We start from the raw sequence: 69,505 nt of genomic DNA on the forward strand, positions 1-69,505 counted from the left end.
TGAGATGGGCGGTGACAGGGAGTTAATTAGGACACACGATCAGGGAAGGGCTCTCAGAAGAGGTGATATCTGAATAGAGACCTGCAGGACTGAGGAGCCAGCTGGGTGAATGTTTGGGGAGTTCCAGGTGGGGACAGGGCAGAGACAAGGGCCTGGCAGTGGGAGTGAGGCCAGTGTTCAAGGAGCAGCAAAGTCACTGGTGCCGAGCAAGCCAAGGGAGCAGCAGAGGAGAGGTCAGCCAGGTATCAGGGCCTTGAGGATCATGAAAAAGGGCCTGGGGGTCACTCCTAGCCAGGTGGGAGCCATCACTGGGTTTGCAGCTGGGCAGCTGGGGAGCAACATGGTCAGATTGGAGTGGGTTGTGGAGGAGGTTGCTATGGGCAGCAGTGGTTAAATAGAGGGGTGGAGGGGGGTGTCTAGACTCTCCATCGTGACCAGCAGCCTCAGCTCTTTCCCTTCAGGGAGCTTTGGAAGGGTGACAATGACCTGAAAAATGACCACTGTGGGACTTCCCGTTGGCTTGTGCACATGGGGACTCAGCCAGATTTGATCTGAAGAAATAAAGAATGTGATACTTCCTTCACTTCCTCATGTGAGGGGTTCATACCCATTACCACGCCAGGATCTTGGGGGCCTCGATCCACCTCTGGCCGGGAAGAGATGAGGGCTAGCATCTCTTGGGTGCACATGGGGAAACTGAGGCTAAGAGAGTGACTCCCTGCAGGTCACACAGTGAGGGAGCACAGGGCAGGGGTGGGGCCCAAAGCTCTGTCTTGTCTCTTGCCTAGGGGTCTCTGAGTCTCACAGAAGCTGAGGCCCCGCCTGCCTACCCCACCCCTCCCTGACCTGGTGTCCAGGGATTATTAGATTAGCCCAAATCATGGGGCTGCCAGTAGGCTTAACAGAGGCGCCACTCCGGAGACCTTGTGGGTGGTTTGGCGCTCTGTACCTCCGGCTCTGTCTTGGTCATCACGGATTGCCGACTCCCCCTGGCTGACTGCCCAATCCTCTGCGCTAGTCCAGGGGGTGGGCCAAATGGCAGGCAGGTGGCCAGCCTTGTGCATTGTGGACCTGGAATTAGGGTAGGCAATCTTTGTTCCCCTGCAGGATGCTACCTCAGGAAAGAGCCCTTCCTGGGCTGGAGCAGGCCCCTGCCATGGTGGACTGTCAGGTTTCTGATGGGCCTTGGATGGGACTGGGTTCCTCTCAGGGCCTGTCCTCTAGTCAAGTGCACTGTGAACTGTAGTGCCCATAACCCAGGGCCTGTTAACCTTGGAGGACAGGGCTGTGGGGGGTGGGGGTACATGTATGGGGCAGGTGAAAAGGGACCTGTGGTGAATAGAGGGGAGCCTGATAACCCAGGTGGGATTGAGCCACAGGTAGTGGGTGTTCCTCATAAGAACAAGGCTCCCCGTGGACTGAGCACCTGCTGGCTCTGCCCTTTCTGTGCGGGCTGTGTGATGGTATCAGTGGTCCTGTGGTAGGGGTGGGCTATCAGCCCACTCCCCAGGGGGCAGCTGGGACAGAACCAGAAATCCTGCTCTCCCCTCACGGTTCCACAGTTGGCTCACCTGAACCTACAAGAATCTGATGTGTCTGTGGGAAGGGTTGTGGGGGTGGGTGGACAGCAAGTGCTTTGGGGCCTGGAAGGTCTGGGTTGGTGTTGCAGGTCTGTAAGGACCCATTGTGTGACCTTAGGAAGGCGTCTCACCACTCTGTGCCTCCGTTTCCTCATCTGCGGGGATGCTTCATTCCTGTAGGGAGGAGGAGATGAGGTGATGGGTGTGAACGCACCTGTGCATATGGAATGCTTGTGGACGATATGTGTGTCCTTCTAGAATGCTAGGGAGAATTTACTTGAACCCTCAGGAGAGTGGGGATGGGGGTGGGGCAAGTGCCACATGAGTATCAAACAGCCAGAGTTCCCTCCATAGCAGTTCTAACCACAGAAAATGACAAGGAGGGTAAAGATTCCATTTATAATCCCCCTAAAGCTGGTAAAATATCCAGGATTACACCTGACAAGGTAAGTGCAGAATTCATTTGAAGAAAGCAACGACGCTTTGCTAAGGATGCTGAAGGAGAACACTTCAGGACATGGAAAGGAGATTCCATGTTCCGGTGAGAGAAGGGCTGACATGGCCAAGGAATTTATTCTCCAAACACGAGTCCATGACACCAGTGCAGGTCCAGCTGCTAGAAGATGCAACTTGACATGCTGACTCCAAAGGTTGCCTGAAAGAGAGGATGGTCAAGGAGTGTCTTCTTGGGACTTGGGGGAGCCCAGGTCACACCAGAAACAGAGAAATAAAGAGGAGAGTGCTCGCTATAGCACACAATCCAAAACTAGAGAAACTCAGAGTCCACCGTTGGTGCAGGATGAGGCCAGGGCTCCATGAAGTGGAAAGAGGCCAGAAGCTGTGCATTGACTCTGTTTTCAGGCTACAGAGGAGAGATGAATTCTTCAATAATGGTACCACATTGTGGCCTTTAGGGAGTAATTTAGCAAAAATTAAACTAGATCCCTACCTCATACCATGCACACACACAAAGTCCATATGCATTAAAGTTTTTCTACATCCAAGTTTGTGTGTGCACTAAAAAGCATATCTGTCCGTCTATCCTTCTATATAATAGATACAAGATTTGTAGAAGAAAATGTAGGAATATATTGCTATAATCTTGAAACTATGCAGGCCCTTCCTTCAATGTATACATGTTATCAGCCATAAGGAAAATGACTGATTTAACTACATAAAAATGTCCCCCAAAATCTGTTAAACAAAAGCACTTTAAACAAAGTTAAAAGACAAATGATGGGAAGAAAATGTGTAGAGCAGCTGGAAGAGCGAGACTGGGAGGGGCTCTGAGGAGGACGGAGCCTGCCTACGGGTTTGCTTTTCATCAAATCTCAGTATGGGTGTGAATTTTTAAATTTTATTTTATTTTAATTCACACCCAAGGATATGTGTATTGATTTTTAGAAAGAGAGGAAGTGGTGGTGGTGGGAGGGGCAGGGAGAAACATCAGTTGTGTCCCTCCTGTATGCACCCCGACCAGGGATTGAATCTACCACCTTTTCCAACTGAGTGACCATCCAAGGCAGTATGGTGTTTTGTTTTGTTTTTAATCCTCACCTGAGGACATACTTGTTGATTTTTAGAGAGAGAGGAGGGAGAGGAAGAGAGAGAGAGAGAGAATGAGAGACACAGAGAGAGAGAGAGAGATGTGGTATACAGGACGACACTCAACCAACTGAGCACCCAACCAGGGCTCTGGTGTGGCTTTTTAATAACAAGAATGGTTCTTATAAAAGTTACAGGAATAACACCAGGTTGAGCATGTATAGCTCACAGGTCCACTGATTTCTGGGAGGGAGCAGGGAGTGGCAGGAGTATGCGGTGACCCCTTGAAGCCCACCCACTCTGGGAGCCACTGGAGGGCAGGTCCTGGGCTGGCTGCTGGACAGTTCCGGGAGCTGGTGAAGAGCCTGGCGGATGGCTAGAGGAGCGGATTCTGTACCAGAGCAGAGCCTGTGGAGTGTGACTCCCAGGAAAGAAGTGTATTTCCAACTTACCTGCACTTGTAATGCCCAGCTGGACCTGTGCCGGGCAGTCCGCCTGCCTGCCCCTACCCACATGAATTCCCCACCTTGCAGGCTCCAGGCCGCTCCCTTTCTGGCTTGGTCAGCCTGCCCCACTCTGGAGCCCTGTGTAGAGGCAGTGTCACCCCCTCCCAGAGGACTGGCCTTCCTGGCATCTGCCTGGGGCTGGAGGTTTTCGGTGAACACTTCCCCAACACCTGCTATGTGCCCTGCTCAGTGCGACAGCTCCGTGGATAGAGTCATAGTAGATTCTGGCAGTAGAATCTACTACCGTAAGCTTTCAAATAAACACTAGAACAGTTAGGACTCATCTATGGCAAAGATATGCATGCAAAGTGAGTGACTAGAATAACTTTTTTTTCAGTTTTTATCGTGGTAAGACATGACATAAAACACACCACCTTAACCATTTTTAGGTGTGCAGTTCAGTTGTATTAAATCCATTCATAATATTGTGCAACCATCACCACGATCCATCTCCATCACCCTTTTCATCTTGTACATCAGAATTTGTTTCCTTTTTAAGACTGAATAATACTCCATTGCGTGTGTTTTGTTTATCTATACATCTGTTGATGGACACCTGATTGGTTCCGCAGTTTAGCTATTGTGAATAATGCTCTGAATGTCGGTGTACAAATCCCTCTGAGACCATGCTTTCAGTACTCTGGGTGTACACCACGTGGGGTTGCTGGATCGTATGGTAGTTCCATTTTTAATTTTTTGAGGAACTGCCATACTGTTTTCCACAGTGGATGCACCATTTTACATTCCCACAACAGTGCACGAGGGTTCCGATTTCTCACATCCTTTTCAAACCTTAGCATTTAGTTTATTTGATGGTAACCATCATAAAGGGTTTGAGGTAGTATCTCACTGTAGTTTAGATTTTCATTTCCCTAGTGATCAGTGAGATTGAGCACTTCTCATGTGCTATTGGCCATTTGTACCTCTGTTTGGAGAAATGTCTGTTGAAGCCCTTAGCTCATTTTTGAATTGGGTTGTTGTTTTTTGTGGTTGAGTGTTAGAAATTTACTATGTAATCTGGATATTATTTGTCAGATATCTTCTCCCATTCTGTGGGTTGACTTTTTACTTTGTTGATGTTGTCTTTTGATGAAGAAGGGAAAATAAATGTTTATACCTGGAAAAACAGAGGTTCAGAGAGGGCATGTGTCCTGGCTAATGCCACACAGTGAATCATTTGTATGATGTTGAAATACTCCAGGGTGGGCAGGGGTGAGATTTCCTATTTCCCACCTCATCTGGTATAACAGCCATAACCCTGTCTCCATTGTCCAGATGTGGAGACTGAGGCCCTGAGAGAGCTACGTCAGGGACAGAGCTTGACTTGAAGCAAGGGAGACAACTGATGGATGGGTGTCAGACTGCCTGGGTTGGAACCCCGGTGCTGCCATTTGCTGGCTGTGACTTCTGGCAAGTCACTTTGTTGCTGGGAGCCTTCACTGTCCCCATCTGTGAAATGGGGCCTTGTGGTACTGTTGTGAGGATGCCTGGGCACCCAGTACATAATCAATAATTGCTAATGTGGTGTCAGACATCAAATGCTAGCCCACCCTCACTCTTTGGGGTCAAAGACACACAGACTTGGGCTGGGTCATGAAGAATAAACTTTAATCTCTCTGAGGGCAGAGGGTCAGTTAGACTGCTGTCTGGGTGGGGTCACAGAGCCATGCACTCGCACGCGGTACAGGCAGGTGAAGCGCGGGTTTCCCCAGTTGCTCGATATCTTCACCTTGATTGCTCCAAAAGTCCGGCTGGGCTGGTTCTAAAACAGTAACAGACATGGGTCATTTCACCCCTAGGACCCCACTCCGCCTGTCCAGAAGGGTGTTTGGGAGTGGAAGGAACCCATTTCATAGGAGGGGAAACTGTGGCTCAGAGAGGGAAATGGACAGGTCCAAGGTCACACAGTAAGGCCATACCCAGAGGATGGGATAGAAGGTGCTGGGACCAGGACAGATACACTGTGATTAGAGAGGTATCCCAGCTTCAGGGCTCTGGCACCCAAGGGCTGTGAGACCCTGAGTAAACCTCCATCCCTCTCTGGGCTTTAGTTTCCCCCTCTGCAAAACTGGAGCAGTAATTTCTGCTTCCCATGGTTCCTTGAGCATGAAACAAGATCTTGGAGCTGATGGCTTACTGGTACTTGGAACATAGTAGATGTGCAAGACTGGATGGTCTCTACTTCCGAGGGAATTCCACAATGGAAAACTGAGGCCCAGCGAGAAAGGGAATGGCCCAGATGACAGACTTTGTGGCTGGGTCAGGATTTGGGCTGGTGTCGAGTCCCAAGCCTGACTTCCACCCAGTCTCAGGGCCATTCCAGCAGCGACCCCTCCAGTCCTGCTTCTGTTTCCAGCTCCCTCCCCTCCAGGCCTCAGTTTTCCCACCTATGGCTGGACGAGTTGCTGATAACAGGCCTCCCAGTATGGAGATACTAAGTCTGAAGCCAGTATTCCTGGTCCAGGGCCCCCTCCTGCTCAACATCTGCTGCCCCTGGAGGGCTTCGGGGCAGAGGAAGAAAATGGGGAACAGCCAGGGGCTGTGTGGTTCTCCTCGGGGTCCCACTCTTGGCCTGGTAGCAGCTCCCTCACTCTGAGCCTCAGTGTCCTTTTCTGGCAAGTGGGTTAGTGACAATTGTGCATCTCCAGGGGCTGCTGGGAGAAAAAGTAGGGTCTCCTGGGAAAAGCCCAGCACGCAGTGTGCATTCAGTAGGTGCTCGGCAGGGCAGCGTTTCTCGTTTCTCGGGTACCTGGAGCTGGAACATCTGAATGATGTTTTCTGGCTGAAACTGAAACGCCCCCAGGAACGCCTCCTCCGTGGGGGAGCCTTCCATGCCCTGTGAACTCAGAACCAGGAAGAAAGTGTCAGGGACAGGCAGGACCTTCAGAGAGTGCTGCCACTCTCCAGCTGAGACTTGCACACATCCCAGGATGGGGAGCTCCCTACCTCTTTGGGGACCATTCTGTCGCAGTACAGGCTAACAGGTATAAAAGAGCATGTGACTGGGAGTCAGAGGCTGAGGCTCTATTCTGTCATTGATCTGTAGAATTTGGGTGTTTCCCTTACCCTCCTCTGGAACGCAGTCTCCTTATCAGTGAAATGGGACTCAGTGGTCTCTGAGGACTAAATTAGCTCTGAAAAGCTTGGGTTGAAACAAAGGAGTCATTTATCCCCTGTCCTTGAAGGCTGTGATCTGACTCTGACCCTAGACATGCCCAGCCTCAACGAAGCCGCATGCAGCCCCTCTAGCCTGCATGAGCTGCGCAGTTCCCCAGGGTGCCTGGAACACCACCATTAACAAGGCAGTCCCTTAAGTAAATACTGCTCCCTGCCAGGGTGTGCTCACATAGATGATAAAATCCTTGGGGGCCGAGTCCAGGCTGCCTGACAGTGAGATGGTCTTGGGAATATGCTGCAGGGTCAGGTTGGACAGGTAGACTTTCTGGGCCAGTCGGATGGTCACCTGGCCGCGGTCACCTGCGAAGGCCCAGCAGTTGCCAGGTGTCACGTTGGGCTGGAAGGGGCAGGTACAGTGGGGTTATGTTGGGTGGGTGGGTGAGGACGGATTCCTCACCCCAGCCTAACTCCCCTAGACCTCTTCTGCCCTCTTGGAAGAGCCAGATCTGCCTGACTACAAAGCTTGGCTTGAGTGCCACCAACTCCAGGAAGCTCCCCTGACTGCAGGTAGCAAGGATGAGTTTTCCCCTCAGCCCAGCACAGAGGACAGGAGCCTGCTCAGGGCCCCGAGGGTTCCCTGATCCTCGGTCTTTAGGGCTGGGTGGGGGCCCCTTCGAGTGCTAAAGCAGGCTGTTCCCTACCTCTGTGCCTTTCTCCTGTTGCTGCCCAGCCCCCCAGTGGTTCCTGCTCTCTGTTCTTGCTTCCTGTTATTGCCCCTGACTTCTCCGCCTCATCAATTCCCACCTTCCTCAGCTCCCTGTCCCTGCTCCTGCCCCATCTCAGTCTCCTGCATCAACCCCTGAACCAGCCCCAGGCCCCATCTCCTTCACTCTCACCCCCAACCTCAACTTCTAGGGGTGGTCCCCAGACCCTTGACCACACCCCTGCCACTCTCATCGCCCGCCATTCTCCCTGCCTCAAGGATCACGTCCGGGGACTGTGCATAGTTCCAGAGCCGGATCCAGTTCCAGTAGGAGCGAGCCTTGTCATGGTTGTATGTGGCTGACGTTTGCTCAAAGTCGATGGAGGCCCCTGTGTGGGAGGAGGAGGATGGAAGGGTCTCAGCTGAACAGCCCCGACTGCTGCCTGGTGGAGGGACGCCTTATTGACTGGGCACTGATTCTGTGCCCTATGCACTTTGGATGAGTCACTGGCCCTCTCTGGATCAGTGTTCTCCTCTGGGAAATGGGAATAATAATAGTAACAATAATAGAAGTAATGATAGATCACATTCACCTCATAGGGTTGTTGTGAGGCTGAAATGAATTAATACTACAAAGTGTTTATCCCGCAGTGCCCGGTGCTGAGCCAGTGCTCACTTACGTCATTACCATTACTAGGGCTATTATTATACCCATTTCCCAGGGGAGGGAACTCTGGCCCTGTGCGGTTAAGCTGATGCCCTCTGACCCCACATCTCTGAGGGCGCCTGGAGCAGCTGGTGGCTGCCTGGCAGAGGCAGTCCACCCTGCGCCCTGCTGGCCCCACTGCACTTCCTCCCATGCGCCCTTGCTCACTTCTGCTGTGTCCTCACAGGGGCACCTTCCACACTGGCTCCCTTGGTCTGGAATGCTTTTTCCTCCTCACCAACTTTCAAGCCAAATGTCCCCCCCACTCTGCCCAGGTCCCCTCTCTCCAAGCCATCTGCTTCATTTTAACAAACCACCACATAATTGGGCCTGTGTTGGTTTTCAGTGTGGCTAGGCTTCCCCACCTAGGGCAGGGACAGCTCTGCTGACCTTTGGCTTGGAGGACAGGGAGTGGGTGGAAGGGTGGTGGTGGGCCTCCTGTCCCCATGTCAGCTCCCCATTAAAGAACATTGAAAATTGTAGCAAGAAAACCAGCTGGGGAGCAGAGGTCAGCTCTGAGGATGAACTGCCCAGCAGCAGAGGGTGCACCAGACTAGAACTGAACTCTGTCCACTCTCTGAAGAGTTTCTGAGGAAATTTGAGGTGAGCATATTGGGGGAGAGGATCACTTACCTATAGACTTTAGGGCAAAGTCTGGCTTTTCAATGTAATCTCCTTGTATTATCTTCATTATCTTCTGGATCATTTTTTGCTGAAGAGGCAGAAAACACAAGCTGTGCACAGGTGTGTTCTTACAGCTCATGGTCCACAGTGTGTTCTCACAGGTGACAGGTGGTTGCAGAACATCTTCTGCCCCTGCTTACCCCGCCTATGGAAGCTATGGCTGTTCCACACACAGGATCACCCTGTCACTGTATTGTAAGGAAGCCCAGGTGACACAGAGCCACCCCTACACCACCCACTGGGTTTACTTAGTGCTTTCATACCCACCGTGACAGCATGTCACATGTGGGAGTGGAGTCTCGGTGAGGTTAAGGGCAGGGAGTGTGGAGTCAGATAGACCTTTACTGCTGTGAGGCCTTGGGCTAGTTACTGCCCACCTGAGTCTCCATTTTCTCATCTGTAAGATGGCACAACAATCGATGTGAGGATTAGACTTACAGCAACTTACAGACTTAAACGTACAGACTTCCTCACAGCAGCCCTAGGAGGTAGGTACTATTATCATCTCCATTTAAAAGATGAGAATTCTGAGGCACAAAAGGGTAACTTGTCCAAGGCCACCCAGCTGGTAGGCGGCAGAGCCAGGCAGTTTGGTTCCAGAGTTCAGGCTCTGGGCTACTACACTCCACTGCCAGATAAAGTATGTAGAGCACTTAGCAGTTGGTGCTCAATAAATGCCAGCTGTTATTTTGACTAGACTTCACAGCTTTCGCAGATTGTGTTTTCCAAAAATGGCTGTAACAAGATCTCCCATTCCACGTTCTTCTTTCAATGAGACTTTGATACTCTTCCCATTGAGAGATGGGACTTTAGTTCCCTCCTCATCGGTCTGAGTGGGCCTGTGATTATGGCAGAAGTGATGCTCTGTGACTTCTGAGCTAAGTCCTATGAGGTGATACAGCACTGCTTGGTTGTCTGGGGACACTTATTCTTGGAAGCCAGCCGCCATGTTGTGAGGAAGCCCGGACCACATGGAGAGGTCACATTCGGGTGCTTTCGTCAACAACCCTGAGTTCCCAGTTGACAGCCAGCATCAACCTCCAGATATGTGAGTGAAGACACCCCCAGATGATTTCGGGCCCAGCTGTTGAGTCACCCCCAGCCTTCAAGTCTTCCCAGGTGAGGCCCAGACATCATGAAACAATGACAAACCATCCCTACTGTGTCCTATCTGAACCACTGACCCACAGAATCTCTGGGCATAATAAAATGGGTGTTTTACCCCACTAAGTGTTGGGGTGGTTTGTTCTGCAGTAGTAGTAGCTATAACAATAACTAGGGTGTTTACAGGGCCGTGATTATGACTATTTTGTTGATGTGAAAACTGAGGTGTGGAGAGGTTGGTTCCCATCCTACAACTACATATATAATTCAGTAGGTCTGGGTGGGGCCCATTAATTTGAATTTGTAATGTTTTTCGAGCTAATTCTGATACTGCTGGTATGGTGGCCACACTTTGAGGACTGCTTTGCTAGATGGGGTGGTAAGTCAATATCGAGTGGCTACAGCTGCACTTCGTCTGGGGCACTGAACCAATCATGGGCACAGTTAGAGGCTGAGAACCCAAGCTTGCCCCTGGCAAGGAAGTATGCCGCTGGGGTCAGAAACTTTTCATTTGTTCAGGGCTAGGAGACAAAATAGGAGTGTTGAGGGTTAGTCTTTCCAATCAGGACAATCATAAAATTTTTGAAGCTGCATGGTCAGGATGCTAAAGGGTTAAACTGAAAATCTCTGACTAATTGTTATAAGAATTGCAATCCAGGTCTGAACCAGCACGATGCATCTACATAAGATGTGATCAGTGTACCTCATCATCTTTACAAAGAAAAAGGGGAACTCTCATTGATAGAAATTATAATTATCTAGTGTAACTACAGTTCTTTTGTATGGAGTGTCCATAAAACACTGAAAAGTTACTAGACAGAAGAGGTAAAACCATATAATTGGTACCTCAAAGAAAAAATAGACAATAAAAGGAGACCATAGGTGATTCAGATATTGGATTTAGCAGATGACAATTTTGATATAACTATGAACAATATGTTAAATAAAATAAAGGAAAAGATGGACTACACAGATGAAATGTTGGAAAGTTTCACCATAGATTGAAAATCTGAAAAAAGATCAAATGTATATTCCAGAACTAAACAATGCACTATATGAAATTAAGAACTTAGTGGAAAGATTTAACAGTAGACTGGACAAGACAGACTACAGGATTATTAGTTAACCTAAAGAGATGTAAATAGGAAATGTTAAAACGTAAGCAAACAGAAAAAAAGAAAAAAGAAAAACAAACCAAGTATACCATAACAGTTATGTGGAACACATTTAAAAATTCTAGCATGGTTATAATTGGAGTCCCAGGAGAGGAGACAGATAATAAGGAAGAAGCAATATTTTAAGAGATAATAGCTAAGAATTTTCCAAAACTCTTGAAAAACATCAACCCGTAAATCTGATAAACTTAGCACCCCGTAAGTGAGTCAAATACAGAATACTGAGGATAAAAAGACTATCCTACCAACTCCCGTGGATGAAAAAACAGACCATACTCAAAGGACCTACAATAAAAGTGCCATTAGGCTTTTCAACAATAGTATAAACTAGAATACAATAGTGGATTTTTCAAAATTCTCAGAGAACAGTATTTCCTATCTATAATTTTATACCTAGCCAAACTATCATCAAGTGTAAGGGTGGAAGACATTTTCAAACATGCAACTTCTAAAAATATAAATATACCTCTTATTTCACTCATTTTCAGGAAGGCATTGGGAGAATATGCTCCACCAAAACTCGGGATATAGGAAACAGGCCATCAAACAGAGAAGTGTTTGGGGGGCAGAATGGCCAGCATCTCACCTCATGTGACATGGCTTCCATCTCCTGGAGCTTGGCAAGGAGCAGGGTGATATCACCGCGGAGGTCCTGGATTTCCCCAGTGTGATGTTGCACCTTCTCCTGGTACATCCTTTCAAGGAAGAAGTGAGAACATGGACTGACTGATTTGTAATGCTACTGTCACCCCCAGCTTCTACCTTTGCCAGTCACCCCAATAAAAACTAGCTTTACATTTTCCCACTCTCCTGGGGCCCATCCCTGGACATACCCAGGTTCTTATCTCCAAAATGGTACTCATGCCCTTCCTCCTGCTTGGAATATTCTTTAACCCAGCTCATTCCTTACAAATATTCTTTGGTAGTTTGTCTACAATTAAGGATTCTGCCACCAGGTGATATCTTGTTGGTTAAAATTCTCTTCAGCTATCTTTTGCTGAGCACTAACTATGGGCTAGGAACTATTCAAGATAGGTTATATCTTCCTTAACATCCATAATCACCCAGAACAAGATGGGTGTTATGCCTTGTCTCATAAATAAGAAGTCAAAAGATTAGAGAGGTAAATTGTCTTATATAAGATTATCTAGATAGGAAGTATGGGAGCAGGGATTTAAACCCAGGTTAGTCTGATTTCAGAGCCTACATTGTTAATCAATACATCCCAGGTTCTGGTTATAGCTCTGGTTTTTAGGTGTTAATAGAACTATATAGCAGATTCTTCTTACCTCAAGCTCTGCAGTGGACTCTTTATGCTGTCATCCTGGTAGGGTGTTGAGGAAGCAAGTGATCTCCTTCAGGTGGTGTAATCTGGGTCTAATTGAGCTTCATCCATCCATTCTCCCACAACCATAAATCTTTCCATTTGTCTACCTTCTTACTGATTCTTTCACCCATCCATCCATCTACTATCTAACCAAAATCCAGTTTACCTTCCTTTTTACCCATCCATCCATCCATCCATCCATCCACATCCACATTCATCTACCCTCCCACCCACCAACCATCCCATCAATCTACCCTCTTCCATCCATCACTCCATTTATCCAACCTTCCTCATCCCTCTACACTCTTGTTCATCTACCTTACTTTAACCATTAACCCTCTCATCAATCCATTTATCCCATCCATTCATCCATTCACCATCCCAACTATCTACCCTCCCATCCAACCATCCATCCATTCATCCATTCATCCATTTACCCACCCGTATATTCCAGCTGCCCTCCTAGCTATTTATTTTCTTATCCATACACTTTTCCATTTGTCCATCTATCCCCCAAACACTTCCTCAAACCCCTACATCCATCACTTTCATTCTCCCATCTATTCTCTCTCCATTCACACTCCTATGTGGCCATCCTGTCATCCTTCATTGATGGAGGCAACCCTGTGCCTGGCCCTGAGGTAGACATTGCTGGAATAAATAAGACCTGGCTCTGCCTTCAAGGGCTGCCAGTATAGTTGGGGAAATAGTCATAACTGCAGAAAATTACATTCATGATTATAGAAAATTGTGGGAGGAGAGAGGGCAATGTGACCACCTCTGCTTGGTTGTTTCTGGAGGAGGTGACATATTAGCTGGATCTTGAAGGAGATGAAGGAGTTCATAAGGGGAAAATAAAAGAGGGAGGGACAGGCCCATCAGAACCCCTTTCTCTCTGGGCCTTCTGAGACTCTTTGCTGTCCTCCCACAAGGAGCTCTGGCCATTATTTCCTCCTCCTTCCTCCCCAGGAACCATATAGCAAATGGTCTCATCTTATTTGAGCAGAACAAACTGCCTTGAGTAGAGAGAGAGATGTGTTCCTTGTCCTCCCCATCCCACTTTATGTGGGGCCCTGATAAAGAAGAGATGGGTTATCTCTGGGAGTGAGTGGCAGGAGAGGAACCCTGGAGGAGAGAATATTGCCTCTTGTTTTTGAAAGTCACATTTTGTTGGGAGAGATGGGTTCCAGGTGAGTGGCATGGCAAAGGCGGAGATTTGGAGCTGGGATAAGTCAGAAACTGATTAGGGTCCAGGTATGGTGACAGTGAGAGGAGCTTACAGATGTGACATTGACTGAGGAGAGGCCAGTCAGCAGTGAGGCCTGAAGAGAGCACACACTCACCTGCCCAACTTCCACTTTGGATGGTAAGTGTACAGAAAATATCCAGAATCCTGTGGGGCCAGAAGAATGAGGATGAGCCATTAAAGATGGAAGGTTAAGAGTTTATGGTCTGGAGTTAAGGCATCTGGGTTCAAATCCTAGCTTTGGCCCTTACTACCACTGTGCAACTTTGGGAGAAGTTACTTAACCACTCTATACCTCAGTTTCCTCATCTGTAAGATGGGATAATAGTAATATACACTTTTTGACTAAATGATATCATACATGCACATAAACCAAACAATCTGTGTCTTCTCTCCCTCCCCGGTCCCAATCTACTGGGGATAACTGGCAAAGAGAAAAAAAGGAGGTCGTCTCCCTGCATTTTATGATGTCTGTGTTACCTGAAATTCTACTATTCAAGCAATTAATAAAATCCTTAAAGCCTATTAGTTGTTCAATTTAAAACACTCAACAAACTCGAAATAGAAAGGAACTTCTTCAATATGATACAGACCATTCATAAAAACCCAGAGCTAACATTATACTTAATGATGAAAGATTCCGTGCTTTCTTCCTAAGATGAGGAACAAGACAGCGATGTCTGCTCTTGCCATTTCAACATAAAATTGTCTTGGAGGTTCCAGCCAGGTCAATTAGTAAAGAAAAAGAAATAAAAGGCAGATGACATGATCTTGCACATAGAATCCTAAAGTATTCAAGATTGTATGCCTTGCTCAGTGTCAGAAGTAATAAATGAGTTCAGTAAGGTTGCAGAATACAAAACCAGTATACAAAAATCAATTGTATTTCTAAACACCATCAATGAACAATCTGAAGTTAAAATGAAGAAAAAATTTCATTTACAATACATCTCATAGAATGAAATACTTAGGAATAAGTTTAATGAAAGTACAACGTTTACACTCTGAAAACTATAAAACATTGTTGAAATAAATTAAAGAAGACATAGAGCTACCCGTCAATAATGGAAAGAGAGCCATATTCATGGATTGAAAGACTTAATGTTGTTAATACTTTAATAATATTTAACAGTACTTCCTATTCATCTATGGGTCAATGCAACCCCTATCAAACTCCCAATGATATACTATTTTTTACAGAAATGAAAAAGTTGATTCTAAAATTTATATTGAGACATAAGGGACACCCACAATAGCCAAAACAAGCCAGAAAAGAACAAAACTGAGGGCCTCACATTTCTAGGTTTCAAAACCTACTGCAAAGCTATAGCAATCAATCTAGGGTAGTACTGGAAAACAGATAGACATATAGGTCAATGAAATAGAACTGAAAGTCCAGAAATAAACCCTCACATTTATGGTCCAATGATTTTCAATAAGGGTGCCAAGATAATTCAATGGGAAAAAGAACATACTTTTCAATAAATGGTGTGGAAGCAACTGGATACCTACATTTAAAAGAATGAAGTTGGACTTTACCTCACACCATATGCAAAAATTAACTCAAAAATGGATCCTGGACCTAAATGTTAGGGTTAAAACTATAAAAATCTTATAAGAACACATGGGAGTAAATCTTTATGGCTATGATACCGAAAACAAAAATGACAAGGAAAACAGATAAAATGACTTCATCAAAATCTTAAAAATTATGTTGCAAAGGACACTATCAGGAAAGTGAAAAGACAATAAATAGAATGAGAGAAAATACTTGCAAATCATACATCTGATAAGGGACTTGTATCCAGACTATGTAAGAAACTTACAACTTAGTAATACAAAGACAAATAACCCAACTTAAAAATAGGCAATGCCCTGACAAGCATGGCTCATTTGGTGAAGTGTTGTCCTGCAAAGCCAGAGGTTGCTGGTTAGACTCTTGGTCAGGGCACATGGCTGGGTTGAGGGCTGGTCCCCAGTTGGGGTGTGTGAGAGAGGCCACCTTTGATGTTTCTCTCACACATTGATATTTCTCTCCCTCTCTTTCTCCCTCCCTTCCCCTCATTCTAACAATTAATAAACAAAATCTTTTAAACAGTTAAAATGGGCAAAGGTATGAATAGACATTTCTCCAAAGAAGATAACCAATGACCAATAAGCCCATAGAAAGATGCTCACCATTACTAATCATTAGAGAAATGAAATAAAAACCACAGTGGGAAAACCCTTTACATCCACTGGGATTGCTAAAATAAGAAAGACAATAACAAGTGTTGGTGAGCACGTGGAGAGGTTGAAACCCTCATACATTGCGGCTAAGAGCGTAAATGGTGCAGCCACTTTGGAAGCCAGTTTGGCAATCCCTCAGATGGTTAAACATAGGGTTACCATATGACCCAGAAACTCTATGCCTAGATATATACCCAAGAGAACTAAAAACACATGTCCACACAAAAATTTTACAGGGACATTCACAGCAGCATTATTAATAATAACCAAAAAAGCAGAAACAACCCTAGTATCTATCAGCTGATGAATGGACAAACCAAATGTAGTGCATCCTTTTATTCAGCCATAAAAAACAGTGAAATGCTAATACATGCTACAATGTGGGTGAACTTTGAAAACATGGTAAGTAAAAGAAGCCACAAAGACCACATATTGTATGATTCCACTGACAGGAAATGTCCAGAATTGGCAAATCCATAAAGACAGAAGGTAGATCAGTGGTGTCTAGGTATGGGGTGGGGAGGATGGGGATTACCTGGGGGGTTGCTTTTTGCGGTAGTGAAAATGCTGGAGTCTGATGGCAGTGATGAATGCACAACTTTGTGAATACACTCAAAACGACTGAGTTATACACTTTAAAATGGTGATCTTTATGGTCTATAAATTGTATCTCAAAGTTGTTATTTTTTAAAAATCTTATTTGTTGGGTTAAGTTTTCTGGAAGTTTCTAAGAAATCCACCCCTGGGGAGGGAGATCACTTTGAGGAAGCACAGCTGTGATGTGGGAGGAGGTGGTAGTGGCTGGAAGGAAGCCACAGAAACCCAGAGAGAGGGAGTAATAATTACCGTAACATAGTTTGGGGAGAGCTTTATAGTTTTCCAAGCCTTTCTGAGTTTTCAAAAAAATTTTATTGGTCATTATTTCATTTAATCCTCACAGCAACACTCATTAGATAGATGAGGAAACCGAGGCTCATAGAGGGACAGTATCTCGCCCAGGGTTACCTAGGTAGTGCCAGAGCCCTCAGTCTCTCCCTCCCCAGCATGGGTGAGAGCCAGGGATACCTCTACCCGGGATGGGGCAGGGCCCTGGGAACGCACCAAAAGCACAGAGGACCAGGACACCTGTCTTTTCCATGAGCTTCTGGAAGAGCAGCTTGCATCTGGAAGACAGAGAAGCAGTGATCAAGGCTGCCCAGTGCCTACCTTGCCTTCGGCTCTTTCCCACCCAGAAGGGAGGGTCCCTTTCTGGGCAATGACACCCTTGCCAAGATGCTGGCCATGTTCCATGGTTTCATCGCATCCCAGAGGGAAGGAAGCTCTTACCCCAAGTATTTGGAGCCATCAGAGATCAACTCTCAGTGGTCATGGTGTCCTCATCACTCCCTTTCTCCATCTACATACTGTTTGTTCCCTCCTGTTTTCTCTGCTGGTGAACACATCCTTCAGGGCTCAGCTCAAATGTCCCCTCTTCCTACAACCTCCAGACTCACACTCCCCACACTCATACTGTTTCTGGTGTCTTCCTTCCCCACCCACTGGGAGCTTGTGAGTGGTGGGGACCAAGCCCAGAGTAGGCATTAAGGAAATATTTAGCATTTAAACAAGTGAATGAATGGGGTGGAAAGCTCTGCGGGAATTCAGAGGAGCCTGCGAGGGCAGGAAGGTAAAGGGAAGGGATGGGTTGGGCATTCCAGGCAGGAAGAACAGCATAAGCAAAGGTGTGAAAGTAGGAATAAAGAGTGGGTCCAGGGAGTGAGAATCCTAGCCTCGCTAGCCCAATGGGTCCACAGCTGTAAGCAGAATGAGGGCAGCTCTGAAAGAATGTGTGGAGCGAGATTTCAGAGGGCTGCAGGCTGAGATGATGGAGCGATGGGGAGCCACAGCAGGTTCTGGGGTAAGGGTATCTGATAAAAGCCAGGTATGGGATAGTATATCTAGTCTGGAGTACAAGGGAAGGTTCAGACCAGTGAGAGGGCTGCATAGCCACCAGCTGCATAGTTGCAGCCCCCATCACTCTTCCCTCACCTGCCCTTGCTCACCTGCAGATGTTGAATAGAACTTGGTGGGCCTGAGTCCTCAGGAAGCAGGCCAGGTAGGTAATCCAGGCTACAGAGGAGACAGAAGACCAGGGAGTAGTTTCACCCTTGTTCTTATTCTACAACAACTTGCTGAACTGTCCTGGGGCTTGGGGGGTTTGGGGGACACTCCAGAGCTGAGAGACCCCCTCAACAGGCTAGTTGAGCCCAGGGCAGCCCCACTCTGCTTATGGGTAAGTGCCAGCATGGAGTGAATATGAGTGCTATAGGTGAGTACTGCTGGCAGTCGGCAGTTAATAGATACGTAATAGCGGCACAGGAGCACAAAACAAAGTCTGGGCTGTGTGAATGCCCGTTCCTAGACACTGGGAGCTTCTCAAAGGTGTGGTCCTTGTCTGGTTCATCCTGGGTACTCAGCAATGCCCAGCGTGGAGCTAGGTAAAAAGTAGGGAATCAGGAAGCACAAGTAGGTGGGAGGATACACAGACAGATGGAATGGTTTGGAAGAAGGATGAATAGAAAGATGGCTGAGAGGATGGGAGAATGGGAGTAAGGGTGGAAGGATGGATGGGTCGATGACTGGATGGGTGGAATATTAACAAATAAAGGTATGGGTGAATTCATGGATGACTTGGTGAATGAATGGATGGAGGAACCAATGGGGTGCATGGGTATTAGAACAGATGGATATGTGGACAGATGGTTGGATACACGACTTCATGGACAAATAAGTGGAGGGGTGAGCAGATGAACACAGAAGTAGAAGACCAATCGATCTTCAGGTGGTCTGAAGAGAGGGTGAGTTGGATCAGACCATTCCCATGACTTCACCAGTGTCCTCCTGACCCAGAGGTCAGGTTGGTGTCAGAGGAGGGGAGGGCTGGCAGTTAGCTCCTCCTCCAAACCACACATCTTCCCTTCCACTCCCTCTCTCCAACCACTAAAGAGATCCTGGCTCGAATGACACCCCTGACACCTCTGATGGGAAGACCTCCAGAGCTCAATCTGCAGCTCCCTCCCTCCCCTGCAGCCCAGCGCAGGCCTTATCCCCCACTCCCACCCCAGCTAGCCTGACCTGAGGTGGCTGCATATACGTACACATACACTCCAGTATGCATTGAGTCAGAACTGGGGTTGGGCTGTTCAGACGAATTGGCAACTGGAAGGCATTATCTGTAGAGAACACAGGACTGTCATTCACTGCTGACCTTTGGGACATAGTGCCTGTAGGCAGCTGGGAAGCTCTTAGAGCTTGGTCGGAGCATCCCTGCCCCATGCCCTGCCCCTGTCCAGGTGGCCCTGGGTTGCCCTTCTGACATCTCTGAGCCTCAGCCCCTTGCTGCCCACGAAGACCCCAGGACTCCCCCTCCCCTCTCTGCTTACTCATGTTTGGCAAGGACTCCTCTGTCACCCTGCTGGGGTTCCGGCCTCTTTGGACGACCCTGGGGCTGACAAGAGTCAAAAATAACATTTTACAATTCACAGGAACATAGCGCCCATGTTCCAGACTGAAAAACTGAGTTGCAGAGATATTTGCTCCAGACCACCAGCCTGTGAATCAGTGACACACCCAGGTCTGCTGACACCAAATCCAGGTGCAACACTGTGCTCCCAGCACTCAGCTCAGTGCGTGGGACACAGTAGGAGCTCAGTAAACACAGGCTGGAAGTATGACTGCTCCACCACTTCCTGGCCAGGAGATTAGAAAAAGCCACAGTCAAACCTTTCTGACCTCAGTTGCTGCATCCGTGAAGCGCAGGTGGTAATGCCTGCTCACCTCCAGGGAAAGGGCAGAGGCGCAGCATTTTGTCAACTGTAAAGGGCTGGGCGGGGGGGTGGGGCTGATGTTCTCACCTCCTGGGCCTGGGGTGCGCCACATCTTCGGGTGGGTCACACGGGTCCCTCGGGCTCCTTGGGGACCGTGGCATTGCTTTCCTTCTCTAGGACAGGGAATGGTGGTGGGGCTCTCTGGGGGCTGGCGAGGAGGAAGTGACTACTACCAGAGCCTCCTAGTGTTCAATGAAAGGTGTCGTGTGGAATCTGTGTCAAGTGGAGCTGTTGGCACTGTGACCTCACAGAGCAGGGGTGAGGGGTGGGGTTTGCTCTGTCACCAGCTTGGCCCTGGAACTTTCTCTTGGAGGAACCCATTCTGACCAACTTTCCACTTTTAAGATGGGGAAACGGAGGCCTCAAGACAGGAAGGGTCATGTTAGGGCCTCAGGGATGGGGCAGGGGCGAGAGCTGAGGCTCCAATATCCAGGTTGTGCTTTTTCTTGCTCCAGAGCCCCCCCCCCCACCCCCCGCCCCAAGTTTCCCAGATTTGCCCTCTTCTTAGGTTGTAAGTGAATATTTTATCATATAATGCTGAGCTTCTCACTGGTGGACATTTCGCATAACACAAAATAAGTATGTGTGTTGTTGTTTGAATGAAGTTCTACTTTTCACTGGAGGAAAATAACAGCATAGCAGAGTGGAAATGTCTGGCTGTGTTTGTATGTTTCTTTCTCTGTTGGCCCTGCCTGTGGAGAGAGCCTATTGGGATTGTGAAGCTGAAATGAATTCACTTTCCCCCCTGGTGGCCATTGCTCAAATTGCAGGCTAAGTTCCCGTGGGCAGAATAGTGGCCCCCCCCAAAGAGGCCTGTGTACTAAAACTTGAACATGTGAATATGTTTGGTTACATACGAAGGGGAGTTAAAGCTTGAAGGTGGGATTAAGGTTACTAATCAGCTGACCTTGACATGAGAGAATATCCTAGATTATCCAGGTGGGCCCAGTGTAATGACAAGCATCCTTATAAATGGAAGAGGAAGGCAAAAGAGAAGAGAGATGGCAGCCTAAGGAGCGCTCAGCCCAACCTGCTGGCTTTGAAGATGGAGGAAGGGGCCATAAGCCAAAGAATGGAGGTAAGGAAACAGATCCTCTTCTAGAGCCTCTAAAAAGAAATAAAGCCCTGATTTTAGTCCAGGGAAACCCAGTTCGGATTTCTGACCTCCTGAGATAATAATCTGTGTTTTAAGTCACTAGGTATGTGGTAATTTCTTATAGCAGCAATAGGAAACTGATACAGTACCCTCAAGAATATTTGGTGGAGGGAAAGCCCTGAAATGTTGCCATTATAATTGTTACAAGGGTCTTACAATTATACATTGAGTATTCAACATACACTTATTAAACACCTGGTCTGCTCCAGGCAGTGGCTGCAGGGGCGAGCAGAACCAGCTCCCATCCCTGGGGGTGAGGGCAAAGGGGCTGGCGGAATATCTTGCACAGAGCAGGTGCCACTGAACCGTGCTGGCTATAGGGAGGAGGGGCTGGTGATAATCTCTCTCTTTTGTGTCTACTGGCTGTCCCTCAGTGTCCCTGCGCTGGAAATGCGGAGGAAGAGGAAGTGTTCATGCTGAGAGCAAACACTGAGAGTGGCTTCTGTCAATATTTGTGCCACTCTCCACCGACTCTGCTGTTTGTCTCCGCTACGGTGAGGACCAGGAGGACTGGACAAACTGAGGCTAGGATTAGAGTGTTAGGGAGTGTGCTGCTGGGTTTTCTCACTCCTTTTCGCCAAAAGAATAGGGCAGGGGAGCCCTGGCTGGGAGGCAGGGCTGGTCCACATGAGCTCTGGCCTCTCAGGGGAGAGTGCAATGGTGTCTGTCGACTCTGTCAGTTCTGTTGCTCCAGTGGGGACTCAGCATAGGGTTGGGCTCTAGGCCTGATATTTGGGCTGGTGTGGAGTCAGTGGGAGCCATGGAGGGCTCTGGAGTGGGGGAGGGCCCTGAGGTTTTTTGTCCCTGTACCCCAGGTGAGCCATACAGAGAAACAAAGGGGACTTGCCTGCAGCTATGCCATCACCTCCTGTGCCCACATGTATGTGCATACAAAAACACATATACACACCTCCCAACACCAGGAAGCAGTCCACTGTACACAGGTACAAATGTATACATGCACTTTACACCATGCACACACAGACCCACAGGCATACTCAGTATACCAAGCCCACATATACATACTATCCATAGAACTCCCCACACCTGCACTCATGTAGTCACATAAATAGTCATGTAACACCATAAATCAATGTGACAACGTGACCATTTCATGTCCACACTCACATACTTTCCTCTGATTCCTATACTTATGATCTAATGCATGTGTACAAATGACTAGGCACACATAACCACACACAAACACACACAAAACCCTCATACACACACGTATATATAAATCTTCACATTTGCACAGTTCCTTGGGCCCCATATAGCCAGGTAGAGCCTGGAGCTTATAGTGCAGAAAGAGATAATGGGCTAAATCTCTTGTGAGTGGGACTGACGTTTGGAGTGAGTTTGGGTTGTTAAGTAGTGGGGACTGGGTCATCCACACCCTCTTGTCTGTTGTTTTTTGATTTAGGGTTCAATGTCTGATTAGGATCAGGGCTCAGGTTGTGATGAGGATCGGGGCTCAGTGTGTGACCAGGATCAGGACTCAGCCAGTTACTGGGGTTGGGGCTCAGGCAGCTTCCTGTCCCTTCTAAAAGGGTCATGTTTCTGGGCTGACTTGGGGGCACCAGGCCTGAGTGGTTACTGCAGCCACCCCCCTGACTTTGGGCTTCCGTCCCCTGGGTCTGGCCAGGCCTGGCTGGGGTGATGAGGTGTCCCTACTGGGAGCAGACCTTGCTCCAGAGATTTCCGAAGCTGCCCAACCCTAGGGTCTTGCAGTGGTTGGCAGCCAGGCCAGGCTACGTGGCAGCCCCACCGCCCCGTGGGATGAGACACTTTGGCACAGGCCATGTTTGCAGGGAAAACACTTGCAACCACAAGCAAACCTGTCCCTCCCCACATCCCTTCCCTGAATGTCCTGCATACCAGGGAGCCTTATAAAGCAGCTTCCATACCTGCCTGGGCAGATGAGGGCTTTGGCTGGGTCTGAGAATCTGCCTCTCCCAGGAACGGCCTGAGGTAGGACTCAGGATGAGCTGGCTCCCCTCCAAGGAGAAACCTAGACTTCTCTACCTGTTCAGTAGGGATGCTACTATTAATCGCCTTCTGCAGAAGGGCTCATCCCTGGTCTTGTTGTGAGACTCTGGGGAGGTGCTGGCCTACCAAGACTCAGCTCAGTTAGCTGAGCAGTGGCCCCTCATTCCTGCCTAGCTCCTCCTCTTTGAGTTGGACACAGATCTGTCTGCCCACTTGGTTGGGCTGGAATGGGAGGGGCCACGGGGTGGTGAAGAGGCCCACTTTCTGGATGTTCCTTACCTGGCACAGGACAAGAGGAGGACAGGAGCCATCCCAGATCCTCCCCAGGCTGGGTTTGGACAGCTGGACCCCAGAATGGGCTGTCACACTGGGCTGTACTCCTGGCACCAGGTGACACAACCCTGGGCTTCGGGGTGGTGAGCCTGGGCATCAGTCTCCCCATTTGGGAGTCTCACCATCCTCTTCTGGCACAGCTTGGGTCCTGCACCAGCCCCAGTTTGCTGTGTGGCCTTAGGCAAGGCCATGTCCTCTCTGGGCCTAGGAGCCCAGACCCCTGTTGTTCCTGACAAATCAGGCAGGGGAAGGCAATTCTCCCTATTGCAGAGATGCAAAGCTGTGTGGGGGCCTGGGGCAGGGCTGGGATCGCCACTCAGGGCTTTCGGCCTCCAGGCTGGGGTGCGGGTTGGGGGGAGATTCTGGACAAGCTCCCTGATGCTTGTTCCCACCTCAGCCCACAGATTTGGGGGGCAGTGACCAGGACCGCCATGGCTCAGGTGTGCAGGCTGGGCCTGCTGCTGGCGCTGCTGCTGCCTGTGGCAGGCGCCTCCGTTCCAGGCACCGTGGTCAGACTCAACAAGGCTGTGCTGAGCTACGGTAAGAGACGTGTCACTGGGCTGTCCCACGTGTGTCTGTGCACAAGTATATACAAGTGAGTCCATGTCTGCATATGTGTACAATCCTAAGTGTGCATGTGTATCTATGAACTTAAAAGCCCCCCGAGAACCCGGATCTTATCTGTCACTGTGTCCCTTGGTTGTAAGAAGTTCCTGACACAGTATTTGCTGCTCAACAAATATTTATTAAGTGAGTGCATGAGTGGGGGTATATGTTGTGTCCAATATGCAAGTGTGCCCGCAGGACTGTGCTCACAGGCCTAAGTGGGGTGGGCATGGGTCCATCTGAATGGAAATCTTGCTTTTGTGTGTCTGTGTGTAAGTTTGAAAACTCATGATGATGTGCCCACATGTGTACTTGAGTGTCGGGCGGATGCCTAACCATGGGCATGTGTGCAAATGCCATGGTGCATGGATGTGTGTACCAGGTGTGGCCGCATACCCTGGTTGTACATGTGAATTCATGGGGGGATCTGTGTGCACATGCATGCGGGGGAAGATATGTCTAGCATGATATTGGGAAGCGTGCTGGAGTTAGATCCCTGCTAGGCTCACAGTGAGAAGAACCAACCCCGTACCCAGCCCAGCCAAGGCCTTTGTCCTATGGCTGCTCCATCCCCTGGGGAAGGCACAGTGAGGAAACCTAGGCCCAGGGAGGGACAAAAGCTATTCCCCCAGCTGCTTCTAGAGTGGATGCCTGGGTCTCAAAGCAGGGTTAGGGGTGAGAAACCAGAAGCTGTTTTCCCCAAGGCCAGACCAAACTCAGGTTACAGGGGGAGGGACTCAGGTCAGAAAGTAGAGGGGACTTTCAGGGGCCCAGGCCACTGAAGCAGTGAGGCGGTGGCTCAGGGGAGCAGCAGAGTGCCCTGGGGCACACACAGCCTCTCAGGACCTTGTATCTGGGACGATAAGCAGGTGGTGAAAGGGATCAGTGATCTGTGTTAGAGTGTAACTGGCACATGGTACCGGGCACGGATACCTGCAGGCAGGGACAGGAGGCCACTGCCCTCCACTGGCCACCTTCTCTCCACCCGTCCCATGTGAGCCTCCTTTGTCCCAGAGAGCCCTCCAGATGCACCTGGCTGTTGGTTCTTGGCGGAAATCCGGCAGGAGGCCCGTGCCCCACACCTCTCTTTCCAAGGCTAGGCTGGATGGCTTTTCAACAGTGTCCTCTAATCTCTGTCCCGAAGCCCCAGAGTTCAAGCCCTGTGTGGGGGAGCCCTATAGATGCAGCCCAGGGGCCTGGGTGTGAGTCTCGGCTCAGCCACAGGTGGCCAGGCTGGGAAGAGGGGCATCGGGAATGGAGAGACCACTGCCTTTATGCTTGGTTCTGGGGAAACTGAGGCCCAGAAGGGTCCAGGGACTTCCCCGGGTCCCACAGTGAGTCTGAGTGGAGTTTGCACCTCTCAGCTTCTCCTTTGATGCTCTCGTGACACCATCACCTCTCTTTTAATTCCACTCACGTTGAGTCAGCACCATCCCTGGCCCAGCAGTACAGGCACGTGAGGAAGTCCAGGGCCTTGGGAGCCAGGTGCCTTGGCCCAGAGCTGACTTCTCCTTGCCAGGCGCCCTCACCTCTTGGTAAACTGGGCATAATAGAGTACCTACAGCATTAAGCTCTGAGGAACTGGGCCTGGCAAAAAGGAGACACTATAGAGTGATAGCCATTGTTATCATGAAAATAAATAGCAACAGGGAGAGCTAATGTGATTTGTGGGCTGAGTTGTTACAAGGACCCTATGTCATGAGTATCATTATAATCACTGCAAGTTTATAGGTAGGGAAACTGAGGCACAGAGCAGCTACACATAGTAACAGAGCTGGGGTTTGCACCCAGAATCTGAGGGACTCCAGAGTCCTCAGCATCCAGCCCCCAGGCCTCCCCAACCCCTGTTTGATTGGGGGCCTCCATCTGCTTGGGGACTTGGGGAGGCTCCAGAGGAGGTGGGATTCCCACCAGCGTCTTGGAAAAGGGCAAAGAATGTTGTTTCTGAGGAGGGGGATAGACAAGCGGGATTTGGAGAGACAGAGAGGAAGGCATGCTTTGCAGGCCTGGTGTGAGAAGTGCACTCAAGGAGGGCTCGTGGGGCGCCAGGGGGCCCCTGGGTGCCCAGTGACAAGCCTGGCCCTTCCAGGCTCTGAGATGTCTCCGCTCAGGACACTGGGCAGATGGTGGGCGGCGTGGTCTCCCTCAGTGGCTCCTGGGAGCAGCCTAACCTCACCCTGCTCTGACCCCACAGTGTCTGAAATCGGGAAAGCCCCTCTCCAGTGGGCCCTGAATGTCACTGTCCCACATTTCCTGGACCAGAGTGGAGAGGGGCCTCAGCCCACCAGGTGAGTGCTCCTGTCCTCCAGATAAGGTGCTCCTGTCACCAGGTGAGTTCCTACCTGGCCGGTGCATGCTGGGAAAAATGCTTCAGCCCACTAGATGAGCACCCTCGTCTGTGGGTGTGTGTTTCCTCCAACAGCAAGGCGAGGGCTTCCCTCACCAGGTAGGGTACTCCCACCCATTAGGTGAGTGGGCACAAAAGGATTTAGGAGATGGGACCATGGTGGAGACATGGGGGACTGGTGCCTCATAATTGGTAGATTTCTGCCCCTGGGGGTCAAGACTGTGGCTCCTGGGTCCCCAGGGCTGGCAGGACTCTTGGCTATTTCCTCCAAAAGCCAGATACTGAATTTAGGGCACAAGTCTGAGCCTAATTTCCCTCCACACCCCCTGGCAATGCATAGAAACTCAAAGGCAGAGACAGGGAGGGATGTCTCAAACTCAGCCATCTCCAAGGGCTAGGCCAGCTAACCCCAGCCATGTGGGGTCTCAGACTCACTATTCCAGATCTTTGGCTTCCCAAGAGAAGTTATAAAAGCTATCTAGTTTTGAATGATGACAACAAATTATAAACATTTAAAACTCTCAAAAGCTGAGTGGGCACAAGCACAGCTGGCTTGGAGACCCCCAGGTGGAGGCCCCTGCAGCTGGGATACTGCTCACAGCCTGGCTGGTCATGGTGGAGAGCTGGGAATAACATTGATCCCCAACAATCGAGGGTTCCCGAAGGACTTGTAGTCTGGCCACACGACTGGTAGCATGACAGGCAGCACGCTGCTGGGTAAGTATAACACTGAGGGTCCTTGTTTGTAGATAGGGGAACACAGTCAGCATGACTGTCACATGAAAAGAAACAGGTTCTAGGCCAGCCTGTGTCCTCAGTAGAGTCATGGAAGAATGTTACCCAAGTGCTAACAGTGAGAGTTTTTGAGGGTGGAGTTTTGATGTGACTTTTAAAATTTATACCATTTGTAGGATGTGAACCACCCCCCCTCCCCAATATTGTGCAGGGAAAACAATGACTTTCATTTAGGAAAAAAGGCAAACATAGGTTAGTTGGAAAGTCTTAGAAATCAGAACAGACAACTTTGAAGGGAGTGAGTTTCCCATTGCTGGAGGGCTACAAGCCAAATCTGTTGACTTGAATGGTATCGAGGGGATTTCTGCCTTCTGTGCATCTCAAAGTCTTTCTTTCCCCGCATTCCCAGCTTTCCAGACCTCAGCCAGACACTAAAATTCCTCCAAGACCTGAGAAATCATCTCAGCCACTTCCTGTCCAGTGCTGGGGTCCTCTCTGCATCTTCCCCCTCCAAGCTAGTGGTCCATACATGGCTTGCATACCCCTGTGATGGAGAACTCACTGCCTCTTCCTCATCCCATGTTTCCAATCGTCAGAAAGTCATTCTTTATAACATGGCCAGTGCAGCGATGGCTCAGAGAACCCCACCCAGAGCTGATCCCATGGTTTAATGGGTGCTGCCTTGTCATTTCCTTTCCCACCCATGCAGGGTCCAGATTCTGGATGTCCAGGTGCCCCGCCTTGACCTGAAGTTCATTGATGGTTTGGGGGTACGCTTGTTGGCAGCAGCCAATTTTACTTTCAAAATCTTTCGGTGAGTGAGTCTCTTTGTTGCAAGGGACGGGGCAGGAGGACTTTCAGACCATTAGAGTCATGTCACTTCTCCAGCCCTCAGTTTTCTCCTCTGTAAAATGGGATGAAATTTTGCAGCAAGGCTGTGAGGGTTATAGGATATGGATTCATTGCTATAATTAAAACCATGTCCCTCTTTTCACACTGCAAGGCACATAGTAGGTGCTCAATAAACATAGCTATTAGAATTATTTCTGTGCACCAGTTACTTTATATTCATGAGTTTTCAAGCTGTGAGCTGGATCTCTAGAGGGATCTCTTATTTTAACTCCTGCCACTACATTTTACTACTGCCTACTGTGGGCCAGGCTCCAAGCAGGGTGTTTTCACATGACTCCCCCATGGAAAACTCAGTACAGCCCTGTGAGATTGGTACCACCAATCTTACTCCTACCTGATAGAAGAGAAAACTGAAGCTCAGTATGAGGAATGATGGGCCCAGGGTCTTGCAGTGAGGAGACACGAGGAGCCAGAGTTCACACCTGCTGCTGTAACGTCTGTGACCCTGAGTGGAGTTTGGGGGTCATCTCATGCTGAGTGGGGGTCCTGTGTGTTTCAACTGGGGGACAGGCTTGGGCTGGGGGTTTGGAAGATCTCACGTTGTTCAACATGGGCTCTGCTGGGTGGTGCTGCTGGGGCTCAGGACTGGCATCTCCCTAGGGTCCCAGAGCCCCTGGAGCTGATCCTGCCCGTGGTACTGCTGGCTGATGCCCATGTGATCCAGGGCTCCATTGGGACCCCCATGGTCAGCATCTCTGAATGCTTTTTACACTTCAACAATGCCACCATGTTCGATGGCCGTCACAGGTAGGTGCCTGGGCTGTGGTCATTTCTTGAACTTCCTCCTCAAACCTTCATCCAATCGCCACAATGGGCTTAGAGACCCCAGTGTCACGCCTGTTATATGGCTGAGTACACTGAGGCTCAGCGAGGGGGAGGGACTTGTCAGAGGTCTGTGTCCCCTCACCGCCCAGCCCCACATAATATGACAATGCCTACAAACACACTATTTTTTTAAAGGATTCAGGGCTGATGCCTCTGTCAGGGATTTCAGAGGGCTGCCCCTCCCTGCATAGATGGGGAGTCTGAGGCTCAGGGGTCTGGCACATGCCAAGCTCTCAATGTATCAAGTGGCCCTTTCATGTCCTCATGTAAAGCTAACAGCAGCTTTGCCTCCAGAGCGCCTCCTGTGAGCTGGGTTGGATCCAGACCCGTTCTGAGCATTGTCTCACAGTAATCCTACCAGGAGGGTATAAGTATTTCCCTCGTTTTACAGGGGAGCACACTGAGGCCCAGAGTAGTTAAGTAACTTGCCTAAGATCACACAGCTGGCAAATGGTGGCACTCAAATCCCCACAGCCTGACTAAGCTACTGCTTGTGAATCCTCTGCATTATGTCTACACCTTCCCACACGTGGCTGGGGGCTACAGGGAGGTGACTGAGCCTTTTGACTGGGCTTTTCCCCAGAGAAGAGTTGAGTATAAATTCATTCAGGCTTGTGTCCCATGATCATCATGTGGAACTCACATCCCCTCACAGTGCTCACGGGTGGTGGCTGCTTACGGACGAAAGCCTGAGGTTTGATAGCATTAAAAACCCAGATGCTGTTCTCCCGCCTCCCCTGGAGGCAATGCAGTGAACTTGGGCTGCAGCTTGGATCAACATTTTAGCAAGATCCCTAGGAATCCTCTGTGGCACACCAACTTAGACCCACCTCTCATTGTTCAGGGGACAATTGTGCCAGCACTGTGCCCAGCCCAGGCAGGCTGTGGGATGGGAATACCTGGCCCCTGGCAGAGGGGAGAGACTTCTCTCCCAGACTGTGGCTTTGCTGAAAGAGACAGGCCTGGATGCGTCGACCCCGGAGCTCAGGAGCCCTTTCTGTGTCCCTCCCTTAGCACACCCCCTGCGCTGTTGGCCCAGGTGCAGCAACACATCAAAGCTGTCCTGCAAAACAAGGTAAAGGACATCCTGCCAGACCTCTCGGAAAGGAGGGCAGCACTTTCCTTGCAGGCGTGGCGAAGGCAGGAGGACCGCAGGCAGGGGGAGAGGGGGTTGGTTATTGCTTTCTTATTTATATATTTTTTAGAAGAAGGCTCTTTATGGGGGCTCATCCACTTTACCCATGACAGCAGGAAACAGGCTGGGGTGATGGTCTAGGGCAATGATGGGGAGACCCCAACAAGGGCAGATTTGGGGCTGACAGGGGAGGGAGGCTCCTTCTCTTAGGCCAGCCCCAATTTCATGCTAGGCGGTGGGGTGGGAACAGTGCTTTCAGGGACCACCTGGCTGTGAAAAGAAGACAAAATGAGAATGGACAAGGGCATGGGCACTGGAGTCAAATGTGGCCTGGGTTTGAATCCTGGTTCCCCTTCTTCCCAGCTGTGAACCCAGGCCAAGTTGTCTAACCTGTCTCTGCACCCAATTCCACATCTGCAATGCAGAGAGGGGGCTGGTCGTGGGTTTAAGCACATTAACATGCATGAAGAGGTTAGGACAGTTTGGGCAGTGGGAGGGATGCCACCACTGCGACTGTTTTAGCTCCTGCCATCAGCTGCCTCTGGCTGACCTGGTGAGCGATGGCGCCCCGGAGCCAGGCTCCCACTGCAGACGGGGAGCCGGTTCTCCAGCTCTGCCTCTTCCCACACCACGTCCTTTAAGGGGCAGTTGTAGAGACCACACCAGCCCACTGCATGCCAGCCCCCACCTTGCAGAGGAGAAAACTGAGGTCCGAGTGTTGACGGCGGCACAGCCTGACTTGGCCCTCTCTTCTGCCTCCTGGCCTCACCCGGCCCAGCCTCAGCAGCTCTAGCCTGGACCAGGCAGTGACCGCTCTGGCTTTGCAGTATCTCCTCTCCCCCGCCTTCTATCACAGTACACTTCTCTGGCTGCCCACTGCGCCCCAGAGAACAATGGTCTCCCTGGCCTCCCTTGCTGACCACTGCCTGCCTCCACTGAGGGTGGCATCCTCCCACCAGTTGGCCCTCTGGTGCAGCAGGCTCTCTTCCCCAGCTGCCCAGGCCCCACTGCGGCCACTTCTGCTGTGTTCCACAGTCCTGTTCTTTTCTCGATGCTCACGGGCCCCAGCTTCCCCTCCAAGTCCCCAGTGCCCAGAGGAGGTGCCCGAAGATGCCCACTGGTGGTGGAGGAAGGAGGGTATTCCAAGCCTTGGTGTCCAGTTTGGGGAAGGCTTCCATGCAGGGACCCTAGATCTTCCCAGACTCGCCCCATCCGGCCCTGAGTGCCACTCTAACCCAGACGCCTTTGTCTTGTGGCAGCTGTGTGTGAGCGTCTCCAGCCTCGTGCAGGACCTCAATGTCCACCTGGGAACTTTAATTGGTAAGATCTGGGAGACTGGGGCAGGGGGAGGGGACCTCTGAGACCCTCTGAGGCCCCTGAGACCTTCAAGATCCCCCTCTTTGGATCAGATTAGACTCCTGGGAGGTCAAGTGTAAGATGACTGAACAATAATTGATGGAATCTGGGAAACTTCAAATCCTAGAGTGTCTTTGTGTACTGCACGTATGTATGTGTGTGTATGCATGCATGTGTGTGTGTAGGGGAGTACATGCCATCTGCCATTGCCTCCTCCCCTGCCTGGAGACTCAGAGGTCCCTCCTCCCCTGGTTCTGCTCCCACGTCTCCCACATTTTTTGCTGGACTCTCTACCCCTCTCCCCTTTCAGGGCTCAGGTACTTATATTCCATTTCTTCCTGGACACCTCCTCCTGGAGGTCCCACAGGCTCCTCCAACTCAGCATGTCCTTGACAGAACTCAACCTCTTTTGCTCCCAAGTGCCTCTGTGCCTGGTTCCCTCCTCAAGGCCACCGCCATCCAGAGTCACAGTTCCCTCTCCTCTCCATCTTCCGTCAGACTTGTCCCACCTCTGGTTTTTCCAGGGGTCCTCATTATCCAGGGAGTACTAGGAGTATGCTAGCAGAAGGCCCCGTCTTAGGCTAATCCCCCCAGAAACAGATCCTGAGATGAGGATTTTAGTATAAGTGGCTGAAATAGGGGGTGGTTATGGGGGGCACTGATTGAAGAGGGAGCAGTGAGAGAGGGGTGTTAATGAGTAGGTACTGCTGTGGGCACCTGGGCTCACTCCCCTTGGGGAGCTCTTGGGCACTGAGTAAAACACCTAACATCCTCCCAAGGGGCAGGAGCTGGGTATATATCCACCAACTCCCATCTGTCATCAGTCACCTCCCCACTGCCCCACACACCTCCCACTACTGCAGACGAAATCCCACGTGCTGGCAACCACCACGCATAGTCCACTTAGAACTGTGGCCACAGTTTGCCCTGTGCCAGGCTCCATCAGGACTTCATCTTACAGTATGAAACCGAAGGCTGTGAAAGTAGGTCAGCTCCATTTTCTTTTCAGCAGTTTACATGTTTATCAATATTTAAGAACTCTCTGACAATTACCCGCCTGCCCATCTCCACACAGATCAAAGAGCGCATCCTTGTTGAGCTGGAAGGTAGTATGTTCTCAGTGAGCCCTGTGCATAATCCAGGGCTTCCTCTCTTGTTTTTTTTTTTTTTTTTTTTTTTTTTCTTTTCTTTTTTTTCTTTCTCAAGTCTCTTTGGAAGCTGCTCCTATTTGAAGCACCTTCTCCTATCTGATGGCTTTGCCTGGGATTCTAGTGTTTCTCCCATACTGCTGTCATGGACTCCGTGAGACCCAGAGCTGGTGACTGTTGGTAGCTGCACTTTGCAATCAGTTCCCCTTGCCTTTGAGTCAGAAGGTTGCATCTGACTGTCCCACAGCCTGGGACAAGTGTGCGGGGGTGTGGGGACAGGATTTGGGGCTGGCATGCTGGTATTAAGCCAGGAGGAATGCCTGGCAGGGTCCAAGTTTATGGTGGGCTCTTCAGTGAATATTTTCACACCAAGGTAGCTCTGGCTTTTTTGTGCAAACTTCTAGCAACAGTCCTGAGGTGGCATCATTATCCCCAACCTATAGATGGGAAGCCAGAGGCTCTGAGTCTGAAATCATCAACATGGCGCTAGAGCCGCCCATGAACCAGCTCATCCTGGTTTTCTCCTCCTCCTCATGTGTCCAGTCACTGCTCTGCCCACTCTGCACTGCCCAGCTCAAAGCCACCTTATCTGGAGAACATTCCTTGATTTCTCCCGCTCTCCTCACTGCCAAGACCTCCATATTACCTTAATAGGAGGCACCAAGAGGTCAAGAAAATTTGACTTGGAATCAAAGGACATGAGGTTAAATTCTTGCCCTGTTGTTCATTTGCTGTGTGACCTTAGGGAAATGGCTCCATCTCTCTGAGCCTAACCATTTTGATCCAAAAAAATGGGATCAAAATTCCTACTTCTTCCATGGGTTGCTACAAGACAGCACAGGTTAGGTGCCTGGTATACAACAGGCTGCCCTCTTCTCAGCAGGGTTTTCTCCACAGGAAGGCTTGTATTTAGTTCATACCAAAAACCAGCCCTTGCTGTGTCTTTTGAGGAACTTAAAAGATCTAATAAAGGAAATCTAAGTGTTCAGCCCTGTGCACGAGTCATGTACATCTAGAACATGGAGTGATAGGAGCCACTAAAAAGCATAGTTTAAAGGGACATTTAATCACTTAGCAACATGCCTGGCAAAATCCAATATATTGAAAGCTAATATTTACTGTAGTATCATTAGCTCCATTTTACAGATGAAGAAACTGAGACAGTCTGCCTCGAGAGCCTGTGCTCTTAATGAAGCTATGCTGCCTCTCTGTAAAGAAAAAAGAGGACACAAAGCTATATACAGCTTCACTACAGTGAAAGAGAGAGAGAGAGAGGTTTCTCTCTGTATAAGAAGATACTGAAAAAGAAATAAATTTGAAATTCTGGGTTGTATGTCTTCTATCTTTTAAAAATTTTCTATATGTCCACAATGAATATATGTTACTTAAAATTCTAAATGTTTTTATTTATTTTTAAAACATAGAGTAATTCACACTTTGTAGTGTCCTCTGTTTTGATAAATGCATACGATTGTGTAACTAGCACTATACTATACTAGCGATACAGAACATTCACCAGCCTCTAAGACCCCCTTTGCTGTCTCCCTCCACCCACCCTAATCTTGGACAACCGTTAGACATATTTATTGCTTTTACTATCATAGTAAAATTTGGAAATATTAGAGAAAATACAATTAAATCCAGAAGAGACAATAGAAAAATCACACAGCCCTGTCCGGGAAGCATAGTTGGTTAGAGCATTGTCCAGATACGCCAAGGTTGTGGGTTTGATCCCCAGTTGGGGTACATATAGAAATCAACCAATGAATGCATAGATAAGTGGAATAACAAATGGATGTTTCTCTTTCTCTCCCTCTCTAAAAACAATGAATTTTAAAAGTTAAAAAAAAAACAAAAAAATCAGACAGAAACCTGAATGTACACATACATGCACCCCCTCTGTTATCCAGAGCCTTTGGGGGAGGAGCTATTGCTAAGAGCTGTGCTTTCCTGAATGTGGGGTTGAGTCTTCACCTGCCACCCCATCTAGCCTAGCCGTGTGCAGGAGTGTGGCTCCCACAAGTGACTCACCCTTTTCAATCAGGATATCCTGATCTCATTTAGGCCTCAGACCTGTGGGTCCTGAGTCCCAGATTCGCTACTTCATGATCAATGAGCCCAGCATCACTAAGGACTACATTTCCTTGGATATCAACGTAAGTGTCTCCTTGTCACCCCAGAGCTGGAGGCTTGTTGCCTCTGGAGTCCTTGGTGTTCTGGAAGGTGCCTCAGAGCAGGGGAGTCGAGGGAAGAAGGGCTGGAATGGCACTCCAGATGGGAGGCTGGACAGGTGGCATCTAAGGGTGGGTGGCATCTCAGCGCCCAGGTTCCGTGATGAAGCCACCCCCTGCTGATGCCACTGCTTATTTCCTTCTCTCCCCACCCCCATAGGCTGTTCTCTTCCTTCTGGGCAAGCCCATCATCCTGCCCGTGAATGCAACCCGCTTTGTGCTGCCAGAGCACGTGGGCGCCAATGGTGCCATGGCAACCGTGGGCCTCTCCCAGGACCTGTTTGACTCTGCCCTCCTGCTGCTGCAGAAGGCTGGTGCCCTCAACTTAGACATCACAGGACAGCTGGTGAGGGCAGCCCTGCTGCCTGGGGCACATGGGGCAGGCACGTGCTGCGGTCTGGCCTGGGGAGATCCCACTGAGGCCAAACCGTGGGGGTGGGGTGAGGCGGCTGGAGCTTTGGGGTCACACGGGGGTTGTTGGAAGGGTTAAGTGGGGGGTTGTGGAGAGGCAAGATGTGATCTAGCTTGGGGAGCCGCTGCCCTAAAAGCTGTCATGGCGTGGGGGGCTGATTTCAGAAGTCTGATGACAACCCGCTGAACACCTCTGTGCTGGGCCAGCTCATCCCTGAGGTTGGTGACATTCCTGGTCATTCCGGGCATTGAGACCCAGGATTGGGGTGGGGGGCTCTCTGGGCTGTGGGATCTCTGCTAGCTCATATTTATCCTACATGGGGTTTAGCATCTACCCTTACATCTGCACCCTCTCCCTCTCAGGCATGGCCCTTCCTGCCCAGATATCACACTATTTTCTCCTTTGCAGAGAAATACCAAGCACTGCCCTCTGCTTGTAGTGTTCCTTCTGTTTCCTTCCCCTTATCCACCTTCGAGATCGAGCTCGGGCATTTCATCCTTGGGAGGACCAAACCCCTAGTCTGGCTCAAGGGGCTCTTTGACCTTCTGTGGCCCCTGAGCTTCCTCCCTCCTGGCACAGAACACACAGGCTATACCTGTCTTCATTCCTATTATCCCATCTGACTGGCACCCCCGAGGGCAGGGGTCCGGGATGGTCATTCCTCTGTGGACCAGTCACGTACAGATGATGGCTTGATCAGCATCAAAGGAATAATGAGTAGAGAGCCCACCCAGCTTTTGCCCCCAGGTGGCCTCCTCCCTCTCTCCTCTTCTGCTTCCCTAGGTAGCCCGCCAGTTCCCTGAGCCCATGCCTGTGGTGCTCAAGGTGCGGCTAGGTGGCACACCTGTGGCGACGCTCCGTACCAACAACGCCACACTGAGGCTACAGCCTTTTGTGGAGGTCCTGGCTGTGGCCTCCAACTCAGCTTTCTATTCCCTTTTCTCCATCAACGTGGTGAGTGAGGTGGGCTGGGTGGGGCTGGCCAGGAGGGTGCTGACTCTCAAGGAGACCTCACTTCCTGCCCCAGTCCCCTCATTTGCTCTGCTCTATCCACACTGGTCTCCCTGTTATTCCTTCAGTGATCCAGGATATTCCTGCCTCGAGACCTTTGCATGTGCCATACCCTGTGCCTTCCCCTGGCTCTTGGCATGGCTGGCTTTTCAGATCTCAGCTTAAATGTTGCAGACTTCCCCAGGGTGGTCTTCCAGGGCCACCCTGAGAAAGATGGTCCCTGTCAGCCCTCTCCATGCCACCACTCTGCCTTCATGGCACCCACTACTCTCTGAAAGGATCCTGTCTGGTTACTTGGTTATTGTTCATGTCTCCGACTGGCCTGTGCCCCACTAACACCTGAATGAGTGGGTGGATGGATGGGAGTCAGGGCTCACTGGTGGGTAGCTGTAAGGTTTCACATGGCCCTGGGCTCTTTTACTCTGCTGTCCCCACTTGCCCAGACAGTGAACCTTAGCCTCCAGCTCTCCGTGTCCAAGGTGAAGCTTCAGGGGACCACGTCTGTGTTGGGGTAAGCGAGGCCTCCTGGACCCAGCAACCTCAGTGTGTTCCTCTGTGCAATGGGCTTGCGACGTCCCATCACAGAGCCTTGGGTGCAGTAGTCATGGCATGGGGTGGTGGGCATAAGCCCCGGCCCCCAACCCTCCTGCTTCCCTTTCAGGGAAGTCCAGCTCACTGTGGTCTCCTCCAATGTGGGTTTCATTGAGGTAAGTGTGGGGCTGGGGTCTCCAGAGACCCACTCACTGGGTGGGACAGGCCATGAGCCTGGGGAAAGGGCAGGTGTGCTTTTGTGCTTGTGCATACATGCGCCTGTATGTGCCACCATAACCAGGCTTCCTTCTGGGGTGCTTGAGGACAGTGGTCAGTCAGCAGTCCAGCTGACAACAATCAGTCTTTCCCATGATGTCTGTCTGCTGGTCAGCCATTCAGTCAACCTGGCTCTTCAGTGGGGTCAGTCAGTTTTTCTGCCTGTCACTCTGCCTGTGGGTCAATGACCTGTCACCCCAAGAATCACTGACATTATTGGTATTATTGGTAAACTGGACAAGCCAGCATCAGATGGTGTCGGCTGCTCCTCCAGTCATGTGACACAGCTGGGCCACCAGCCATCATGCATCCCTTTGTCCGCTGGCATGCAAGTCAAGATGTCCCAGCAGCCTTTCTATTGGTCAGTCCATCTGTCTGTCAGTCAGCACCAACAGGGCAGCCAGTCTCCTGGTCACACAGTGTCAGTCAGTCAGGCGCTTGTCTTCCAGCGTTCCCACAGGCGAGCAGCTCCTGGCTGCCTTAAGCTCAGAAGGTTGACCTGACCCTGGGAGTAGCTGGTCTCTGCTTGAAGCCAGGACAAGAGTGACCTGCCCTCCTCCCTCCCCCTGTTCCTGCACTGTCTCTGTGTCTGTCTGTGTGTTCACGTGTGGCCTGTTTATCTCTCCTGGCCCCTTGCTGGGGTGGGCCTACGGTCCCCCATCCCCCTGACTCCGCGGCTTCAGACGGATAAAGTACATGCACTCATGGACACCGTGTTCGAGAGGCCCCTGCTGGATCACCTCAATGGTGAGCTCTCCCTCCCCGCAGTGTGGCCCTTGGTCCCCTCCTGCCTCACACCTGCTCCAGGCACCTGTGCCACCTCCCAGGCTCAGAGGGTAAGAGGGTGGCCTCTGGAGTCCAGCTGCCTGGGTGCGCATCTTGGCTAGGCTGTTCAGCAGCTGTGTGATCTTAGCTGAGTTCCATTCCCTTCCTGAGCCTCCATGTTGCCTTCTGCAAAGTGGGTATAATAATAACAGCTCTCACCTCATGTGTATCAGTGGAACTCAGTGTCACGAGACACATGAGGACTTCAGCATAGAACTGGTTCCAGGTGATGCTCTGTCATTGCCTTCTGACTGAACTTGGTTTCTTGTTTCCTGCCTGCAGCTCTCCTGGGCATGGGGATTGCCCTTCCCAACATGGTCAACCTCTTCTACGTCACCCCTGAGGTCTTTGTCCATGAGGTGAGAGCCCGTGGGTATGACTCCTCAACCCTTGGAGGGAAGGTGGGCTCTGCAATGTGGGTGTCACCTCTTCCCCCACCCTCTGCTCATGCAAGCACTGGGACCTCGGGGTCAGCCAGGCCTGGGGGTGCCCCCTGCTCCTGCCAAGACCACGCCATGAATCCTTAGCTGCAATGAGGTGGAAAATCCAGGATGTCAAGAGACGATGGTGAGAGGGTTTCATCAGCTCTTTCATCCTCACCAAATATCACACCAGGCCATAATCAGGGTCCTTCAATTGTCCCTTGATTCTGTGCCCTGGGTGGGTACAGCCCCTTTGGTGTCGGGGGGAGAATGACACAGGGGCTCCTTCCAGCTTTGTACACAAACCCTGCAAGCTGGTTGGGAGAAGGGGCTTCCTGATCTTTCTAAAATCATCTTCTCTGATCAGAACTTTTGGGCCCAGGGTGAGACTGAATCACAATGGCTGCCCAGGGTGAGAGCCCACAGTTTCTTTGTTTCACCTGAGACACAAGAGGAGAATGTTCTTCCGAATTCACTCACCAAGACATGCATAGGACAGAAATCTTAGCCAAGGCCCTCAAGTCCAACATCTGGGTGTTAATCACCCCCCTCCCTGAGTGAGACCCACTGATGTCTTTCCAGTGAAGATGTCCTTGTTGCTTAAGAACTTTGGTCCCACCCCCCTAAGAAGGAACAATAGACACATGAAGAAGCCAGGGCTGTTAGTGGGAAGTTCCCCTAGACTTCTCCAAACAGCCATGGTCAGTGGCTGACCCATGAATCCAGCCAGCTGGGTCTGAAGCCAAAAGTCCCTAGACCAGCGCGCTGTTCAACAAAAATTTCTGCCAGGATGGAACTCTGCAGTGTGCAACACAGTAGCCGCTGTCGGCACTGGGCACATGTGGCTGTTGGGCACTTGAAATGTGGCCAGTGCAACTGAGAAGCTGAATTTTCGATTTTATTTAATTTCAATGTGATTAGCTACATGTGGCTAATGGTTACCATATTGGACCACATAAGAGCTCCACATGAGTAGGGACTTGGTCTGACTTGTGGTCTGCTGGATCACCTAGTACTTGACACAAGGCTTGGCTCACAGTGTAGGTTGAGTTAGGATTTGATGAATGAATGAATGAATAAATAAATAAATGATCAGCAGGCCTGCAGGGTGTTTCTGCAGTGCATTGTAGGGAATAGAGGACATATGGAGAGTGCCTGGCTCTGCTGGGGAGACTTGGACTTGGAGGCGATACTCAATGGTCTAGGCTCCCAATTATAAAGAAGAGATGGTACCAACCGTGTATGGATGCATCATGAGCAGGCCCCATGCTGAGGGCTCTGCCTGCGTGGTCTCACTGCACCCTCATAGTACCATTTTTGAGGTGGGCCCAGAGGGCCAAAGGTCTGTCTTCAGGACACATAGCAAGAGTGACAGAGCCTGAACTTAGAGCCCAGCTGATGGGACAGCTGGGGTCCTATGGGTCCTCGTGTGGCCTCTGAGTTGGCCCATGGCTTTCTTTGCCTTTCAGGGTTACGTGGTGGTATCCAGTGGACTCTCCTACCAGCACTGAGGCAGGATCACTGGGACGGCTAATAGTGGACCAGCTCCCTGTTCTGGGGAACCTCTTGTCCCAAGCCATTTGGGAAACTGAGGCAAAGCCACATTTAGTCATCTCCAACATGCTGTATGGCCCAACCAGGCAGGCTGTTTAATCTTTGCTGCATGCCTGGATTTCCCTTCTTCACTTCCTCCCTTCTTATCCCTTCCTTCTTCTTTAACCCTCTCTTACCCTCTCTTTCCTCCACTCCCCTCATTGTGGGGAGCAAATTCCTGCTCCAGGCTGTACAGATCTGTCCCCTTTTGCATTAAACATCTTCTCTTGAGCTGTAACTTCCAACTGCGCCCAACGAACTCTTTGCATAACTGAAGCCAGTTCCCTATGTGCAGTCCCTGGGTCCTGTCTGTCCCTGGAGCCACCAAAGCTGCTGGGAGAAGAAGAAGACATGACCACATCTCTATTGACCTCCTTGACCTCCTTGCCCAGGGGAGCTCATATTTTGAAAGAGGACCCTGGAGAACAACACAGACAACCTGGAAGTTACAAATGCCATGGTGACACTTTAGGCACTGTGCCCTACCTACCTGGTGGCACGCCATGGTGGCACGCCCCATGCCTCTTCTCCTCTACAGCGTCACATCCCATCTTGTTGCTAGGATCCCATAAAAGCCTTGTGAATCAGATAGGCAGGTATGGAGTCCCATTTCACAGATGCAGGGACTGAGGCCCAGCGAGGAGGGAAATGCAGCCAGAGTCTTAGAGCAGGATGGCGGCCGAGCCCCAGGACTGTCACCTTCCTAGAACCCAGACATCAGATGTCCAGTTTCCTCTTCCATTCACCAGCAGCCCCACCTGGGTTTTGTCCTTGAGTCATAAACTCAGGTGTCAGGGAGTCCCCTGCCTTCTCACGTGGGTTCTCCATCTCTGGTTTACTCATGAACAAGATTTTTGTTCGAAGGAGGCAAGATCCACCTCCTGAGCCTATGGCCTCACTGAGCTTGTCTAAGTCCCTCTCCCTTTGGAAGCTCTTCAAACTCAGTGGGTCACACATGACGAGATGGCCTAGGGAAGACTGAGGGACACAATCACTAGTGACCAAAGCCACATGATTTTCTGCTTCCCGCCCCCCATAAGCTGAGTTTTTAGCCAGACACAGTATTCCTTCCTGCCTAGACATGCAGGATTCATGTTTTGTTTATGTTTCTCTGGGGAGTAAAAGGTGCCCGAATATCCAGCAACAGAAAGTGAAGTCTTCAGCACAGCATGACACTAGCTTCTCCCGCTCTATGGCTTATAGGCTCATCCCTAAAGTCTCAGTGTGACAAGATGAGGGCTTGGAACCAGTCCAGAGTCTTGGTGGTGAGGAGGAGATGGGGGTGGAGCTGAGAAAGTGAACAGGGCAGACCATAAAATCCAACCTCCTAATTTTGCTCAGGACAGCAAGGCCTTTGTTTCATTTGGTCACTTGTTAATTAATTCATTAATCCTATTTTTACTGGGATTTACTATAGGCTCAGCCCAAGGCTGAAGTGGTTTGGACTATGGGAGACAAAAATTTTAAGACACAGACCCAGCCCATAAAGGTAGTAATGACAAGATCATGAGTTTAATATGGAAGGTCCATCCATTAAGCAGTCAGTCCAGTGATCCAATCTTCCTTCCATCTATTCATCTACCCACCTATCAATGCATACACCCACCCATCCATTCATCCATCCATCCATCCATCCATCTTGTCATTTGCACATCCACCCATTTAGCCAATCACTTTTTCCAACCAGCTAGGTCTTTGTTTGTACCCATGACGTACCCAGTTCTTTAATACAGGGGTCCCTAACCTGCAGGCCACAGACCAGTACCTATCCGGGCCTGTTAAGAACCAGGCCGCACAGCAGGAGGCGAGCTTGAATGTAATGTACTTGAATGATCCTGAAACTACCCCCATGGGAAAATTGTCTTCCACAAAACTGGTTCCTGGTGCCAAAAAGGTTGAGGACCGCTACTTTAATATATACTCTTTTAGGAGGAGGGGGTGAAATGCCTTAGTCAAGCCCTGTGTACAGAAGGAAGCTATGGCCTGTAGAAAGAGAGAGAACTAGCCCAGTCTCTAAGGGGACACCAGAGTAGCAATCTGGGTCCAATCAGAAGGTAGAAAGCACATGGTAGCTTAAACAGGGAGCATTTAATAAGAAGAATTGTTAACTATGGGAAAACGATAACTACGAAAAAAGTATATGGTACTCTAAGGCAGAGGGGGAGTACCCAAGGAAGGGACAACTTGGAAGGGCTCAAACCTCACTGGAGAGGGTGTTGTTCAGCCTCTGAGACAGCAGAGAACTTGGCTACATGGCCAGGAGCTGGCCCAGAGTTGCTGGGCAAACCATAGGCAGCTAAGACCTCCAGCGTGGACTTGCAAGCAGCATGGTGGGGGGGGAGGGGAGGGGAGGGGAAGAGCCTGGGGGGAGGTGGGGGGAGGGGGGAACGGAGAGGGGGTTGCACTTGCCATTTTAGCATCTGTTCTGTGTGTGACCACTCAGGGGTGCTTACAGCGGGGATCAGGGCACTGGACGAGCAAGAGGACTTCAGAGCGGAGGGGCCAGGGCCGGGGGTATGAGGAGCTCTCCGGTTTCTGTTAGGAAAGGGTTGAGTGTGGAAAGGCTGTCCCCAGGCCGAGGCTGCCAGGTTAGAGAGTGATCTTATTCTGGGCCCCCGGGAAAGACTCTCTGTTTCCTTAAAGAGATTTTATTTTTCTTTACATCTGGCCATTGGAACTTGGTTGGGAACTCTTTACTTTGAATTTAGGGTAATAGGGAATGGCATGACTGTCCCTTTCCTGCTCAGAATTACTACTATTATTCTGCCTCCTCATTATAAAGAGGATAAAACAGCAGCCCAGGGAGGCTGAGGAAGTCGCCCAAGGCCACACAGCTTGTGAGGTCAGTGGCACGTAAGGAAGCTGCTCCAGCCTCCCCTAGCCCGTGTCCTGTCTGCTCTCCTTCACCCGCCAATGCCCAGGATGGCTCCAGGAGGAGGCAGGAGGGCCCAGGTGACTGGAGGCGCACTGTGGGGGATTTACTATGTGCCGGAGGAGGTGAGGCCTTCCTGCCCCTCTGTCGGTTGGGGGCGGATCCACTGGGATAAAATGATGGTATCTGTAGGCTTGATCCTCCAGCTCAGGGCCCAGATCAGGATGGAGACTGGCTGGGCCAGCCTGGGTCCTCTTACCCTGTTCCAACCCTGGTTTCAGCCCTGGTAACCTCAGGCAGGACCTTGCCCCAACCCCCACCTCAGTGGCCCTGCGTGCACAATGGGCACAATAGCTTCCTCGACCTTTCAGACCTGTAGGCTCCCTGTGGGGTGCATGAGGAGAACCCCAGTCATCCAGCAGCCCTCCCTCAAAGCACCTCCAGCCAGGCCTCCCAAGAGCCTCGTGGAGAGCAGAGCAGAGGCTGGGCACCCCAAAGCCTGTGTTCTAGCCCCAGCTCTGTGGCCAGCTCGCTGTGTGGTCCTGGGGCCACCCAGCCTTCATTGCCCTTCAGCTCTGGATATAGAGAGAAGCTCCCACCTCTCAGCATCTAGCCTCCCCTGGCATCTCCAGGAGCTAGCCTGCCAGACAGCTAGCTCCTTGTGCCCTTGTGAGTCTCAGAGGGGGCACACGGCCTGATGGTCCAGCCAACACCTCCTGGGCCCTTGCCCTTGGCAGCCCCCTCCTGAAACACTGTTGCCCCGCCTTGTAGAGCTGGCTCTGCTCACCCTCAGACATCAGCTCCAATGTTCCCTGCTCCCGAGGTCTTTGGCTCTGACCATAACCCAGTCCTTCCCTTCCCACCCAGACCCTTGGTTCAGTGGATTCACCACTTTTATCTCCCCAGAAATGACCTGGCTTTGTGGTTGTTGACTTGCACAGTGTTCATTCCCCTGTAGTGCCACGAGCCCTCTCAGGACAAGAACCTTAAGCGCCTGTTTGTTGAGGTATCCCCACAGCCCTGCACAGGCCCGGCACACAGTAGGTGCTCAATAAATGTTTGTGGAAGGAACAGAAGAGCGCCAACTGTGCGCCCAGTCTCATGGGAGGCTAGGTCTAGGGGAGGGGGCAACGAGAGCCCTGATGCCTGCTCTGGTGACCACTCCCACCCCCACCCCTGCCCTCCTCCTGGGTTCCCAACCACCTTTGTCCTCTGTGCTATTTACGTTGGAACAGACTAAAGCGTCACATGAGCATTGGGGCTCCTGTTCTTCGGGCCTCTAGATAACTATCTGGGTCTTATTAAAGCCTTAATTATCCAAGCAGCCAATCAGCCTCCCAAATATAAGGGCTTCCTTATCCCTGGGTTTGGAGGCAGGCGTCAGTCATCTGCAGGACGTCCTCAGACTCAGCAAGGTAAGGACAGGCCCCACCTGTGGAACTCTCCCCAGTGAGTGTCTTATCCAGTTCTGTCATTTTATAGATGAGAACACTGAGGTTCAGAGAGGGGAAGGGACTTGCCTGAGAACACACAGCAAGTAAACAAGTGGGTGGCAGGGCCAGGGCTTTGTTCTATGTACTGACCCCCAGCCAGTGCTCCCTACCTGACAGGAAGCCACTGGACAGTATGATCTTCAGGAGCTTTAGGACCTCGACAACATCAAGGAGACAGCAGATCTGAGGGGCCTCCTTGAGCTCCAGCTGAGGCCCAAGCTCTGCTTTGCAGGAGCTCAGAGCTGAGCTGGGCAACAGGGCAGGGGTGCGGGGATGAAGAGGAGGGCCGGTGCATCTAGGAACACTTGCCAGGCTGAGAAAGGGAGCGAAGAATGCAGATGAGAGCAACAGGAAAGACTTATTTGGGGGTAGGATGGACTGTGATTCTCTGAGGATGCGGGCAGTTGGGGGTTGAGGGGAGGCTTCCTGGTGGGAAGGTAAAGGATGAAATTAGGGCTGGAGGGAAAAGCAGATTACAGATGGGTGCAGGGAGGGCATTTTAAGAGGGAGGGGCACCTTAGGCAAAGGCAGAAGCACAGTCAGAAACAAAACCCTGACACTGACTATCCCAGAAACACCTCCCTGACTGTTACCCCAAGCCACTTAGCATTTTAAGAGGGCAAAACATTCCTGCCCAGAATGGCCTTAACACCTGGCATGAGTTCTGGCCTGGGACTGGGGGATAGACTGTGCTCAGTCTCAGGGTTCAGTCTCCCCAGCCGGGAGATGTATCTGGGGCTGGATACATCACCAAGCCCCTCCCAGCTCTGTCACCCTGGCACTGAACCTCACAGTCCCTCCGGGTATGATTTTCAAAGGAGATTTGACACTGAGCATGTACATGCCTGGCACATTCCCATGGCACACGTTTGTGTTCATAGGGGTTGAGGAAATACCAAGACTGCTTATTATTTAAATGTTCACCTCCCACCCTCCATCTCTCTCTCTCTCTCTCTCTCTCACACACACACACACACACACACACACACACATACATACTGTATCCCATTCTATTACTTCTCTTTAAGATTCAGGAGGAGCAGGACTATTTGCTATATTTATTTTGTAGCCTGGTCTACTTGTCACATAGTAGGCACTCAAAAATGTGAGTTGAAAAATGAGTGTGAATGGTCTCAAAGAATGGGCCCATATATCTCTGTTTGCGGATCAGTGGAGCCCTCAGTGGTCTGAACATGCTTTCAGCAGGAACCCAGTGGAACACCCCCCACTCTGCGTGACACAGGCCAGGCCCTGTGGCCCTTCCTTGGTTCTTTTCAGCCTCAGCTCAAACCTGAGATAAACACGTGGCCTCTGGTTGGGACAATTTCAGGTCTTGGTAAGTAGGAGGAGGGAATTTCTGAAGGTCCACGGGTGGGATGAGAACTTGGGAGGGTCTGGATTGGGAGGTCCTTACTCAGTTTTCTGTTTACTGGCTATGAGACCTTGGGTATTGGCCTCAATTTCCCTATTGGTGAAGGGATGTTTCCAGAGGCCTTAAGGGGCCATGTGCTGATATTTCTGGAAGCGAGACTGAGCTGAAAGAAGGGGGGGATGCATTGGCCGTAGTGTCAAGGTAAGGGGAAGAGGGTTCCCCAGTTCTCACACTGTAGTAGGAGTTGCCTGAGTCAGGACCAGTTTGGAATCCCCTCTGTGGTCCCAGCATTGCCTGGCACTGAGCTGCACTTGACTCATGAAAAACTGCAGCTGAACTTCCCACCAACCCCATAGTGCAGGCTGGCTATAATGTATCATGCCCACAGAGGAGGAGACTGAGGCTTAGAGAGCGAAGTGACCTGATGGGGGTGACTCCAGGTGTCCTGTGTTTAATCTGGACACTCTCTGACCCCTCCGGAAGGCAGTAGTGAGGTTTGCTTAACTGGCTAGATTCCAAAGGCTCCTGGACCCTAGAGATCATCCGGGAGTCCTGGTCTGCTCTGGCCCATGGGAGATCTCCAGGGGAATCAGGGCCTGGTGGGCGGCACCCAATACAGGCCCTGTGGCACAGGCGGAGCCATGCGGCAGATCCTGTGTCTGGCACTCTCTCTCCTACTGACCCATGCCCGAGCTGAGCCTGGGGCGCTGCTGCGGTTGGGCATGGACATCATGAACCAAGGTGAGCTGGCAGGCCCAGGGGTGGGGTGCCGGGGGGCGCTGGGGGGGTGGGATAGGGAGTAAGTGGCATGGAGTGACTGCTCATGTTTGCATGGCCTTGAGGATCCTAGGATCCTCATAATATACTTATAAGCAAAGTGGGGCAACATGCCCCAGGTCTCTTCACAAGTTGGAGGCACAGCTGGAAATCCTGCTTCCTTGGAACCTCCCCTTGTCTCTGAAGGCAGTGGTTGGTGGCCACAGTAGTCTGTGGGAGTGACAGACATAAGCCAAAACCCAGGTCACTGAATAATTTGCTGTGTGACCCCAGGTTTACCCTCTCTGTGTTGTTGTTTACTTATCTGTAAATGTAAAGAAATGTAAAATAGGGTGACCAGTCTTTAACTGGCAATGTTTTTACTTGAGTGAAAATTTATTTTCCACCATTGACCTCTGTAACTTCAAGGGAAATATAGTCACATCCAGGTGAAAAGGGCTAATGACAGTTCAATCAGTTCAGTATCTGTCCCTCTCTGGGAATTAGCCTGTGACCGTTACAGAGGTGTTTCTGGCAGTCTTATTCGGGGTTAGGGCCTCCAGGTGTGGGGAATCAGAATGTCTTGGCTTCAGGCACAGAACCTGCATTTTAACAAGCTCCAGATGAGTTCCCTAATCATCCAGGTATGAGCGTGGCTTGGGGTCTTCATAATATGCCCCCTGCAAACTGCTCCAGTTTCTCTGTCATGTCCCTCCCTGCCCTCCTGCCATCGCCCATTTCTCATTCTTCCCTCACTGTGTCACCTTCATCCCTTCTTCTGCACCTTTGCATTTGCTGTGCCCTCTGCTGGGAGTAGCCCCCCTTTATCCCTTTGCTTCCTGTTGAAAATCCCTATTCCTCTCTCAAGGACCAACTGACATGTCACCTCCTCCTGGAAGCCTTCCCCAGCTATTTTTTCCTGACCCAAACTCTTCATGTGGTTTTTCCAGATACCTGTGTTTATTATGTCTTGTGTCACTTACTACTGACATTGCTGGTGACTCTGTCTCCCATATGAGGCTGGAGGAGGGCTGGGTATGGCTCACTTCTGGGTCCCTGGATCACCCAGCTCAGGGAGGGGCACAGTGACCGTGGAGCACATAGTGGTGCCATGTGTAAGTGGCCTGAGCCTGGGATGCCAGAGAAACTGGCTCAGGGCAGGGAAGCAGTGAGGAGCCCAGCCGAGTGTCTCTGTGGACCCTGCCCCTTTCCAGAGGTCCAGAGTGCTATGGACGAGAGTCATATCCTGGAGAAGATGGCAGCTGAAGCGGGCAGGAAACGTCCAGGGGTGAAACCGATCAAGGGCATCACTGAGTGAGCAGGGGAGGGGCTGTGTGTGTGTGTGTGTGTGTGTGTGTGTGTGTGTGTGTGTGTGTGTGTCGGGGGGCAGGTGATGGCTAGGACAGAAGGTGGTGGGGAATGACGTGCCAGGACAGCTATGCAGTGTGTGGGGCCTCCTCCCTGCTGTGTTGCTGGCTTGCTCTGGGACCCTGGGCAGATCTCTACTCCTGCCTAGGCCTCAGTCTCCGCTGTCATCCACTGAGGACAATTCCTGCCCTGTTGTGAGCAGGGTCATTGGGAAGAGGAAGTGAGTTTGAAAGTCAAACTCCAGCTCCCTGCATGATGGCCCCTAGGGGATTCACCTAAGGCCTCCCAAGCAAGGTGGCGGAGGAGTGGGCTGGGGGCCTGGCAAGGTCTCCCCTGCCTGGTTCTCACTGCTGTGGGTGTCTGTCTCCTCCCAGCATGAAGGTCAAAGATGTGCAGCTGCCTGTCATCACACTGAGCTTCACACCGGGAGTGGGCATCTTCCAGTGTGTATCCACAGGGATGACCATCACTGGCAAAAGGTGAGGATGGCAGGGGAGGAGAGGAGGGGAAATGATGTCCTGTCTCACCCTAACATACACATTTATTGAGTAGCTACTGTTACCATCTGGGTGCTGTGGTCTAAGATGATGCAGACTTGATTCCTATCTTTGACGGGAACCAGACCTGAGCACAGATGACCGTAGATTAAATGATTAACCTAGGACAGAGGACACATTGGCAGGGTGGGGAGATCAGAAAAAGCTTTTTGGAGATTTTAAGAACTGAGCAGGGTTCTAAAGGATGTGTAAGAGTTCACCAAAGCAAGAGGGGAGAGGACAAATTGGTTTTGTGACCTTGGGCAGGTCCCATCCCCTTTTTTGTCCCATATGGGTGGTCTCCCATGCTTTTCCCCTTCCAGAGCTGCTAAGAGTGTGGGCAAAGAGGAGATAAGGACAGTGACCATGGTGGCAGATATGTCATGATGCCTGCCTGCCCTCTCTTCCAGCTTCATAGGTAAGAACATGGAGATCACTGTGGTCTTGAACATCACAGCCACCAACCGGATTTTGCAGGACGAGGAGACAGGCCTCCCCACATTCAAGAGTGAGGGTTGTGAGGTCATCCTGGTCAGCGTGAAGACCAACCTGCCTAGCAAGTGAGGGGCTCTGCGGCTGGGGAGGACGGCTGGGTTTGCACTACCCGCCCCCCAGCTCAGCATCCCACTTCCTGAGCCACAGCTCTCTCTTAGCCATGTCCCTGTAGGTCCTGTCCTAACCTGCTACTGTCTGTGCCCCTGTCCCCGTTTTCTGTGTCCAGCATGATGCCTAATGTTATCAACAAGTTCCTGGACAGCACCCTACACAAGGTTCTCCCTGGCCTGGTGAGTGCCCAGAGCGAGCCTCTACCCCTCACCCACAGGAGTGCTTAGACCAGGGCTGGTAGGTGCATTTTCTCTTAGACACTGCCCCTGATTGACTGACAGTTGCTGAGGAGGGTTCCGAGGCTGTGGCTGGCTCAGTGGGAGACAGTGCCATGATCATCTAGTGATGTCTGCCATGAGCACAGGAGGAGGAAGTGATGGCCTGCACATCACGGCTTGCCAACTCTGCCCAGGCCCTGGGAGTGCATCCCCACTGATTTTGCAGGCTGCGATCAGGAGATCTGGATTCTAGTTGAGGCTCTGCCACTGACTTCCCATGTGACTGTGGCCTTGGTTGCCCCTCCAGTCCTTGTCCCGCCAGAGCTCTTGGGACTCTTTGTGGAGCACCATTCAGCTTTGAAGAGTGAGGTCCTCCATGTGGGGGTCCCATTAGCACCTTCTCTGCTTCCAGATGTGTCCAGCCATTGATGCGGTTCTGGTGTACGTGAACAGGAAGTGGGCCAACCTGAATAGTGAGTGGTCCTAGCCATGCCTTCCTTGCACACAGGGACATCAGGATGGGTGTACTTTGATGCTCTGCTCCCCATTCAACTGTCTGTTCCCAGTCCAGTCTGAGGACTAGAGGAGGTCTGAGGTCATGGTGTCCATCCATTCTTCCACTGTCCAGATGGGAAGCCTGAGACTCTGACAAACTCTGGCATCTTTGCTTCTTAGCTCTCCACCCATTGTTCTATTCATCACTCCCACCCCCAAGACTCCAAGGACAGCAGTCAGTGTGGGCTCATCCTGAATAGCAATCACCATAATGGTGATACTTCTTCCCTTTGCCGAGAGGATCTGCTGCCTCTATCATCTCAGGGTTCCCAGGGTTCTCCAGTGTTGGGGAGCGAAAAGCTCAGTTGCTAGGAATGAATAAGATGGATTTATGTGCCCCTCAGTGTGGGCTGGGACAAATCACTTCCCTCCTCCAAGACTCAGTTTGCTTGTCTGTAAAATAGAGCCGATAATCCTGGCCCTGCCCATCTGGGGGGAGAACTGAGCTGTGACAACCCTTGGTAAACTCTCAGGGGGCATGATTTTCCAGGCCCCATTGCATCTATTCTACAGGTGAAATTACTGAGGCCCAGAGATGCTAAGTACTTGGCCCAGGGTCCCTTTGAGGGCAGGGATTCCTGGCACACAGGTCGGCTCAGGCAGAGGTTGGCCGATGCCAGCTTCTCTGAGCTGCCTCCAGGTTGGTGCCTAAGTAGACCTTCTCTTCGCACAGCCCCCATGCCCATAGGCCAGGTGGGCACTGTGAAGTATATCCTGACATCCATACCGACCACCACATCCAGCTACATCCAAGTGGACTTCAGTGTAAGCACCAGAGGTCATCAGGGGACTGGAGTCTCAGGCTCATTGGCCTGAGCAGTGGGGGCTGCGTGGGGCTATGGCCCTTGCAGACCAGGCCCACCCATGAGATTAGTCCCTGACACTGGGGTCCTTTCCTCTTTTTGCTCGCAACTTGAACCCTGAGTTCCTGAGCTGATTTCCCGGGACTGCCAACTCCACACTCACACCTTCTCCCATGGCTGCCTGCTTCTCCCAATGAGTGGCTTGCCCAGCTGTACTGCACCATTGTATAGATGGGAACAAGAGACCCAGGAGGAGGCAGGTCTTAGTGAGGGTCCCACTGTGAGTTGGCAGAGTTGGGTCCTCACTCGGGTTTCCAGAGCCACAGGTGACTAGGTGAGATGCATCTTCCAGGAATGGGAAGAAAAATCCCAACAAGTTATCTCCCTGCAAAGTCTTCTTCCAGTGTGGTTCTTACAGGCCCCGCATTATTTCCCACTTACCTTTTTCTTCTGAGAATAAAACAGAAAACATGTTCTGCAAAAATGAGGGCTCAACCCGTCAGAGTCAGATTAACTGAGGTTACATAAGCAATCCTAGGAGAAACAGCGAGTGGCTTATGATCGTCTTCCTTATCCTATCAGGCCTCCATCTCCCCGTCTGCTCCCTGGGAGGGTTGAACCATGGTAGCCTGCTCTGGCTCTAACATCTGACCACTTGCTGACTTGGGGCTGGTTTGAGTGCTAGTAGTTTGGAGGACAGAGACTCATTCCTAGTCATAGTCCTTCATGGCCAAGTCTGAGTGTCTCTTCCACTGTCCCACAGCCTGTGGTGCAGCAGCAAGAGGGCAACACCATCCAGCTTGCTGACGCCGGGGAGACACCCGAGTTCCCCGAGGACTATGTTGAAGGCTCTTCCCAGCTGCTGCTCTCGGCCACCTTCCTCACAGCTGAGCTTGCCCTTCTGCAGAAGTCCTTCGATTTGAACATCCAGGGCAGGAGGGTGAGCTGCCCAGTGCCATGTCCCCCATCTGCCTCTGTCACCTGTAATGACAGTCTCTGTCTGGTGTTCATTCTTAGAATTATCCTGGGGTTGTGGGCAACACAAACACTTGGAGATGCCAGGACTGATTTAGGTGTCTATCATTAGTTAATTCCAACATCCACCATCTCTCTGTCCATGTAACCACCATCCATCCATCCATCCATTCATCTATCCATCTATCCCCACTGATCCATCCATTAATCCTCCCATTCATGCACCCACTATCCACCCATGTACCTTCCCATCCATCCTCACATCCATTAATCCACCCCTCATCCATTCTTTCACTCACTTGTCATACCTTTCCACCACCTTTGCATCCACCCATCCTCCCATACATTGTTCTTTTTACTCTTTCACCTACCCATCCACCTGTCCATCTATTATTCATTCTCCTACATAAACACTCTCCTGTCCATGCATTCTCCCATCTACTCACCCCACTTATCTCTTTATCCATTTCCCCCATCCATCTATCCATCCATGAATCCATCCATTCACAACCCTCCCTTCACACACACCCATTATATCTACTTATTCCCATATATCTGCCCACCTTTTCATCCAACATTTTCTTAGTGTTTAATCTTGTGTGTTAAGACCTATGGGTATTGAAATGTATAAGTCACAGTCTGGGCTACCCAGGAGTTCATTATCTACTTAATCATTGAGTGAACCAGGTTTTGATGAAGGGACCCTCAGAGGGTGGGTACACCTTACTAAGTCAGAGGAGCTGTTTGTTAGGATGGGTCAGGGAAGGCTTCAGTAATCCTAACCTTGACTTGAAATTTTTAGGTTGGTAAACTGCCCCCACAAACTACTGAGACACTGGCTGGCTTCATCCCTGAAGTGAGTGCCCCAACTGGCCATGATCACCATGTCCTGCCCTGCCCTGTTCTCCTCTAGTTGAAGGAACAAGAACACTGGGGAGGCAGCTTTTCAAGGCTCATCTCCCTTGTCCAGGGTGGAATTATCTGGACTTCTCCATAAAGCACACTTTGGGTCAGCGTTTGTGCATTGCACTGTCCAGTGTCCAATACAGAAATAGCCCTGTGGTCTGTTTTGTTCATTTTATTTCCTGATAGTCACATCCCAGATGTCATATGCTGTACTTCCTCTGTTCAAGGTGGAATCACCTATATCATGACTGACTCCTGTTTTCAACTGAAGTCACTGGTCTGAGGGTTGGCTCTGAGGGGCGTTCCCTGGTTTCTGTAGGTGGCTGAGGCCTATCCCAAGCCGAAGCCCTTAGTGACTCAGATCAAGATAAACAAGCCCCCCAAGGTCACCATGAAGACAGGGGAGAGCCTGCTGCTCCTCCATGGCACCCTGGAGATGTTCGCAGCTCGGCGTCGGGGCAGGGCTCCTGTGTCCCTCTTTCTCCTGGAAGCTGTGAGTGGAATCTGTTCCGAATTAAGCCCAACCTCTTGGAAGGTGGGATTTAGTTGAGAGCTAAGTAACAGATTGAAGAGTTCTTAGTTTACCTCAGTTGTGTGGTCCTAACCTCCAGGCCTTGTCACCTGATGTCTCATCATTGGCTGGACCATTGAATCTTTGAACGGCTAGAAAGATCAACAAACTGATGGTCAACAGTTTAGTCCTTCCTTTTTCTCTCCTCTCTCTCTCACCCTTCCTCCCTTCTATATCCGTTAGCATTTGCAAGGGCAGTGAAGGGCTCAACTAGGGGACTGTGGGAGCCTAGAGAAATCCCAAATCCAGTTTGAGGAAATCACAAAGGACTTCCTAAAAGGAAGTTGAAGGTTGAACAGGAACTGGCCAGGAAAGGGGTTACTGTTGGAGAGGCTGGTGATAGAGGGCACTCCAGGCAGAGGTTACAGGATGTGCAGAGGCCTGGAGAAATTACATGATGCGTGCAGGAACCTACAAACATGACAGGTATTTTTGAGAATGCTGTCCTGAGTCAGGCACAGGGAAGGATGAGGAGCTTGGGTTCAAGCTCAGTTCCCGAAGATGGGGGTGAGGCAGAGAGGAAGACCCCTGCTGTCTTGGCAGTAGTGATGGTGTAGGGAAGGTTGTAAAACTTATGGTTTTACTAGCCCTGATGGGGGCCCACTGTCTTCTCCCTGCTTCCCCCTATGCCAGCACTTCAACCTGAAAATTCAGTATTCAGTGCATGAGAACCGGCTGCAGATGACCACCTCTCTGGACAGGTAGGAGTGTGCTGCCCATGCTGACATCCCTGTGCCCCTGCATGGGCATCACCACCACTATTTGCTTTCCTGCTCTAGGGTCTTTCTCTGATCCATCCAGCACAGCCCACACTGCCAGGCTGAACTGGCCACTGTTCCTGCTCTTTTCGTCAGTGGCTCTCCATTGTCTACATGATCTTTTCTCAAATCTTAGCCTGGCACTCAAGGCTCTTCTCAAATTTCTCTCCACTGCTCCCACTATCCACGAGGGTCTTGCACAGTGGGTCTGATTGTGAGCCCCTGTTCCTTCTCCATTTAATAGGCCTTTGCTCATACTGTCCAAATGCCCTCTATCAGTGCCCAGCTCAAAGGACACCTCCTCCAGGCAGCCTTCCCTTATGCTAATAACAGCTAACATTTATAGAGCTGTATCTACACGTGAGGCACTGGCTACCTACAGTATATTTATTATCCCACTTAACACCCTAGTTTTACCTTTAGTTGTACATTAATTTTTGTATTTGCCTTAATTTTTCATCTGACTTGTGATTCTTTCAGTTGCAAGAGACGGTTCCACCTTTAACTGACTTAAGCTCCAAAGGAAATCCTTTGGCTTATGTAACTGAAAATTCTGGAGGTAGACTTGCTTTCAGGCATGGCTGGACCTAAGTACACAAATAAAGTCCTCAAAGATCTGTTTCACACCTCCCTTAGCCCTTGCAATCCACTTTTTGGCTAAATTCTCAAGCAGCCTCTCTCCCCAGGGGGTGGCAAAGTAACCCCAACAACGAGAGATCTCTTGTCCAATAGTTCTAACAAAATTACCAAAGCTGCTTTCCATTGGCTTGCCACGGATCACATGACCAACCTTGAGCTGATCACCATGAGTGCTCTGATTGGAATGCTCTGATTGGCCAGGACTGGGTCACGTGCTCAGGTTGGTGGCTCTGGGTTCGGCCCCACCTGAATGTCTTGAAATAATAGTAGAAAATGAGGGTCTGTTACTGAAATAGAGAATATATGTGGGGAAGATAAAGCCACCAGATGATTATTGCATGGCCTGTTCTGGTGCAAATATGTATTAGTGCCTACTGGAGATTGTGCAGGAGATGAAGCTAGGTGAGGAGTCCTAACTCTGTGTCCTTCAAGGATCTAGGACTAATTAGTTGGGCTATGAATCTCCGCACACCTGGCCTTGGGCAAGAGCAATAGACGTGACTGCAGGTCCCAGAGAGAAGAGTCAGGAGCAATGAGAAGAGGCAGTGGGTTAAGCTGTGGGCAACAGAATGTGCTGTAATGGAAGGTAGGGAGTGCCCCATCAAAGGCAGCATGCAAGCAGGGACTTATAAACATCTGATAGGAAGGCATAGAGGGAACTTCTGCATCAGGGAGGGGTTGGGGTGTTTGACTTCCCCTGTCTCCACGGTCAGGGCAGGGGCTCTGACTGCCATCCCCTGTCCTTGCTTCCTTCTCCACAGATTACTGAGCCTATCCCGGGAGTCCTCATCGATTGGTGCCTTCAATGTAAGTGTCCCAAATGCTTCTGCCTACTCTGGCAAGACTGGGCCTATTCTTTCTTGGAAATGCAAGGAAGGACCTGAAATGGAGGCAAAATAAATAGAACAGATCATTGTGGGGTTTGGGGATCCCAACTTGCTATGTGACCTTGGGAAAGTCACTTAGCCTCTCTGAGTCCCAGTTTTCTTTTCTGGGTAGAATCTGGACATCCCCTTGGATTGATTTTTAAAACATTGTCATGCATAGCAGCAGCCTGAGCTGGCTTGGTTGACCCAGCTTTCCTTTTTATTAGTCTCTGTAGCCTCAGAGCCTATCATGGAATCTGACCACATACATGCTAAAAGAAAGAACAACAGTAGTACTTACGAATACTTACTCTGCACTGTGTGCTTTACCCAAACTCATTGAAGCCATGTGAGTAGGTGCTGTTCTATTAATCACACTTTCACAGATGGGGAAACTGAGGTACACACAGGTAGTGAATGAATGACTGATTGGAGCTACTGAGTTTTCTATAGGAGTAGACATGGGGTCCACAGGCCACCCCAGGTCTCCTGGATTCCTCCATGCCTATACCATGACCCAAGGCCCACATGTCACCTGAACAGGGACTAAGCAGAGGTAAAAGGCATCAGCCTACAGTTAAATAGGGTCAGGTCCAGTTTTGGTGCTAGCTGGACAAGTTATTTAATGTCTCTAATATTCATTTCTGTGGCCCCCAGACCCAGTTGGAGTAAGGGCTAAACATTTTTGTTGAATTGAATTGAATAATGAGGGGTGAGTATTTTCTCTTTCTCTCTCTCTCTCTCTCCCAGGAGAAGAAATTGACTGGCTTTATCAGTGATTTTCTCCGAGAAGCCTATATCCCAGCTGTCAATGGTGAGGGTTTCAATAGGCTTTGATTTTGCTGGTGCCCAGAAGCACTCCGACCAGGAAGGGATGCCACCTTGGTGGCCTCAAAGCCCCTCCACTGGCCCCAGATAGGGGAGGCTAAAAGGGAGCGGATGGTCACTGCTGAATCTTTCAGGCTAATGTAGTATTAATGTCACCTGTCTAGGGACAAAGACCCCTCCCACCATTTGGGACCCTTGCCCCTTAACCCCACACCATGAGTTAGAGCTTGAACCAGCCCTGGGATGTAACTACATGGTGATCTGGTCTATGCTGTCTATGCCTGTGCAATTCACAGACATTGTGAATCAATCACAGCACTATTTCCCACTACCCTGCTCCAGGCAGCCACTCCTTAATCAACTACAGAGCAGTCAGGCTGAGATGACTCTTACTGTATTTCTCAGATGTGCTGCAAGTTGGGCTTCCACTTCCAGATGTTCTCGACATGAATTACAACCTGGCAGAGCTGGACATAGTAGAGGTGAGGACCAGGGATGGGGAGGGCCATGTCACTCAACACTTTCAGTCAATGAGTGGTGAGCAAAAGCCTGTCTCTCATTTTTGAGGGAGTAGGGCTAAGGAGGGCAGTGTCCATCAGTACGATCCTGCCAATCCTATGAACAGTGGCCCACTGCTCGGAACCTGGCCCCCCCTTGACTAGTGGCTCTCCAGAAGGAAATGCGGATTCAGCCCCTCTCTTACCCTGCCATCTCAGGCAAATTACTCACCTTTCTCTGTGCCTCTATTTTTTTGTGCTAAAATGGGATTGTAAATCCCCCTTAGAGAGCAGCTGTGATGATTCACTGAGCCAATTTACCTAAAGGCATGCAGTTAGCACTCATAAATATTACTTTTCACTGCATGCCAAGCATTGCACATAGAGCCTTAAATGTGAATTGTGCTATTTCTGTCTCTCCTCTCTGGGAGGCGGGGGTGCTTGTCCCCACTGGACCAAAATGAAGCTCAGAGAGGTAAAGGATCTTAGGGCAAGTCTCATTCATCCTCTGCTCTTAAACACTGGCTACCATTTCCTGGCCATGGCCTGTTCATCCCATTCTGTGCCTGGGTGGCCCCATCCCCGCTCCCTCCATCCCCACCTGGCCCTTTGCCTCCTGTCAGAATGCGCTGATGATGGACTTGAAGCTGGACTGACCAGGACAGGATTCGGCTGCCAAGGCCTGCACACCACCAATTGGCTGCACACCGTGGAGGAGCCCCTGATTGGAGCCCTGGGGTGCTGGCTCCTTACCACCACTTGCTGCTTTCTTTGACAAGGAGTAGTTGGATAGAGGGTCAGGGAGAGGGGGCCTGGGCTGGGGATTTGGCAATAAACAGGAGGAAGACCCTCATAAACATCTAATATTTTGACCTTGCTATTTGTATCAAATTGACTTGTGGCCTTTCTTCCCCTTTGGTGGGTTTTGGTGTCTGAGACCAGCTCAGGGTTTGAGGGAAGCTGGTCACAGCCTTGCAGCAGGCCTGAACATATACAGAGTACCTGCTGATTGCCATGCTCAGGGATTTGCTTATACTATCTTATTTAATACACACAATTGTCTTATGAGAAGAGGGCAATACTGCCATCCCCACTTTACAGATGAGAGAACTAAGGCGCAGCAAGGTCAACTCCCTTGCCCAAGGTCACACAGTTTTGCACGTGGCCAAGTTCTTTCCACCTCTTCCCACCCGCCTTAGCTGCTTGCCCCCAACTCTTGGTAATGTGAAGGCCCTGTTCATCGGGAGCCGGTAGGAGCGCCTGTGTGCCCCCAGGATTCCTGCTTATGTCACCTCCTTTAATCCTCACAACAGTTTGGAGAGAAGAGGACTGTCTTCATTCCACAGATGCAGAGACTAAGGCTCAGAGAAGTGGAACAACTGGCCTAAAGCCACCTGGCAAGTCAAGGCACTGAGCTGGGACTGGAATTCTGGAGCCAGTCTGCCTTGGTCCAAATCCTGGCTCTGCCTCCGCACTGCTGTGTGCCCTAGGCAAGTCACGGCACTCTCTGAGCCTTAGTTTCCTCATGGGAAATATGGGAATAATGATAGCACCGACCTCAGTGGGACTGTCATGAAGATTAAATGAATTAAACCATGAAAAGTGCTTAGCACTGGGGCTGGCACAAAATAAGTGCTCAATAGATGTTAGCTACAGGAAAGTCTCTGAGGCCAAACGAGATGTGAACAGGTGTGTCTGTGCAGGAATTGGGCGCAGGGTGGGTGTGGAGAGATAACTGTGTGAGGCCATGGGCCAGTATGTGCGTTTTTGAGCAGGCATCAGTATTAATGACCTATGGATCAGGGCAGCCTGAGCCGTCTGTGCAGGTGCAAGCGCCCAATTGTGGAGGGGTGTGTGCGCAAAAAGACTTCTGGTGTCTGTCCACGTCTGCGTGAGTCTGTGTGGCCCATGTTCACTTGTGCGTCGACTGAGCTGAGGGTGTTTCTACATCTTACAGATGATATTCATGTGAGGATTGGCTCCCGATATTTGTCACATCTGCCCCACCTCCTCTCTGGGATTGACACTGGTACTGTTCTCTAGATTGACTCCCTTTTACAGTAAATGTATGTTTACACATAACGTGTTAAAAATACATTTTAAAATAAATATATTCTAAACAGACCCTGAAAATCAGTGTCACTTGCTGGAATGTAAAAAAATATCCATAACTTTGAAAAAGAAATGTACATTGGGACCTCCTATGATCACTTGGTGCTCCAGTGCTGGAAGTGATTGGGGGGTGTCATGTATTGGGGTGGGATGTCTGTGTGTTGTATGCGCATTTATCAAAACATGTCTCTGTGGTGATGTCTTTGTGTGTGTGGTGGGGGGTGGGGGTGCTGGATAGGCCTAGGAGGGGAAGGAGCCCATGTCTGGGAACGCACAGGGGTCTGTGGGAAGTGTGGTGTGGCTAGAGGCCATGTCAGGAGGCCCTGGCAGGTCAGCCCTGTCACAGACTGGCCCAGGTCCCTGCTGGAGAGGAAGGAGGGCCCTCCCTCCCCTCTGGCAAGATGCCTGAGCTGTTCCCTAGTCCCTCACCATCGGCCCTAATCCCATCACCTATTATTTCCCTGCTTCCGGGACAATGGCAGCTTTGAGTCAGGCCTGACAGACACAGATGCCTGGGTAACCTGGGACGTACCAGAGACACCCCCTTCCACCCTCCCATCCCGCCCTTGGATGCTCACGCAGCACACTCACGGCCACCTACAGCCTCCCACCGCCCTCCCCAGTGCGCAGATGGAGAAACCAAGGCACAGAGCTGTGAGAGTCAGGAGGCCTGGTCTCACCTGGAGCCTACTGTGGTCTTGGACAGACAGCAGCTCCTGTCTGAAGTTCAGTTTCCCCATCTGGGAAGTGGAAGAGGGGTTGGATGCCCTGGCCTCTGACCTCTGATCTGATTTCAACATTCTTGGAGTGTCAGTTATCCAAGGTTTACCCTGGGCAGAGCACGGGGACCAAGCTGGCAGGGGGAGCCCTGCACTGGTGACCCCACCCCCTGGGGAGGCAGTGATGGGAGTTCTGTGTCCATGGGCATTGGGCACCTTCCAAGACTCTCCCTACCTTAGATGGGGAAGTGGCAGCTTTGAGAGATGAGGTGGCCAGCCCCCGGGAGCACGCGCACGTGTGGAGCTGGGCCTTGAACCCTGTCTGCCTGAGCCAAGTCTCCTTCTTGCTCGTCACACCACACTCAGCAGCAGGATGCATCATCCTCCTTTAGAGAAACCAGGTCCGGACAGGGTGTGCGCCTGGCTCCAGGTCTCTCATCCTGGGCCCACAGCTATCGGCCCCCGGGGGCCCACAGGCAGCCCACGCCTGGGAAGACAAAGACAACACAATGCTCCCAGCAGCTGTATCCACACCCATCACCGCCCACCTTTCTTCACCCTTCCCAGTCTACTCTCAGCTCTGGTACCTCCAGGAAGGCCTCCCAGGGATCTCGCCATTGCCAGGCTTTCTCTGGCACCCTTGGTACTCTCTCTTCATGCTCTCAAGTCTGCTCCAGGATGCCTGTTCTCACAGCCAGACCAGTCAGGTGGGCGTGGGCACCTTTCATATCAGTCCATTTTGCAGATGGGGCAACTACGGTTCTGCGTGGTAAGTCACTCAACAGTGAGTAACAGAGTTGGGATTTGAACCCAGGAATTTTGGCTCCAGAGCCTTCACTCTAGGAGCTAATACCCAGGGTTATTTCTCCTCATCGTGTCCCTCTCCTGCTCTAATCCCTTCCTTGGCTCCCCAGCACCCTCACTAGGACTTTCAGAAGGTCTGCATGTCCGATCGCTTGTTAAATACTGCAGTCCCCAGGCCCTCTATCCTTGGCCTATTGAGTCAGGGTTGCAAAGACGTGTATTTTATGGATCCCGTCCCATGGGCAGGCCTGATCCTTGATGTGGCTTTGGTGCCTGAGGAGACTTGCAGGTACCCGAGGAGCTGGTGGGGTCAGAGTATGCTCTGGGGTGGGATCTGGAAGGACTTGGGGACAACAAGGCAGACCAGAAACTGGGTGGCATCTTCTGCCATTTGAAGAGGCTGTGCTGATGAGTGTCAGAGTCAGATGGCCTGGCTGGACTCGTGTGTGACCTTGGACCAGTGACTTCCCCTTGCAGAGTGCTGGCTCCCTGAGTGTAAGACAGGGAGATAATGACAGTGCTGACTTCACAGGCCTTTGGGGTGACTATACAAATTCACACACATCAGTGCTTCATAGACAGTAAATGCCCAATAGATGTTAGGTGCTAGCTTTTCCTCTTCCTCCCTTAGACAAATGCCTTAACGATAGTAGTGCTACCCATGCTGGCAAGGATTGCTGGTGGCAGAGCCACTTTGGAGAGCCCTGGCAGTATCTGGGAAAGTTGCATCTCTGCACACATGACTGTGATCCAACTACCCTGCTCCTGGCTGGTTAACCCAGAGAAATGAAAAATAAAAATGTATGTCCACAGCCCTGGCTGGTGTGGCTCAGTGGTTGATCACTGGCCTGCGAACCAGGAGGTTGCTGGTCCAATTCCCAGTCAGAGCACATGCCTGGGTTGGGGGCCAGTCCCCAGTTGGGGGTGTGTGATCAATGTGTCTCTCACAGATCGGTGCTTCTCTCCCTCTCTTTCTCTCTTCCTCCCCCTATCAGCAAAAATAAATAAATAAAATCTTTAAAAAAAATAAAAAGAGCAGACAACAAAAATGTATGTCCACAGGAAGACTTGACAAGAATGTTCATAACAGCTTTACTCATCAGAGCCAACACCTGGAAAGCCCAGGTGCCTCTAGGCAAGAGAATGGATAACAAACTGTGGTGTGCTCACATAAGACAGTGGTATACACTCGTAGAGCAAAGGAGAACACATCATCATCTTAAACACCTGAATGGACTGCATAGACATCGAGTGGGAGGGAAGCCACACTGAAGTGGGTATATGTGCTGTTCCAGTTCTGTGACCTTCAGGAGCACGCTGGGCTCATCCATTGTGTGAGAGGTCAGGGCAGTGGTTACCTCGGGGGTAGACAGTGACTGGAGGGACACCAGGGGGCTTCCGGAGTACTCAGTTTGTGAAAATTCATCGAGCTGTACACTTGTGATCTGGACCCTTCTCTGTAAACGCTTTATATTTTAATTAAAAGTTTATTTTTTAAAAAGTATGGTGTCGTTTAGTAATCTGGCTCAGTTTCTAGTCATTAGGGTGATCATTGCGTGGTTGGCATTCTGAGGTTATGAGATGGACCAGGACAATACCATAGCTCCTCCCCATCTCACCAGGCATGACACCGACCCACAAGCACCCAGAAACATGGTTATAGCCCGTGTGGTAGGATCATAGCCAGCTTGGGGATCAGGAAGGCTTCTTGGAGGAGGGGATACCTGAGCCAGTACCTACAGAAGAATTACAAATAAAAGCTAAAGCCTGTAAGTCTGTACAGTAACCTGCAGGGCCTGTTACTTCCTTGGTCCCAAGTCCCCCACTCCCCTCCATTACACAGGCCTCCCTAGGGTTCCTGCACAAACCGCCTCAGGGCCTTTGCACTTGCCCTTCTCTCTGCCAGTCTGGCTTTTCCCCAGTTATCCACCTGGCCTCCTCCCTCTCCTCCTGCTCCAATTTGAGGCCTCCTCTGACCACCATATTGAAAACCACACCCCTCCCCCTACTTTATTTCTGTCATCAGCCTCTGATGTTCTGTATCATGGGCCTATCTGTTCCCTCCAGAGCTGTGACAGTGGCCAACACCCACAGGAGGTGATTGAGTGCTTGAAACGTGGCAAGTTTAAATCTGCAGCCCTGCCAGTGGATTTTACAGACTTAGCATAAAAAAAGTAGACTATCTCATTAATAATTTTATATTAATTAAAGATTAAATAATAATATTTTTGATATAGTGGATAAAAGAAACTATACTATTAAAATTAATTTACTTGTTTTTATTTGTTTATTTATTTTTTTACCCTTTAAAATAATGCGGCTATAAGAAAAAATTTTAATTGCATTGTATTTTTACTGATCATCTCCTTCAGTGCAGGGGAATGAGTCTCTTATTTACAGCTATACCCCTAGCACCCAGCAAACAGCAGGTGCTCTGCAAATGCCTACCGGAGAATGAATGAATTTCTCTCCTCCATCATCTGCACCAGCCTCAGGAAGGGAACAAAACAGCCTGCTCTGGAGCTTGGGGAACACAGGGCCTTGGAGGGGGGCGGGGTTGGTGCCTCTCCCCCAAGTTGAACCTGAGTTCCTCTCTGCCAGGCCTGGGGTTTGGGGTGGCAGAAGGTCAGAAAACCCAGCAACCTTAACCTCCTCACTTTTCTCCCTGGGCCTTAGTTGGGATAAGGGGGGAGGCAGCGTAGATTCTGTGCCACTTGGGTGGCCCTTGGGGATCCCTGGAGGGAGACCCTATAGGGGACTGAATGTTCAACAACCCCTCCCCCCAGATCTTGGGGGAGGAGGCTGCCTCTGCAGCCTCTGGGCACCAACCCCAACTCCCCTTTCTCTCTCCTCCAGAAGGAAGGCTTAGCCAGGCCTGCAGGGAAAACCGCAATTTGCTTCTGACATGACACATTGACGGGTTTCTGGCGGCTGTGCCCCCTTTGTGTCCCCAGAGCCCTCATGGGCATATAAGCGCCTTCCCCAGACCTGAGGGTGGAGGAGCCAAGAGGAGGTAGGAACTCCCACCCACCCATCGTGGAGCTGCAGGGGCAGGTAAGGCAGCCTGTGGCAACCCTGGCCTTGTCCAGTCCCAACCATTGACCCTGTGACCAACCTGCTGTCCCATCCGAATAAAAGGCACAGAAAAAATTTGCCACAGGATGGCACTGGGGGTACCTGGAAGGTGATGAGAGAAAAAGGCCATTTTACGATGGGAAAACTGGGGCTTAGAGAGGGGCAAAGGCAGGGGTGGGTGGGCTGAGGATAGAAATGTCCTATAGACAGGGCTAGAGGGGTGCCCATTTTTCTCAAAGCCAACTGGTTTCCCATGGTGGGAATCTGTCCTTCTGTGAGGGACGCTGAGGTAACAGGGGGCCACTGTAGGACCAGTCTTGGGGAAAGCTGACAGACGCTGCCGAGACTGTTGCTGGTTCGTGTGTGTCCATACGCACATTTGTGCAATGAAGAAAAGGTGCCCTCTATGGGCAGGAACAGCGGCGCCAGGGCAAACTGTGGGCAAGGGAGTGTTGTATTAAATGCGGTCGAGGGCGCGGAAGCAATTCCAGCAAGGAGAATGAATCGGTTGGAGGGCTGCCGCACACTCTGGCAGGTCAGCAGTGAGCGGCGCAAAGACCTTTCCTTTTATTGAGTTTTACAAGTATAGGAATCAATAGGGAGGGTAAGGAATGAGCTCACAGGCACATTCCAATATTGATTACAATATACAATTATTTACTTGGGATTACAACAAAAGGAGGTTACTATGTAAACTATAAAGAATGTTTCCTATAAAAAACAAAAAAACAGGAATTCAATCATCTATTCTTTTAAGACTACGGGAACGGCCACACTGTTCCTTAAACATTAACAGAAAGCACGCAAGATTAAGCACTACCAGCACTACCTGTGCTCGGCTTTGTTTGGTTTCCTGGGCAACATCAGGGAAGAAGGAGTACTAAGCAAGATTCCTTTTAAGTCACAGGATGTCTTGAAACCCTGAGTCCTGCTCAGTCAAAGACTGTCGGTGCCAGCAAGTCCAGCTCGCCAGCTCGGGTCATAGAACACCTGGACCGAGAGGCATGAGAACATGCCTCGGTTTAGGTACCTTGATTTCCAGCACCATCTCCCCCTTTTTGTTTTACGGAAATCTTATTAACTATACCGAAAAGATGGCATTTTTAACCTGCTGCTTTCTCCTATACTTACATTCTACTATAATAATGATTTAAAAGATTACAAGAAACAAACAAACAAAAAAAGCAGACCTGTATGAGATGAAACAAACCCATTAACATAAGGATATCGTTGGCAGCCGTCCGTCTCGAGAGACGATGGTGTAGCTTCTTAAGAGTCTATCTGCACCGCCGAGAATGGTTGTGCAGTCTGACTCGGGAGTGACACGGTATCTGTCTCCTCCAGTGTTGAATCGACATCTTGCGATGACGCTGGAGTGTCCTCTCCAGTGAAGGGGAAGCTACAGAGCCTGGGCAAGGTGATATGGAGGGTCTGCTGTTGCCCATGCAGCAGACCCCCCCTCTCTTCGCAGCTGAAGGGTCCAAGGGAAAGACGGAGTCGATACAGCTTGGCTTCAGGTGCGCCGCAGGAGTTGCCGGTGTTGACTACAACGTCAAACCGCCTTAGGGACTCTGGCTCCGGATTTTCTGTCGGGGTTTACTCCCTTAGCCTTTCCCCTGAAGAGGTATGCCGCAAGGCAGCGGAGGTTTTTTGGAGTCAGAGTTTTCCTTCTCTGATGTGCCCTGACTGGAAGATCGAACCAGCGACACTTAGCTCGCAGGCCGACGCTCAATCCACTGAGCCAAACCAGCCAGGGCAACATAAGGATAGGATTCATATTATTAATACTTTTAACAATATCTTCAAAGATTTCCTGACCTGACAATTGTTCTAGATGTTTCTTAAAAGTACTATGGATTTTTATCTGTAATGAAATAATATGCTCCGTTAGATTATCATGATTCAACAAATGTTTTCTAACCTTATCCCAAGGGAACTCAATTGCATTATAAGGCACAGAAGTAATACAATAAGTAGACTGATTCCAATCACATTTTAACTTAATCTGCTTTTTTAAACTTTGCACTTGATTTCCTACAAGAATAACTGCCTGATTCAGATCTGCTAATTCAGATTGCATTTCAGAGTCAATTTGACGTTGAGCAGTCCATAATTGTTCAGAGTTCTTATGCCAGTCCCAAACGAAGTCTGCCGTCTGCACAGAGTGATGAAGTGCTACACCAGCAGTCGCTGCAGTGGCTGTGACAGCAATAAGTCCCATTATTATGGCAATTAGAAGTCCAATAAAACATTTGCTTCTTTTCAATAGTCATTCTGCAATTTTCCTGATGAATCCTAGCGCAGGACTGTCCTGCCAAAGGCGATTCATTTGGACAGGAATTTATACACCAGTTCGAGCTTTCAAAAGATATAAGCTTTCCTTTGAAGACAAACTTATAGAGCGGTTAATACAAGTATGCAATGAACAATTATAACAATAAATTTTTACTATTTTATAATTCTGAGATATTTCAACTTTTAAGATTATATGGAATGCGTACACAAGCTTGGGCATAATGAGTAGAATTTTTAACTAGCGTAAGGTTATAAAAGGAATTTTGTGGTTGCAGAGTTCTAATTTACACATTAACAGGATTAAGTACAGCACTTAGCTTCTAAATATGAGACTGAGGGGCGAACCCTCGTAAGTGGGGTTTAGGTGGTGCGAAACCTTTATTGCTTCAAACAATAGGCTCTTGGTGGTGGCATAAATAACGCTAGATTTAACGTTCTAAGCAATAGTATATTTAGAGATAGCCGTACGAGCAAAACCTTGAGGGCTTCAATTTATGTCACTCCTATAGGGACTAGTAGCATAAACTCGTACTTCTTCTCCCCTGCATCGAATCCGATGGACCCAGTTAGATAACGAGAGAAAAGTAGGCATGGAGCATAAAGGAAGTTTAGGAAGCGCATAAAAATGACTGCGCGATGGGTAAAAGTCTGAAAAATCTGAGGCTGCTAGCATAATGACAGCTTTGTTATAATGTCCTGTCTCATTGTGTTGAATAGTCACCCAAGTCTGATACTCAGGTTTGAGACAATGGTGGCCAACTCCAATGCAAATGGGAGTACCTGATACCCCTGTTACATATTTTTTCATGATATTGCCTTCTTCCTCTGGAATTAATGGGCCACGAAAATTAAAATGTCCTGGGAGCTATTCAGTTTCATTATGATATACCGGCACAATTGGGTCCCACCATGAAACTTCTTTCATTAAAGGTGGGTTGGCAATATAAGCCCAATAAATAAAATTATTAGTATTTGTCCTAGAGGCATGGGTAAACATGATAGCAAGCATAGCCACAAACAACGTCTCAAAGGTGAGAGGGCTATGCTGAGCTTTCACTAATACTTTTCCTTGAACTACTACTAATTGTTTAATTTGATTCCAAGTTGGCAGGTTTGGCAGGTTCCGCCAGTCCTCCTCGTTGTTGTCCTCTCACCCCCTCTTCTGGGCGGACATAGCGTAACTTAAGGCGTTTATTAGGAATTTAAATATTCTGGTTACCTGTGGAAATATAAGCATAACCTCGGCCCCATCGAATAACAGTTGCTGGGAGCCAATTGGAGGTTAAAACATTATAATAAAAAACAGGCTGATTTATTGGTGAAACAGTTTTCATTGTCCAATGCCTTTGAGCTGGAACGAGAAAGTCATTACCAATTTGCAAAAAATTTAGAGTAAATGCTGCATTCATTAATCTTTTCTTTGGGGAGTCCATACCATATCCCCCTTTTTGTTTTTTCAAGAAGCTTTTTTAATGTTCGGTTATGACGCTCAATGAGAGCTTGCCTAGTGCTATTATGTGGAATGCTAGTAATGTGCTTAATATTATGCTGAGAAAAAACTTTCTGACATTTTTTAGAGAGATAAGCTGTAGTATTATTTGTCTTAATAATTTTTGGCTTTTTAAGAACAGTGAAAGCTTTTAGGAGGTGTGTAATAACACATCCTGTACGTTCAGAGGACATTGTTGTAGCCCAGGAGAATTTAGAGTATGTATTAATAGAATGATGAACAAATTTAAGCTTTCCAAAACTAGGTACAATAGTAACATTTGTTTGCTAGATTTGATTAGGTAATAGACCTTTAGGATTAACACCTGTTGGTAAAGGAGGCTGATTAATAGGTTGATATGTAGGACAATTTTTAACAATTTGACGTGCTTGACGCCAGGTAAGATTATGTGTGTGTCTTAGATAAAGGTTGTGAAACAACACATTTGGGAAGTATTCACTGAGTTCGTTTAAAAACTGAAATCTTTTGGAGGAAGGATATGAATTATGAACTTTACCTAGAAAGTCAGAGAAGGCATTTTGCCATTCCTCACATAATATTTAATGATTAGTAATTTCTTTATTAGTAAAAGGAACTATAATTTCATCAGGATTTTGACCACAAAGTTGTCTAAAAAGTAATCTGCTACAAATTATAATTTGAACAATTTTACTGAGATAAGTGTTTAACATTTTGGTTGATCTGTGTGGTAAGAATGGCCATTCAATTATATTTTGTTTCTGACACAGTGCTTTAGTATTTAATAGTCCTTGAAATGTTTTATTTTTAATTTTTACTTCTAAAAGAGGTTTTTGTAATTTACTAGAGGCAGCCTAAAAAACAGATTGATTATTAGTGCTGCTAAAGCCTTTGTTTCCTTTTTTAACGTTTTAAGTTGTAGGCACAGTATAAGGAAGAAGCTGTGTTATGCGAGTGTTAGCAAGTATGATATGATAGCCCATGGCTTGTATTGTAACTTTGATTTCTTTATTAAAATTAGAGTTAATAACTTCTGGTTGAGTAATAATACCCTTAACAATAAGGCTAGATTGGTTAATTATTAAACCTACATATTCTTTAGGCAAAGGTTCCTATACTCTAGTAGGAGCAACATAAATGTGATTTTCTTTTTTAAGAGTTAATTGCAGGGTGGTGACCAAGTCCAGCCCTGCGCTCCCGCTTGTGGCTGCGCAAAGATTTGTGACTTGGCACTGCCCTGACTTCAAAACATTTGTTTGCTGGGGCCTGTTTTGGTTCGGGGCACCGGAGCTCATGCCCCACTGCCAGTTTCCCTGATTATCAGAGGGTGCTATACATTTACCATTCTTATTAAATTTAGATTTATAGTCCTTGGCCTAATGTTTCCTCTTGCCACAGTGAGGACAGTTCTTTCTTGGAGATTTAAAGTTTCCTTTTTGATTACTGCAGCACTCCTTCCTAAGGTGGCCTGTTTTTCCACAAACGAAGCATTTAATTTCTTTTTGACCTTTGGCGGCAGCCGTAGAGGTGGCTGCAGTGAGCAGAGACACTTCATAATTCTTCGTGGCAATATTTTGACAAGCCTGAATAAACTGACTAATATTTTGAAAGTTTTGTTTAAGAGGACGAAGAACTGTTTTACAGTCTTCATTAGTATTCTCAAAAGCCAATTGTTTTTGAGCTTTTTTGTAAAATTTTCTTATTTGACAAAGCTTTCCAAGTATTTTAAAATGTACTAAGCCTGATTGGTTTAGAGTTTTCTTCTTTTTGGTAAGAAGAAAATAATAAATTCCTGAGATATTTCAAGGGCCCTTTGAAATACCCCAAGGTTTTAAGAAAGTTTTTTAACTTTAAATCTTGGAAATTTTGTCAACTAAGGAATATATATTATGAAATGATATTTGACTATTTATTTAAAGTGATAATAAAAGATATATAATATTAATATAGACTGACAAAAATTCAGTTCTTAGGACTAAAAGACATGAATTTTTGAATGTTAGTTGAATAGTTGAGTAATATACCACAAGATATTATTTTACTAAATAGAACCTTAGTTTTAAGGCAATTGTAGGAAAAACATTTTTACAGTTTTTCTGTCAAGGTTTGGATCAGCCGGTGGGCCTGTGTCAGCCGGCAGAGGCTGCGAGAGACATTGTGGCTCACAGGCACATTCCAGAGGGAAGGGGTCTGCAGAGCCGATTGTTTGGCAGCGCTCCATATAGTCCTTTTTTCCTCCCCCTTTCCTACTCTTATCATGACTGTGGCACTTTTTAATCTTGAGTTTTTCTTAATTTCCCTTTGTTTTTCTGAGACTACAGTGCTTTGAGCCACAGCAGTATGCAGTAAATTAATTAGATGCCTTTCCTTAATCTGGCATCCAGTTCCTTTTATTAGTTGCTGTAACAACCTAAAGTAAAGCTCTTGTTCCTTAGGTAACCCTGACCCCATTCTTTCATGGGAAGTGGGTCCTTTTTTGTTGTTTTTGGTTTTTCCCTTTTCTGAAATATACCAATAACAATGTTTCTTAACCTGAGAAAGGAGATCAATAAGAGTAGCATACGCCTCTTTAACAGATGGGGAATTCCCCCTGACTCCAACTCGTAATGCCGAGAGGCTTGCGGACTCCGTGCAACCAAAAACCCTTCTCGGTTCTCCCTGTTCCCAGTTCTTACCTTCTGTCCCTCGTTTGGCACGAGATGTTGTATTAAATGTGGTCGAGGGCGTGGAAGCAATTCCAGCAAGGAGAATGAGTTGGTTGGAGGGCTGCTGCATGCTTGGC

General features: G+C 49.6%; 3 protein-coding genes across 4 annotated transcripts; 2 read left to right on the forward strand and 1 right to left on the reverse strand.

Moving 5' to 3' along the window:
- Positions 1–5,253: 5,253 nt before the first annotated feature.
- On the reverse strand, positions 5,254–19,975 carry SUN5 (Sad1 and UNC84 domain containing 5). The gene is made up of 13 exons (XM_090285268.1): positions 19,816–19,975; positions 19,345–19,403; positions 19,060–19,134; positions 17,965–18,031; positions 17,024–17,085; positions 13,791–13,840; positions 12,410–12,444; positions 11,707–11,815; positions 8,791–8,869; positions 7,725–7,840; positions 6,978–7,145; positions 6,381–6,467; positions 5,254–5,393 (listed from the first exon to the last, which is right to left on the reverse strand). The coding sequence occupies exons 1-13, from the start codon at positions 19,887–19,889 to the stop codon at positions 5,262–5,264; spliced, it is 1,113 nt and encodes a 370-aa protein (XP_090141394.1). The 5' UTR covers positions 19,890–19,975; the 3' UTR covers positions 5,254–5,261.
- Positions 19,976–22,841: 2,866 nt separating this feature from the next.
- Positions 22,842–39,869, forward strand: BPIFB2 (BPI fold containing family B member 2). The gene is made up of 16 exons (XM_090286231.1): positions 22,842–22,915; positions 23,664–23,806; positions 26,067–26,160; positions 27,664–27,768; positions 28,467–28,613; positions 29,706–29,766; positions 31,086–31,146; positions 34,395–34,486; positions 34,722–34,907; positions 35,138–35,191; positions 35,757–35,927; positions 36,428–36,495; positions 36,646–36,691; positions 37,475–37,538; positions 37,899–37,975; positions 39,508–39,869. Exons 2-16 carry the CDS (start codon positions 23,698–23,700, stop codon positions 39,547–39,549), a joined length of 1,377 nt encoding a protein of 458 aa, XP_090142357.1. The 5' UTR covers positions 22,842–22,915; positions 23,664–23,697; the 3' UTR covers positions 39,550–39,869.
- A 3,323-nt stretch (positions 39,870–43,192) lies between these two features.
- BPIFB6 (BPI fold containing family B member 6) lies at positions 43,193–57,978 on the forward strand. Of its 2 annotated transcripts, XM_090286233.1 has the most exons (16): positions 43,193–43,918; positions 46,002–46,109; positions 47,339–47,438; positions 47,867–47,971; positions 48,439–48,588; positions 48,750–48,813; positions 49,265–49,325; positions 50,081–50,172; positions 50,974–51,150; positions 51,988–52,041; positions 52,411–52,584; positions 53,296–53,363; positions 54,821–54,866; positions 55,676–55,739; positions 56,159–56,235; positions 56,874–57,978. In XM_090286233.1, exons 2-16 carry the CDS (start codon positions 46,010–46,012, stop codon positions 56,904–56,906), a joined length of 1,365 nt encoding a protein of 454 aa, XP_090142359.1. In that variant the 5' UTR covers positions 43,193–43,918; positions 46,002–46,009; the 3' UTR covers positions 56,907–57,978. The 2 variants fall into 2 exon arrangements, with proteins under 2 accessions (XP_090142359.1, XP_090142358.1); XM_090286232.1 differs by lacking the exons at positions 43,193–43,918; positions 46,002–46,109 and having other exon boundaries at positions 46,530–47,438.
- The last annotated feature ends 11,527 nt before the right edge of the window (positions 57,979–69,505 follow it).

Source organism: Furipterus horrens, unplaced genomic scaffold (genome assembly GCF_987537825.1).
Source record: "Furipterus horrens unplaced genomic scaffold, mFurHor1.1.pri manual_scaffold_8, whole genome shotgun sequence".
Classification (NCBI taxonomy): domain Eukaryota; kingdom Metazoa; phylum Chordata; class Mammalia; order Chiroptera; family Furipteridae; genus Furipterus; species Furipterus horrens.

Coding starts and splice junctions, on each gene's coding strand:
- SUN5 (XM_090285268.1), bottom strand. CDS start 19,889: ATGCCACGGTCCCCAAGGAGCCCGAGGGACCCGTGTGACCCACCCGAA. Junction 19,404..19,815: donor GCGCACCCCAGGCCCAGGAG/GTGAGAACATCA, acceptor TGTCAGCCCCAG/GGTCGTCCAAAGAGGCCGGA. Junction 19,135..19,344: donor GGAGTCCTTGCCAAACATGA/GTAAGCAGAGAG, acceptor TGTTCTCTACAG/ATAATGCCTTCCAGTTGCCA.
- BPIFB2 (XM_090286231.1), top strand. CDS start 23,698: ATGGCTCAGGTGTGCAGGCTGGGCCTGCTGCTGGCGCTGCTGCTGCCT. Junction 27,769..28,466: donor TTTACTTTCAAAATCTTTCG/GTGAGTGAGTCT, acceptor GCATCTCCCTAG/GGTCCCAGAGCCCCTGGAGC. Junction 36,496..36,645: donor GGGACCACGTCTGTGTTGGG/GTAAGCGAGGCC, acceptor CTTCCCTTTCAG/GGAAGTCCAGCTCACTGTGG.
- BPIFB6 (XM_090286232.1), top strand. CDS start 47,236: ATGTGTAAGTGGCCTGAGCCTGGGATGCCAGAGAAACTGGCTCAGGGC. Junction 47,439..47,866: donor CCGATCAAGGGCATCACTGA/GTGAGCAGGGGA, acceptor GTCTCCTCCCAG/CATGAAGGTCAAAGATGTGC. Junction 49,326..50,080: donor GAAGTGGGCCAACCTGAATA/GTGAGTGGTCCT, acceptor CTCTTCGCACAG/CCCCCATGCCCATAGGCCAG.